Genomic DNA, 64,894 nt, shown 5'->3' with positions numbered 1-64,894 from the left:
AGCCACCACTCTAGAGTCATGGCCCCACTGCTGATCCCAAGGTCTGAATCAATTCACAGATCCAGAATGAAGGGGAAGCTGAGGACCCTTGAAGAAGAACACAGCAATGAGCACTACAAGAGTGAACAGAGAATCTTACTCCAAGCCTTCCCCAAAGAGTCTGGTGGTCTTTGACTAAGTAACTATACACTTAAGAGAAAAGGGACATATAAGAGCTTGACAGCCACTGTGGTCCATCAGTGAGGGTGGGAGCTCCTAGTGGGTAGGGGAATAAACAGTGCTTAGATTTGAATCTATCTCATAGTAGGCTCATTGGGACACAGACTTTAAGGACATTCAAAGATGTTTGCGGTGGGGAAGGGAAGACTAGATAGAGCTCTTTGCATCACTAAAAATGAAAGAAATGAAAATTAAAGCAAGATACTCATTTTACCAAGCTGAATGGTAAGTCAATACATTGGTTAAGGGATGGAAATCAGTGTTTTCCATCTTTCCCTTTGACCCAGCAATTCCACTTTTAGGAATTATCCCATAGAATTACTCTCACAGATACGTAGAGAGAAAGCAGAGAACGAGAGAAGCCAATAAACTTCTATTTTACTTAAATCATGGAATTTAACAAACTCTGGGTAAGGTATTTTGAACATATCTGGTAATTATTTCCCTGGTTGTGTAGGTGAAAGTGAGGGACTTAGAAACTGGCAGAATCTTCACACTTGATCCCTAATCCATGGAGTGAGAGCAATTATGGTTGGAAAACCCAAACTTCCCCCTTTTTACTAAATCAAAAAGTAATACTGCATCCTTGGGAGAATTGCAGCAATTAGTGTCACCCTCAAAAACCTGAAAGATGCAGGAATGATGATTTCTATCATATCTGCAATTTACTTGACAATGTGGCTGAAGCACAGTTTAGAAGAACTTGGAAAATGGGATGACAATGACTTTAATTGCATCTGCTTTTACAGATGTCTCTTTCACAGCCCATGATATGTCATTATCAATTTGGCAAGTGCTTCTTTCTCAATCCCAATAACCAGAGACATGTCATGCTAAGAGGGCCTGACAAGCAGGAAGCAGCAGAAAGGGGCAGGTATCCTGGCTGAATTGCTAAGATACCGCATGTTGAAGATGAGAAATAAATCCCAAGAAAAATCAGGGAACTACCACATCAGTACAGTTTCCGGGGGTCCAGTCTTTTGAGTTATGTTGGATACTTGCTCCAGAATGAAAGACAAGTCTCTTCATCTTGTGTCCCTCTAGAGTCTTGACAGAGGTACAGTACTTTATAGGACATCTCTGGAGAAGCAAAAGCTTGCCAGCTTCAGATGAGGCCCAGAAAAACAGAACACTTCTTAAGCTATACCAGGCTGCAGTGAAAGCGATCTGCCCCTAGCCTGTTTAACTCAGTATGTCCAATGGTGTTCAAAGTATCTGTGGCAGATTGGGCTGCATGGAGTCCAGGGCAAGCCCCACCATAAAAGGCAGTATGAAGGCTACTATACACATGGCCTGATAGACATGTTTCCATTACTGTCATTTCCTTGTGATAGTACCACATGATTTTTGTTGTTGTTAATATTTTTAAAAACTTTTAACTATGTGAAATATAAATAACATAAAATTTACCATTTTAACCATTTTTAAGTCTACAGTTCAGTGTCATTAAGCACACTCCCATTGTTGTGCAACCATCACCACCAGTTATCTCCAGAACTTTTTTTATCTTGCAAAACTGAAACTCCATACCCATTAAAAGACAGCTCCCCATTCCTCCTTCCACCCAGCCCCTGGCAATCACCATTCTACTTTTTGTCTGTAGGAATTTGCTCTAAAGTCTCCCATGGTTTTTTGTTGTTGTTGTTTTTAAGATTGGCACCTGAGGTAACAACTGTTGCCAATCATTTTTCTTTTTTTTTCTGCTTTATCTCCTCAAACCGGCCCCCCCCCCCCCCCCCGACCCCGTACATAGCTGTATATCTTAGTTTCAGGTCCTTCTGGTTGTGGGATGTGGGATGCCACCTCAATGTGGCCTGACCAGCGGGGCCATGTCCGCGCCCAGGATCCGAACCCTGGGCCGCTGCAGCAGAGCGCGCGAACTTAACCCATTGGCCACGGAGCCGGCCCCAAGTCTCCCATGATTTTAATTGTGATATCTTTATAGTATCTTTTGCTTTCTAGAAAGTCTTTCCTCATTGCTTTTTACAAAAATTTCCTGGACACTCTTGTACATTTGATTTTCCAGTTGAGTTTTTGAGGTAGCTTATCAAGTTTCATAAAAAATTCAGGTGGGATTTTTGATATTAAACTGAATGGCCATAGTAAAGGTGTGACCATTTAAGCTTCAGAAAAAATGATAATTTATTAAAGCAAGTTAAGTATATTATAAAAAATCATGAGACTCTAATGACTCCAAATGAAGAGTTTCTTTTCTTTTCAAATAAATAGTACTATACTCAGGTTAATTTTATTCACGTGAGAAAAAATTTTGTTTAACTGTAAGTATAGTCTGAAGATGTTTTTATTATACTCACACAGAAGGATAAGACTCTTCCTGTGAAATATGAATGAACAGGCGCATGGGATTTTGTGTACCTCCAACACACAGTTAGTAGGGGAAGGACAGGGCCATGGAGGGCGTTGGGGGCAGACTCAAAACACTGAGGTTACGGGAGCCGGCCCCGTAGCTGAGTGGTTAAGTTCGTGCACTTGGCTTCGGCAGCCCAGGGTTTCGCTGGTTTGGATCCTGGGCACAGACATGGCACCACTCGTCAGGCGAGGCTGAGGCAGCATCCCACATGCCACAACTAGAAGGACCCACAACTAAATATACAACTATGTACTAGGGGAATTTGAGGAGAAAAAAGCAGAAAAAAAAGAAGATTGGCAACAGTTGTTAGCTCAGGTGCCAATCTTAAAAAAAAAAAAAAAACACTGAGGTTACAACCTCAAAATTTCAAAATAGGTTTATATCAGACAACCTAATATTCCTAACTATGTTTTAGCCATCTTGTACCATAAAATGATTGGACTCTCCCCAGATTTCATCCATCATATGCCAGCTAACCAGAGAGGAAGCTTTGGTTGACCATCACAAATGCCATAATTCAATATGGTATGTGGAATCTAAAGTTATTGTCTCATAATTGTACTCTCTTTGATGGTAAATATACATCTTCAAGAACACTTTTAAAATCACATTTAAGACCATTCAGGTTATAGTGTGATAGGCCAGTGCCCATTTCCCAGAAGAGGAAACCATTAAAACCCTGCCAGTTCATGTATGGATGTCTCCCATTCAGCTCTTCTCAGCAGAAGCAAACAGCTTATTTCATGTAGTACAAAGATCAGAGGGTGACCTAGGAACCCAAACTCCCTTTACATAGAGTAACTGAGGATAAACTGAAAATATGGACAGAGTCCTTCCTTAGACTGAGCATTGGAGTTTGGTATTGGAAAATTCCTGGACTGATCATCAGATCAAAATTCAATGCATTATAGTTCTATTTTTAGAAGCATCCTGGCTTCACTCATTTTGATAATGGTTCTTCCATGTGGTATAAAAAATTGAAAGAAGGCTTCTCTGGATGGCATTCTAATTGTACCCAATTTGAATCAACTACTTTGTAAGTTGAAGTATTCAACCACATGCTTAACATTAAAAAATTTCTTACAACATACATTAGAAACAACACTCCTTTCCCTATTTTACAAATAGAACTTATGTTTGTAGTTACCCTCCTAAGGTAATTCGTATCTGATTTTCATTATTTTACTTATATCAAAAAGAAACAGAGTTACATCCTAGATGCAAAGGCTGAGTGGTTCACTCTTGTGTTACTTATCATTACTAAGGATGGGACAACCAGATATGTTGTGCCTCCGGAGGTAATGCAAAAGGAAGTACACAGCACCAGATATGCAGTACCCTTGTCTAAAGAGGAAAGACATTGAACCTGACTCTAATCAACCAGTAAACCCGACATGTTAAACAAGAGCACAAGGACACAATCGGCCTAAGGTAGCCTATAGCAAGGAACAGTGCCACCTTTCAGATTATTAGTATGCATGGTTGAACTAGTTCCAGAAAGGTAAACATTTACCCACTCACCCTAGTGAACATCTTACTGAACTTTGACCAGAATTGCCTATAATAATCAGTTTTTAAAAATGTACTATTTGAATTGGGCAAAATAGTATTTGTTATTGCATTAATCTGCATACAATTGAGGTTAAATGTATTTTTTGCCTGTTGATTAGCCACTTTTTCTTTTTTTCTTTTAGAATTTGTCTATTTATATTTCTTGCCCATTGTTCTGTTTGATGCTTAATGGTTTCCTTGCTTCTATATATGAGGCCTTTATTTGGTAAAGATATTTACCATTTATCATATTTGTTGCAATTTTTTTCCAGCTTCAAGTTGGTCTTTTAATTTTGTTTGTAGTCTCACATAGATTTTAAAACTTTAATGTTGTTAAATCTGCTGCTACTTTTCTTTGAGTCTCTAACATCGCTCTTAAACTTTGGAGGTTATTCAAGGAGCTATTCTGCTTGATGAATAGAACCTGATGGATATGCAACTCCATTTTTTTCTGTTTATGGCTTGATGTTTATGTATTTAACTCTTTGATCTACCTGGACATTTTTTAGTGTAAGGTATGAAAATAGAAAATCTCATTCTTTCTGCAAATAACAAACCCACAGCTTGCATACTACATTGAATAATTCCTGTTTTCATGTAATCAATAGTAAGTGAAGTTATAATGTCATCAAGACCTCATGTTCCTTCTTTATTGCTGATGTAGAAAGACCAATTTTGCCAAAATGTGAATTGCTTTGGTCTTGATATATTTTGCTCAATTTTATTGTTTTTTTTGAGGTAAAAATGGAGGTTAGCCTTCTCCTCCCTTATGAATAACAAACAAGGGATTGATTCATTTGCATTTGATATTAGTGAATATTTCACCTATTCATATTTTGTAAGCTATCATTTAATTTTTACTAATAACAATAAATCTTGATTTGTTTGCATGCACTATTCTAAAAATAGGAAAGTTAATTTCTTAAATTACTATAAACGAAATCCTCAGTGATTCTAGTTTTAAAATGTACTCCTAAAAGGAAGTTCAAAATTTTTTTTAAAAAATCAATTCACAGAGAAAATAAAAAACAGCCAACATATCTTTTGAACTAATGGACCATGAAGAAATCAAGAGAAGGTGAATTTTGTCGTGGGAGGAGTAGGAGAAGAGGGCTGCCCATCCAAGGACAGCACCAGAGTGGGCTGGCCAGACCTTCCAGAGAAGTCATGAAACCCAGTGAGAACCCAACAAGTCTGGATTCTGATATCTTGCTGCAATATGTCTTTTAACATATTTAAAACCCAGTGGTGAAAAGATTGTCTGCCTATAGGTACACCACTAGGTGTAAATATGTTAGATGATGCCAAAGAAGGACTATGTGCCGAATTTATCTGAGCCTTCCATAGCCATTCCTGCATGTCAGAATTGAGCAAGTAGCCAGGAGGCCACAGGTGCTAGGATTGAGTAGAAAAATAATCTGGAGTAAGACTGCAGAATTGTGTATCAATTGAATTATTATTAAAATATTTCACTTTTCACATGTCTGACATTTTGAGTTCATTCTTCTACAAATTAGTAAACAAACAAGCAAAATTGTTCAAGCTAAGCTGTACAACTTTTTCGATGGTAAGAGCAGAAAACGTTCCAAAACTGTTCATTGAAAACCCACTGCTAGCTAGACCAGAATGTGTTAAACTAAAATGAAAGTTAAACATGCACCCTAGTTTACCATGTTTAGTAATAAATATAAAGTGTTTGTACTGACATGGTTTTATCTTCCCTCCCCATGGGGGAGAAAAAACCTCATAAATGTCTGTCCTTGAAAGCAGAGAGTAGTAACACGTCTATGATGTTCATAGGCTTATGACATCAGTATGCTTCAACACTAAATGGTAGACCTAGCCTGGGAAGAAAATAGAAAGGTTTTTAGCAACCCATGCCTTCACTGGACATGAAAAACATCTCCACCTGCCAATTGTCATTAGCAGCAAAATGGACCATTCTGTGACAATGCCTAGGGTCTATCTAAATATTGGGCCAAGATGGAATCGGCCACGTAGATGTGCAATCTGAGTACAAAATCTTCATGCATCTGCTATGGGTCTCTCCCCAACCACTGCAGTTAACTCTTGGGATTATTTTCTGTGTTGGTCTCACCTTGTCTGTGAGCCTGAATATTCCTGCTTCCGGTCTAGCTCCCAACAAGCTCACCTACGCACTCATTGAAGAGCATTCCAGAGGGGCCCACAGTTTATGGAGGAGCTGTCTGGAATGTCTCAAAGACATTAAATTATACTTGGAAAGAAAGAAAAAGAAAACATTTGGGAGAACCACAGTAACTTTTGGGCAAAATAAATTTTTGCACATAAAAAACATTTTGCCTTTTAAACAATAAATTCTTTTGCAGCTGAACTTCTAGACCCAAATCTTTAAGACCTTAAATTACACTTGAAAAATGAGCAAGAACAGATGATGAAAGATGATTGTGCAGTTGTGGAAAGTACGATGTCAGAGTCAGAAGAACAGTTTAAGTTTCTGCTGAGTTAGTTTCTGTGTGATCTTGGGCAAGTCACTTGACCTATAAACAAAAGACAAAATTTAAAAAAGTTAATGTTAAAGCAGGTATGTGCAAATATTAACATATTTAACACCATTATCCTCTAATGATAAAATTACTTTAATAATCAGTAATAATTATCTTGATTTGTTCTTTAGTTTTAAAACTATTTAAAAAGAACTGATATAAATTTTAAAGATACTGCATGTGTGAACTAAAACTTGCACTTACAACAAAAACATTATATCTCACAATTGGCATGCTGTTTCACTGTTTTCAATTTTATATACAAGTAAAAACTCCAAGAGGTCGCAAAGAATGAAGGAACTTAAGTAACTTGGGCTCTGCTTCTTCATCGTTACAACTGTATGCCATCTTTGCTTATGTCGCATCTACCATCCAAGTGCAGGGATATGTTATATCACAAGCGCTGGAGGCACACACTGTGCCAAAGAGAGCTCAAACATGCTGAACGGTTTGAACTTAATCTCAAAACAAAAGTGCATGGCTGAGTATTTCGGGGCTAACTGTCTAACTGGGAGTTCTCCAACTTAGCCTCCACATAGAGCGTGATATCACCAAAGCCTAAGTGATACACAGATGTGCTAATTCAAAGCTTACATGTAAATTCCTAAAACTCAACAGGAATCACTGCCTTTGGTTAGAACGCAGACCAACAAAATATTTTTTCCAAGAAGTATTTTATCAGTGACAATTTTTAGAATTGTCAGCACACAGTGACAATAAAAAACAGGTCAACTTTCAGGCGGGCTTATTGTTGTTTTTAAATTCTCTTCAACGTTCCCCTATCGTCTGCACCATGGGCAGGCTTTTCTTGCCCATGGTAACCCACCCTCCCAAGTCTCTTGCATTTTGCCACTTTAATGGTGAGACCACTGACTACCCTCAAGTCCCCATCAGAGCCTACCATGGCCCAGACCTGGCATTCACAGAGGGCCTTACATTGACAATTTAGGTGTTTCTTCTACATGAGGCGATTCCTGTAGTCACAGAGATAGACCAACAAGAATGAAGGAAGGTGACTTTTTATATGCCCTTCTGGTCCCAAGATTATGTCTAGATGGATAGCAAGGTCACCAAGAATAATTTGGAGATTGCTAGGGACTTGTTTTGAAGTGTTTTCAAGTCTGACTGAGAACTCTGACATTAAGAAATAAATAAGATATGAATATTTAAAATCATGTTTTCTTTAAAAAAAAAAAGAATGAAAGAAGGTGTTCACCTTACAATTTTCAACTTGTGCCATCACTGGACTGCCATGTGTATTTTTTTTTCTTTTTTGCTTGAGGAAGATTAGCCCTGTGCTAACATCTGTGCCAATCTTCCTCTATTTTGTATGTGGGCTGCCGCCTCAGCATGGCTGATGGAGTGGTGTAGGTCTCTGCCCAGGATCCAAACCCACAAACCCCGGGCCGTCAAAGCAGAATGCATGCAACTTAATGACTAGGCCATGGGGCTGGCCACTTGTGTGTAAATTATTATTGTTAAAAATTCTGAAATTATCTTGTGAATAGCACAGGTACAATGAATTGTACATTTGGGGTGTTTTAAATGGATTATTTTATTAAACGTGCTACAATTTTTATAACCATTTTGCCATTTCTGCAAAATGACAAAGTAATAAATGTAGCTGAGCCTGTTCACAATGCTAGGGTGACCAATGTCACAGGTTTTCTGGCATGTAGGACTTTCAGTGCTAACACAAGGACAGTCCTGTCCAGGCAAACCAGGATGGTTGGTCACCCTACTTAAGCCCTTCAGAGTGTATCACACTCTGATCTTACAGGATGGCTGGTTTCTCACTGGCTGAGTCTAGAAGCCATCTCCCCATCCTACTGAAACAGCACTCACACTAGGAGCAATCAGCCTGGAAGCACAGACGCCTCCACACACTGCTGCCCACTCCTTCCCAAGTCAACCTCTAACTCAAATAGAACATTTGACGACAACGACAACCAATGCCATTACATAATGTGCTTTATATAAGTCACAGGAGTGTTTTATAAACTAAAAACAAGATGAATGTAGAAATTTTACAATTTTTATTAGGACCTGGCAGAAATTTAGCTTTCTCAAAATCACCTGGAGGCTGCTGCCACACCTATGTGATGTCAATTCAGAAACTTCCAAAGTTCCAGGGCTGAAATTTGGAATATCCAAGACAACTGAGGGAATAGACTTTTGAATATGTAATGAAATAAAAGCTTTGGAGAGTATACGGTTCAGCTAAAACTGTAACCTGTCTGCGTTACATAACTGAAAAATCAATACACAATGTTACTGACAACCGAGCTATTGTATTGTGGAGGTTTTGTGATGAAACAGAGAGTCGTAAAAGAGAATGATGGTGTTTTCCATGCATCATATGTTGCCCTCCAACCAATGGCATGACCTGGGGAAACCATAAATAATGATTTACAGCAAGACTCAAGCCTTGAAATAGTCATTTGTGATCAAGTTTGATGAACATCTTTGCCTGTTGATACTTAAAAAACAATAAAATAAAAGACTTCAAGACCTGAAAGATAATCATCAACATGTTAAAAGAATAAATAGATTACAGAAACTTTACTAACTGACCACTCAAAACTTGGCCTTTCACAGCATCAGTAAGATTTAAACTGCAAGGTCAGTCAGAACAAAGGCAACTGTAGTTTATGAATGACTGAAAATGGATCAGCTTTATGAAAGTGGAGAGCCAAATAAGAAGGTCCCATCACAAGGATGTGGTTTGCACATTCACATCTGTGTCTGTGGGAAGGTAAATTGCTACAAACTTTTCAGAGGGCAATTTGGCTCTATATACAAAATTTTAAATACAATGTCCTCTGAGCAAAGCCATTGCTAAGAATTTGGTGCACAGAAATGCTGGCACAGATTTGCAAAAATACGTGAACAAGGGCAGATATTTCTGAATATTTATAATATTAGTAATAGTGAAAAGTTGACAACCTAGATGTTTAATAGTAGAGTTAAAAACTTCACTGTAGATCCATACTGAAGTGATCAGAAAGAAGGAGGTGGATTTATATGCATTGATTTGGAAATAAGGCTGGGATCTACTGGGGAGAAGATAGCAAGTTGCAGAGCAGTATGCGTAGTATGATTTTATTTTGTCAAATAAATTTAAACCAATCTGAATATACATTCATATGTTTGCACATAAATAATACACATTCATATGTGTGCACATAAATAATTCTGGAAATACCATATTCATAGCAAACTGTTAAGAGTGTTTAATGCTTAGGAGTGGGAGTGTTTCATTTGAAATTTTTTAGGATGTACTTAACATTACTTTTTGTTTTTTAAAGCAGAATTTTTTGTTTGTTTGTTTCTTTTAAGAACTGAGGAGCATGTTGTCAGTCAGGTCCTAACTCTGACAAATTATTGTATTTCTCCCCTGCACTGATCACATCAGAGACATAAGGCAGTGGTTACTGTATACAAAAAGACACCATGGACCCCGTAAGTAAAATCAGGCCTCTCCACACCATCCCAGGCACAGGGATAAAAAAAAAAGAGCTGCTCTAGCCTACTATATTTTTGGCAAAAGGTTTCAATTAGGTAACACATGAAAGTCATTTACAAATAAAGATAATATATTATTTAAAGAATTAAAGTTATATATTTATACCTATACATATTGCTCTATTTTAAATCTGGAGGATAAAGAATGCTTTTCCTTCTTCCCTAAGTTATTTCTTACTTCCCTTGGTCTTCCTAACTCTATATCTGTCTCTCTCTAGATACCATTCAATGAAAGTAAATTTTAAGATATTTTAAAACAGAAAGCAGAAGCTGTCTGTGAGTGGCTCTAAAAGAAGTGTTATTTCTGAAAGGTTCCAAATGGGCTGGGGGAATGGAGTGGGTCAGGATGTATTTGTGGGATCCAACAAGTGACTCAACAATTACTAGGAGACTAAAGAGCAACTATGCAAAGACCACGGGTAACTCATCAAGATGACACTTCTGTTCCTTCCCATTAACAATGCCTGTCAATCAACTTAGTACTCTGTGAAAGCCACCAAAGAACTAATGGGGAGTATTAAAAATGCAGAGAATTGAGGAGAACTTTTTGAACAATAGCAGTTTAATCTTGGAAAACATCATTTGAACTCTTATATAGGGATTAACTTTTTTTTTTTTTTTGGAAGATTAGCCCTGAGCTAACATCTGTGCCTGTCTTCCTCTACTTTATATGAGGGACACCTGCCACAGCATGGCTTGATAAGTGCTGCATAGGTCTACATCTGGGATCTGAACCTGTGAACCCTGGGCCCCCAAAGCGGATTGTGCAAACTTAACCGCTGCACCACTGGGCTGGCCTGGGATCAACTTTTAATTAAAGTATACTATATAAACATAAAAGTACACAAATAATAAATGCACAGCTTCTTTCACAAACTCAGCACTCCCATGTAACCAACATCCAGATTAAGAAATAGTACATTATCAATACCCCAGGAATCCCATTTTTTTAAGTGTCAGGTGACAGTATATGTGTGGCAGTATATGTGCCTGTTTCTGGACCCTCTTGGGAAGGAGCAACATTGTCACAATATTGAGTTCTCCAATCTATGAACATGGTCTATCTCTTACAAAGGGTAGCTTTATGATTCAATAGCCAATCTGAGAAATGCAGGAAAATCAGTAAGTGACTAAGTTCATCAACTTCTTTCGGGCTTCTGAGGGTCCCTGCAGGGTGATGTCCTGTTTCACCATATTCCCCAGGAAGGATGTGGATGTGCTCCTTGGCTTCATGAACTGAGTAAAGTTGCCATGTGGAGCCTCCAGTTTTCTAGCCACTACTCCCATTTTACCATCCCAATCACTGCAGGTGTTTGGTCTTCCTCCCTCCACAGGACATCCTTCATCATCTCGTGCCACTTTTTCTTCAGATCCTCTGCTAAGAATTTCCAGTATGACCCACAGCAAAGCTATGGCCTTCCATCTTAGGTGCAGGGCTCTTGGTCCAGCATCCTTCCTTGCTGGCCACTATAGAGTGGTACTGCTGGCTTCCTTGTGGACTTGACCTACCATCCTGGAACTGTCCTTGAAGTTTGTTTTTCATGCTGGTGTGTCTTAAGGGCAAACAGGGATACCTTCTTCACCTGGAATGCTTCCTCCAACTTCTATGATAAAATTTTTCAACATAAAGAAAAATAGAAAAAATGGAATAGTTCATATCTATATACCAATCAACTAAAATACCATATTTGCCACATTGATCTTGCTGTCAAGGTGTTGTAAAGTAAATACAGACATCATCATAATTCATCACAAGTATTTCAGCAGGCATCTCTAAAAAGCAAGGACATTTCCCTACATGACCATGATAACATTATCATCTCTAACAATATTAACCATAATTTCCTCATATAATCTAATATCCAGAAATTATTCAGGATTTTCTAACTGTCCCCAAAGTATCTTTATAACTGGCTTATTCATTTGTTATCTTATTGTATGTCTCTTCAATCTTGAACTGTCTTATAATTCACTTGTTGAAGCCCTGCCTTCTGGATTTGTTGCTTGTTTCCTCATAGAGCAGTATGAGCTGTTTCTCCATCCATCCTCCTTCCTTTCAATTACAAGTTATTTTTTTGCAAAAAATACTTCATAGGTGGTGCTGTATGCTTTATATTTCATCATATTAGAAGGCGTATGAATCTAGTTCTCCCAATATTTGCAATGCTAAGATTGATCCTCAGGTTAAGATGATAATAGCCTGATCATAGAATTGTAAAATTACACTTTCCTGGCTTGTGCTTAACAAGCAACCTGTGAGATGAAATTCTGCAAACATGTAAAACATGTTCCCTATCAATCTTTCACTTAATGCTTTTAACATCTTTTGTTGATCTTTGCACTAATGAACTATTTCATTAAGGAGCTGTAAATTGATTTTATAACTTTATCATTCCTTCTCCATTTATTATTTGATATTCTTCTATAAATAAGACTCCTCATCAACAAGGTTTATTTGATTATCCTGTAACAGTTCCTAATTAAAACATGGGATAAATGCTTAATTATTTTCCTTTAATAACCTATTTTCAAAGTAAAAAAGTAATTACTAATTTCCAAAGTTAATGTTCTAGCCACCACCAGTGGTAACAAATGAACTTGTTGTTTTATTCTTATTTGAGTAACATTATGAATTTATAATATAATATCATTATGAATTCTATGTATTTCAAACAATTACATTGTGTTTTTTGATGCTGACATTGTTATACATTTGGCCAGTAGAATCCTTTCAAGTTGGTCTATTCCTTTGACAAGCTTTTATAAGCCTTTGAAAATTTCCTTACTTCCTCATGTAAGATCACCCAGATTCAACAGCTCATCAACCTACCAGCTGTGTGACCTTGAACAAATTTCTTAAAGTCTCCAAGCTTCAGCTTCCTCATTTGTAAGATAGAGATAACAGTATCTACCTCATAAGATTAATATGAAGAGTAAATGAGATAGTGTTATTTGGTATAGTAACTGACATTCAGTAGGCAGGTAATAAAACATAGATATTATCATTGGTCCAAGCTCTGCCTTTAAGAACCTAGTGAACTTGGATAAGATATTTGGCCTCTCTAGGCTTCAGCTTCTCTATCTGTACAATGAGAGATTTGGACTGTAAACTTTGAAGTTCTTTCCACTTCCAACATTCAGTGTTTCTGTTCTGTAACCAGACCAGTGATTTTGTACAGGCTTGACAAGAAAACAAACAAACTAACAAAAAACAAAACAAAACAACAAAAACCCAAGAAGGGGATTTATGAAAAACCCACAGCTAATCTCATATTCAATAGTGATAGACTGAAAGGTTTCCCCTTAAGATTAGAATCAAGACAAGAATGCCCTCTTTCATCACTGCTATTCAACATTATACTGGAAGTTCTAGCCAGAGAAATTAGGAGTTGAAGTGAGTTGAAGGAGTACTGAAGGAATGCCCTAGGACTGAGCCAATGCGCAAAGACATGGAGAGGTTTTTCTCTCTCTCTCTCTCTCTCTTTCTCTCTCTCTCTCTCTCTCTCCCATTAAGTTCCTAGCATTCAAGGAAACCTGTCAAAACACTACCTGAACACAAGCTAAAGAAAGAGAGACTTCAGAGACTACTTATAACAAAGATTAAAAACTTTACAAAAAAAGTTTAGAAAACTAATTAGGCAAACAAATAGCTAAAGCCTACAGAAAGCAAAAAAAACAACTACTGAAGGAGGAAACAATCTGATTTTCAGAGTTGCTACATTATAATATTCAAAATGTTCAGTTTTCAAAAACATTATGAAGTATGAAAAGAAACAAGAAAGTATGGCCCATTAACAGATGATATTAACAGAAACTGTCCCTGAGGAAGACATTGAATTTACTAGAAAAAGACTTTAAATCAATTGTCTTTACTATTCTCAAAGAGCTAAAAAGGAATCCATGAAAAAAACAGATAAGGGAAAGCTGGAGAACAATGTGAAGAAATAGGAAATATTAATATAGAGATATAAATGATAAAAAAGAATGAAACAGAAATTCTGAAGGTGAAAATATAATTGAATGAAAAACTCACTAGAAAGTTTTAATAACAGATTTGAGCAGGAAGAAGAAAAAACTGAACTTGAAAATAGATCAACTGAAAATATCCAGTTTGAGTAATAGAAAGAAAAAGAACGAAGAAAACTCAACAGAGCCTAAGAGATGTGTAGGACACCATCCATCATACCAACACATGTACAATGGGGATCCCAGAAGGAGAGAAGAGAGAGAAAGGTGCACAAAGAATGTCTGAAGAAATACTGGCCAAAAACTCCCCAAATTTGATAAAAGACATAAATCTACACATTCAAGCAGCTTAACAAATTCCAAGAAGGATAAACACAAAGAGATTCACACTGAGACACATAATCAAGCTGTCAACAGCCAAGGACAGAGAATCTTGAAAGCAGCAAGAGATAAGTAACTAAGTATGAAAAAGGGATCTTCCATAAGATTAACAGCAGATTTCTCATCAGACACATGGAGGTCAGAAGGGAGTGGGATGAATTTTTTAATGTTCTGGAAGAAAAACACTGGCAGCTGAGAATTGTGTATATGGCAAGATTATCCTTCAAAAATGAAGGAGAAATTAGGACACTCCTAGAAAGACAAAAGCTGAGGCAATTTGTTGCTAGTAGAACTGCCGTACAAGAAGTGGTAAGGGTGTTCTTTAGGTTGGAATGAAAGGACACTGAGCAGTAACTAAGTCATATGAAAACATATAGATCTCCAGTTAAAGTAATTACACAGATAAATATAAAAGCTAGCATTATTTTATTTTTGGTTTTTAACTCCACTTTTTATATCCTACATGACTAAAAGACAAATGCATAAAACAATCATTATGAATCTATGTCAATGAGTGCACAACATATAAAGATGTAATTTGTGAAAACAACAACCTAAAAGAGGAAACGGAGCTGTATAGGAGCAGTTTTCTATGCTATTGAAGTTAAGTTGGAATCAATTCAAACTAGACTGCTATAAATTTAGGATATTAATTGTAATCCCCATGGTAACCACTAAGAAAATATCTAAGAATTACACACAAAAGGAAATCAAAATACAAAAAAAATTAATTAAGCACAAAAGAAGGCAGTATTGGAGAAAATAAGGAAGAAAAAAGGTACAAGACATACAGAAAACAAATAGCAAATGGAAGAAGTAAGTCTTTATCAGTAATCACTTTAAATGCAAATGGATTAAATTCTCCCAAAAAGGGCAGAGATTGGCAGAATGTATTTAACAAAACACGATCCAAATATATGTTGTCTACAAGAGAGTCACTTTGGATCTAAGGACATGAACAAGTTGAAAGTGAAAAGATGTAAAAAAGACATTCCATGCAAATAGTAACCAAAAGGGAATTGTAGTGACTATACTAAAATCAGAAAAAAATAGACTTTAAGTCAAAAATTATCATAAAAGACAAAGAAGGACATTATATATTGGTATAAGAACATTATATATTGGTAGAAGGTCAATTCATCAAGAAGTTATAACAATTACAAACCATACACACTTAACAACAGAGCCCCAAAACATATGAAGCAAACAGTGACACAATAGAAGAGGAAAATAGACATTTCTACAATAACAGTTGGAGACTTCAGTACCCCACTTTTAATAACGAATAGAACATCTAAACAGAAGAACAGTAAGGAAATAGAACAACACTATAAACCAACCAGACCTAACACACATATATAGGACTTCCACCCAAAAACAGCAGAACACACATTCTACTCAAGTGCACATGGAATATTCTCCAGAGTAGACCCTATGTTAGGCCACAGGAAAATCTTAATAAATTTTAAAAGATTGAAATCATACAAAGTATCTTCAACCAAAATGAAATGAAGCTAGAATCAAGTAACTGAATAAAAACTGGAAAACTAAAAAGATTTGTGGAAATTAAACAACATACTATTAAACAACCAATGGGTCAAAGAAGAAATAACAAGAGATATTACAAAATACTTAGAGATAAATAAAATGAAAACACAACATACCAACCCTTACAAGATGCAGTGAGAACAGTGCTAAGAGGAAAATCTATAGTCACACATGTTTACATCAAAAAAAAAAAGAAAGACCTCAAATCAACAAACTAAATTTACAACTTAAGAACGACATAAAGTCTGGAAAATTAAACCCAAAGCAAGCAGAATGAAGTAATAAAGATTAGAGCAGAGATAAGCAAAATAGAGAAGAGAGAGCAATTGAGATTATCATTGAAACCAAAAGTTGGTTCTTTAAAGTGATCAACAAAAATTAATAAACCTTTAGCTAGAATTACTAAGAAAAAAAGAGAGAAGACATATATCACTAAAATCAGAAATGGAACTGGAGACATTAATACTGACCTCACATAAATAAAGGAGATCCTAAGAGAATACTATGAACAACTGTATGCCAACAAATAGGATAACCTAGATGAAATGGATAAACTCTGAGAAATATACAAATTACCAAAACTGACTCAAGAAGAAATACAAAATCTCACAAATTATTAACAAGTAAAAGAGACTGAATCAGTAACAAAAAAAAAACTCCCAATAAAGAAAAGTCCAGAACAAGACAGCTTTACTGATGAATTTTATGAAACACTAAAGAAGAATTAATACCCATTCTTCTCAAACGCTTCCAAAAAGAAGAGGAGGGAACACTTCTTCACTCATTCTATAAAGCCAGTATTACCTTGATACCAAATCCAGACAATGACACCTCAAGAAAGAAAACTACAGACCAATATATTTATATATTTATAAAAATCCTCAGCAAAATAATAGCAAACAATTCAAGAGCATATTCTTTTTTTTAAAGATTTTATTTCTTCCTTTTTCTCCCCAAAGTCCCCCAGTACATAGTTGTATATTCTTCGTTGTGGATCCTTCTAGTTGTGGCATGTGGGACGCTGCCTCAGCATGGTTTGATGAGCAGTGCCATGTCCGCGCCCAGGATTCGAACCAACGAAACACTGGGCCGCCTGCAGCGGAGCGCGCAAACTTAACCACTCGGCCACAGGGCCAGCCCCTCGAGCATATTGAAAAGGCTTATGAGAAAGTAGGGATTGGCTTTTTTCACTCAGCATAATTCTTTGGAGATTCACGCAAGTTGTTGCAGGTATCAATAGCTCATTCCTTTTTAGTGCTGAGTAGTATTCTATGGTATGGATGTACCACAGTTTGTTTAACCATTTACTTATTGAATGGCAGCTGAGCTGCTTCCAACTTTTTTCGTTATTATGAATAAAGCCACTGAAAATCCAAGTCCAGGTTTTGTGTAAAGACAAGTTGTCAATTCTCTTGGATAAGTGCCCGAGATTTCAATTGCTGGGTCATATAATTGTTTCATGTTTAGTTTTATAGGAAAATGCCAAACTGTCTTCTTCCATAATGGCTACACCATTTTACCTCCCACCAGCAGTTTATGAGTGATACTGTTTCTCTGCATCCTCAGCAGCATTTGGCATTGTCAATATTTTAATTTTAGTCATTCTGATATGTGTGTAGTGGTATTTCATGGTGATTTTACTCTGCAATTCCCTAATGGCTAATGATGTGGAACAGCTTTTAATGTGCATTACTTGCCATCTGTATATCTTCTTCAGTGAAGTGTCCGTTTGTGTCTTTTGCCCATTTTCTAATTGAATTTTTTCTTTTACTGTTGAGTTTTGAGAACACTATATATTCTAGGTACTAGTCCTTTGTCAGATTTGTGGTTTGCAGATATTTTCTCTAAGTCTGTAGCTTGCTCTTCATCCTAACAGAGGCTTTCTTGGAGCAAATGTTATTAATTCTGATGAAGTCCAATTTATCAATTTTTTTTCTCATATAGATGATGTTTTTGGTGTTGAGACTAAGAATTTCCTGCCTAGTCTTAGGTCCCGAAGGTTTTTTCCTGTTTTTTTTCCTTCAAGTTTTATAGATTTACATCTGTGATTCATTTTAATTTTTGTATAAGGTGTGAGGTTTAGGTGGAGTTTCATTTTTTTAAACTTGTAGACGTCCAATTGCTTCAGCACTATTTTTTGAAAAGGTTATTCTTTCTCCATTGAATTGCTTTTGCATTTTATAGAAAATCAGTTGGGCATATATGTCTGGGTCTATTTCTGGATTTTATATTCTGTTCCATTGGTCTATGTGTCTATCTCTCTGTCAGTACCACACAGTCTTGATCACTGGTTATTTCTTTTAAAACTCTGCACAAATTCTAATGTGCAGTGAGGATTTGGAACCACTGCAGGACCTAGAAAAAAGGTTCCAAGAGACTGACTAGTACAATTATCTCTTATAATCCAGAGAGGTACAGTGAAAAGCATGATATACTTAGAGGCAAAAGACCTGAGTTTGCAGTCTTAGTGCATCAGGATGTGGCTGGGTGACCTGGCCTAATATTTTAGCCTGAGCCTCAGTTTTCTCATCTATGGAACTAGGACACTAATACCTGTTTAGCCTACCCTTCCAGGATGCTGTGAGTATAAAAGGAAATATAGAGTCCATAAGGTTTAGACTAACGCCAATATTCAAATATAAAGGGTTATTATTTGAGGGATAGGGAAAATGAGATCCCGAGACATTGAGGTCCTTCTTCCCCAAGGTCATCTTCTATTTGATTCAGTGGCATCAAATAGAAAGTTTCATATGTTATTCAACAAATATGGAGCCCACATTCTGCCAGGCACTATGAAACGTCCCTAGGATACAAACACAAAAAGACATAGTCCCTGTTCTTAAGAATCTTCCTATTTAGTGGGAACATATCCCATTTTCAAAAGTTAAGTGAATTCAAATTAAATTTGTATTGAGGACTCCTTTAGAATTCCAGGACCCTCCTAGGTAGGTGGATCCTTGGGGCAATAAATCATTGTTCTGATGTGTTTATAAGTCACCAACTACATTCTCAGACTTTCACAGGGCTGCACAATGACTTTGGTGGAGCCAAAAGGAAACAGGGAGGGTTTTCCTGGACAAACTGAAAACACTCCAAGGCTCACATGCTTCTCAGCTATTCCCATCCCCATTCCAGGATTTCTTTGCCATCCATTTATTAAAACAAAACAAAAACATCCTTTAGAGCAAATTCAGAGTCCTGAGTTGTGAACAAAAAACTGCATTTTGCCTACCTCCAGTGGGGCAGAACCTGTAGAAAGAGGGCACTCCCAAGGGTCAGCCTGCCTCTTCTGCGTGCTCCCAGGTCTCATTTTACAAAGTGATTTCAGCCCAGGTATATCTGCAATGTAGCTGCATATGGAGTAGCTTTATAATCAGAGGAGGTTTGGACGTGCAACATTACTCTAGGCAGCCTGCACTGAAGAAAATCTCACTTGGACAACAAAAGTTACTGCTATTGAATCATTTTAAATATTACTACATGCTATTTTGTGCATTTAGAATGCAAGACATAAGAGTAAAACAAAACACACAATAGAAAAACATGCTCCAGTGGAACAAAATCAGAATCCAGTTCCCAGACTCACAGCTGGAGAGATACTCTGAAGTAATTACAAGTACCATCCCAGCCATTGGTGGGGTTCTGCCGCCCCCAGCTGGCTGAAGCCCTTCTCTGACAAACTACTGGTGCTCTCCAGCTGATAAGCGCTATAGTGATTTTTAGAATGGTGGAGTGGATGGGTGGAGAGGCAGATGGGTGGATTCATTCATTTATTTACTCATTTAATAGATACCAAATTTCAATTATTTTGCCAGGCACTGTGCCCAGTACTGTTAGGAAGTGACATCTGAGACCTGAGATATGAAATCTGCATTGGCATTTAGAAAGCAAGGGCTATAGCCAGAGCTACCTGTGTAGTGGATCCAGGAGAATAGTTGAGGCAGTGGCAAAGAAAGGGGAAGTGACCTGGGATGATGGGGGCAGGACTTCCCAAATATGCCTCTTCCCCTAGGGGGAAAAACATATTTCTGGCAAACCATAGCCTATTAATTCAAATTCATGGGGTTAGAAGGAGAAAGAATACCCAGCAGGCAAATGTGAGCTTTAGACTTACACTAGAAGGAATATAGGGAAAGCCTGAGGTGGGCACAGGGAGAGAGAGTAGGCAGAACTCTTTGCTTCACTGAAAAACAAAGTGAAACAGATTAAAACAAGATACCATATTTAACATGACTGGTCCTCAAAGATGACACCTAGTATTAGTAAGTCACTACTATATTTTACTGATGAGTATGCAAATTGGTGCATTCTATTGGACAAAGCAATTCCACAATTAGGAATTTATTGTCCAGAATTACTTGCAGGGGTATATGGAGAAAAGAACCAGTGAAGAGACTGCATGCCATTTGTTTCACTTGGACTTGAATAATGCAGTTACTTAGAGCTGAGGATTTCCTTCTTAAGACTGAAAATTGTTGCTGGAAGTTGCCTCTGTAGCTGGGTTACTATTCTTAGCTCTTTTTAGGATTCTGTAAAAGCCTATATAAAAATATCCCAACCTTTTAATTTCAATTGAACTCAAACATGCATTTATGGAACATCTGGTGAATGCAAGACTTTGGCTGGGTTGGGAGGATACAATGCAGGGATAACTTAGATCTGGTTCCTTGATCTCAAAGCCTTGGCCTAGAGAAGACTGACTTGAAAAACATAGAATAGAGTAATTCAGTGAAATAATGGCTATAACATAGCATTATGGAAACATGGGATAGGAAAGATATTCTAATGGGAGGGAGGAGGGAGGATTTTGACAGGACCAGGAGGGGAAGAAGGTTTCTTCCTTTAGGGTGGAAGAACATGAGCCGGTGCTTATTCATTAAGTCTTCACTGAGCGCCCACAAGGTGCTGTGTGAAAGAGAGAAGCAGAAGAACTACTTTACACCAGTTAAAATATAGATGAAATACACCCCTGAGAAAAAAGCCATATAACATTAAATGATGCTGTGTGATCAGGTATCAAACATTGTACAGAATCCAGAGGTGAAGTAGAGATGCAGGCTAAATACTTTTTTTTGCAGGGGTGGGCAGTGAATTAGCCACTTTAAAAATACTTCAGTGAAGTCAGTAGCAGAAAGCATGAGGCATAAAATACATATTTCTACTGCTGCCCCCTTCTCCAAGTTTCTAGATTTTGTGAAAAGTTACCATTTTTATTTTTAATTGCATGAGCAATGCATGTTTGGAAAATTTCAAAGGATAAGAAAAATATTTAGAGTAAAAAAACTCTCCCTTCAAAATCTCCCATTCCCCCATCTCCCTCTTCTCTTCCTAGAAGCGAGCACTGCTTTCAGCTTGCTGTGTTTCCTTTCAGAATGACTTCTAGTGTATTCATGGAACTATACATAAAACTGTGCTGTGATTTTACATAAATGGATGTATGTGTTTTTCTGCACTCTTTTTTTTAAAACTGAATACCATATTTTGGAGATTTTTCTATGTCAGTACATAGATCGTCAAGTACATAGTGTTAAAAACCATTCTTAAGTAGAATTCCACAGTAAGGATGTATCTTGGCTATTTCGCCATGTCCATTTTGAACGTCTGTAAGATGAGAGCCATTAAGGTCTTATCTCATTTATATAAACAGCCAAGCAAGAAACAACCCCAGCTCTGGGCCTAACAGACATCTTAATTGAACCTCTCCCTTACAACCCCTCAATTTCCTTGAACTCTACCCTGGAAAGGGAGACACAAGCCATCTTTGCATTCCCCAAAACCTTTTGGGAGTTCTGTCTGCAAGCTGCAATCCGCTTCCTCTGCCTCCAGAAACTTTAACCTCCGTCTGGCAAACGGACCTTACATCTTCTGAATACCCCCCTAATCTATGGTTTATGCTCTCCTGTTTTTCAGTTTACTTAGCTTTTGATATTCAAAGTCAAGTGCGTCCACTGAAAACATCAACAAAAGAATTAACAAAGCAAACAAAACTTTTCACCTAAGCAGCAGCTCCTATAAAAGTGCTTTGACTTTCAACCCCACCATGAATTAGTGCATTAAGGTGATCATTGATATCTCAATGGTGAAATGAAAGGTAATGGAACCAGGAAGCTCAGGGAGGGTAGGACCTCAATTAAAACCTCAAATGTGATCCACTGCAAGGTGAACATTTCCCCAAATTAGATATAGCTTATGAGCATCAATTTCATAGTTGCCCAGTATTCTAACCAACAAATATAATTTACCATTCTCTTATTTTGTGTTTTTCTTTGTTTTTTATTATATTGTAGATGATCCATTATGGTTATCTTAGGACATATTCCCCTACCCCCCGAATTTATATAACTTATATCATAGTATTTAATTATGTTAAGGCTTTTGTTACACATTCCAGATTGCTTTCCAAATAGTTCTAACGGTTTGATTCTAGAAGGCTGCTATATTTGAATTAAGCAGTGGTAAAGCACATTAAACTCTTGCACCAACCTTGAAAAAGTTGTCTGTACTAGCTACTGTACTAGCTGTCACCACTTCCTCACATCCTACACATTCCTCAACTCACTGTGGTCTGGCTTCTGCCCAAACCACTCCACCGAAACTGTTTCTGCCAAGGATCTCGTTGCTAAATCTGAGTCCCTCTCTTGTTTGACTTCTCAGAAGCATTGGACAGTCTTGGACTCCTCCTCTTCCATGAAACTTCTACGTTCTCCTGGTTTACCTCACCCCATCTTCAGTCTCCTTTGCAAGTCCCTCCCGCCCTTTCTAGCCTGCCTGTGTGTCCCAGGGATCTGTCCAAAGCTCAGAGACCTTCTCACTCTAAAAACTCTCCTCAGGCAATCTCATACATCCCCACTGCTAGATGCTGATGCCTCCCTAAACCTCCATCTCCATCTCAGCTCTCTCCAGGGCCATCCATCTGCTCCTGGACAGGCCTCTCCAGTAGGAGATCCCAAGCCCATCTCAACAGAACAATGCTGAACTGAACTTATCTTCCTCCACCGCCTCTATCCTGTATTCCCCATCTCACACCACATGCCGAGATGCCCAAGCCAGAAATATGAGCGCCATCTCCTTCTCCCTCATTCCTCACATTCAACTTCCCAGTCTTATTGATTCTAACTCTAAACGTCTCTCACATCTGTCCACACGTCCCATGTCCTCTGCCACTATGAGTCCAAGTCCCTGTGGATTGTGCCTGGATTACTGGAACAGCCACCTAACTTGACTCCCTGCCTCTAGTCTTGCTTCCTTCCTCCAACCCATTCTCGACTCTTCAAGGAGAGCAAGCTTTCTGAAACACAAATCTAATTACACCCTTCCCAGCTCAAAACCTTGCAGTATCTCCCCATTGTCTCAGAACAAAATCCAAGCCCCTTGAGGTAGAGACATGGGTGTATGTCAAATTTTTTAAAGTACCATACGGTAAAACGGATTCTTTGTGGTGTGTAGTTCTATGCATTTTAACACGTGTACAGATTTTGAGGCCACCACAACTAGCCATCAGTCTGAAACACGCCCTCAAGCTACCCCTTCATATAGCCAAGCTTTCCCCAGTCCTAACCCCAAACCATCACCGACCTATTCTCCATAGCTATAGTTTGTTTTTCCGGGGGGAAAAAAAGGGAATATAACCCTTTGAAAAAACAAAACAAACCCAAACCCCTTAAAGTGGCTTTGATGCCGCTGCCTGCCTCTCCTCCACCCACTCTCCCCTCCCCCTCAGTCAGACAGAGCTGTTTTCAGTTCTCGGGCGCTCCAAGCGTTCCTCCACCAGGCAACCTCCTGCCCGCCCTCCCGGATAGGGGGCCCCTCTGCGCTCCGGGTGCCTAGCGCTTCCTGTATCACGCTGTCGTCGTCGAGCGTTTGCCCGTCTCTTCCCTCAGACAGTTCCTTCAGCGCCAGGGCCGCGTTCTAGGCCCGGCTCCACGCCCAGCGTACCCGGCCGCCCCGCCGCCCCGCCGCCCAGCCTGCCCGGCCGCCCCGCCACCCCGCCTGCCAGGCCGCCCCGCCGCCCACGCAGCCCGCACAGCCAGCACAGTCCGCACAGCCCCAGCCGTTGCCCAGGCGTCCAGAGGGTCCGAGGCGCGCGGAACTCAGAGCTTCCCAGGCCGAGCGAGCATGCGCCTCGCTCGCGCCCCCCGCCCCCGCCCCCGCCCCCGCGCTGCGCTTGCGCGCTGGGGACAACCGTTGCAGGGCTCCCAAGGCCCTGAGGTAGGACGGTCGGCCGCTGACGCCTTCCTCTTGCGGCCCTGAGGTACCTGGCCTGGTGGCCCCAGGACGTTCCCGTCGCATGGCGGAGTGCTACGGACGATGCCTATGAAGTCCTTAGTCCTTCTAGTTGGGCTGTTGCTATGGCCTTCGTCCGTGCCGGCGTATCCGAGTGAGTGACCGGCCTGAGGAGGCGGCGACCCCGGGGCTCTTCTGGGGGAACCTCCTGGCTTCCGGGGCCCGCCCGAGACCCAGCTCTTCCTTTTCCCTGGTCCTAATCTCGCACACTCCGCTGTCCAGGGGCTGGCCTCCGCAGCGGAGGCGTGTCCCTCTCCTGCCTCCTGCGACCTATTCCGCCCGGCGCTTCCCGCCGCTGGGCGCTTATCCGGGCAGTGGGTCCCCTACGGGACCCGGATGCACAGCGCTGGGCGCGCTGGGCTCGCGGCGTGACTTCCTCATCCCGGGCCGGGGCCGATGGTCCTCGGGGTTGACCTCGTCCGCCTGGACCGTGCGTGATGGAGCGGGGTCCGCAGACTGCGGCCAGCGCCACGGCGGCCTGCTTTTGTACGGCTGGCTGGCTAGGAGTGGTTTTTACCTTTGTAGATGTGAATGTGAAGTATCTTTCGTGATAGGTGGGAAAGTCTGAAATTCTAATTTCATTGATCGTAAATAATGTTTTGCAGGGTCACAGCCCTGCTCTTTCCTGTATATATTGTCCAGGGCTGTTTTCCCGCGTTATAACAGCAGAGTTGAGTAGTTGCCACAGAAGCTGTGTGGCCTGCAAAGCCTAAAATATTTCCTCTCTGGCCCTTTACAGAAACTTTGCCCCTGTGGTAAGACAGGGAGAGCGTGTGGATTGTGGGCAGCTCTCTAGGGCCCTCACTGACCCCTGACGCTCCCCCAGAGCATCCTCTGGTGCACAGAGTCGTACCCTTAGTTATGCAGTTAGAACTCACTACTTGTCCCTCCCCAACAGGTGAAAACTAGTAAGTTCCAACTGGGGGAGCTGACTGCTATATTAACATCATGTGGACACCTTGAAGTATTTAAGTAGTTAAATGTCTGATAATCTGATACTCCAGATATGACTGCGAGGCTTGTCCGTCTAGTCTAACTGTAGTTCACTGTAGCATTTAGTAATGTTGGGGTTTGGTTTAACCAAATAAATAAATAAAATTTAACAGGTGTGAAAAAAGTACTAGAGTGCACGCTAGTTATGTGGAGCTATATTTCAGAATTGTTAAAAGGTCTTGGTTAAAAATGAAAATACAACACAACCTAAATCGTGAATAGTAGTGGGAAAAGTTCTGGATAAAGTGTCCTAGATAACTAAAGTTAGCCCTTTAAATATTAGCACTTATGATTGTTAGCTATTTTAAACAAAAATCTTTGTAAAATTTTTCTCCTTTGCTGCAAAGGAACAGAACGTACTGAAGATGATATCTTCTCTTCATGTCTGATGGTCACTATTAACCAACACCAGTTACTGCATTTTGGTAGTTGTGGATCAGTAGGTCACAAGTGACTAACATGGAGGCTTCAGTTGACATGACAGTAATACTGTCACACAGTACACTCTGAGACTGCTAGAGAGTTGCTGGATACTCAGTTAACTCAGTGCAGTCTCCTGCCTAACTCCGTAATTTCATAGCCTGCTCGTTTTCTTTGTACCGTCTTCCCTAAGCTTTCTTAAGGCTTGTACCAAATGAAAAGATACCTGTCAGAAAAAGGAATGATTTTGTGTTGAAGATACATAGATGATATAAGACATAAGGAAAATATATGCAGGTCATGGGTCATAGAAGATATCTTGGACAATGTAATTTACCTCTTTTCCACAGAAATGGATTAAGAGATATGTAGAGCGATGTTAACATGGCTGATTTCTCTGTCTCTTTCATTCTTTTTGTTTAAGTAATTTTAATTTTGTTGATTTACTTATTTATTTTGAAATAAGTATACCAAAAGAAACCAGGCTTATTGTGTTTGATTTAAATCAGTTATGTATTCTTTATTTGATATGGCTGCTGTTCCAACAATTGTTGGAGAGAGGGTCATGTAAAAAATGCTCTCTCATGCTGAAGAAAAGGCACATAGGTTTTCATAAGGAAAGTGCAGCTTTGACAATTTTTTTCTAGAATACTAAGACAGTTTTGAGGTTATCTTATATAAACATCGTGGGTATTGTATTAAGTCATTACATTTGTTAAAAACCTCAGCACTTCTTGTAACTGCCTCTACCTTTCAAATAGGCCCTACCCAAGTTTAGCTGGTGCCAGTTTAATCTATACTCCTCTACATACACATGCATCCTGATGGTGCCGGATAAACACCTTTTTACTATATACTTAAATTTATGTATATTCATTTAATTTCCTTATATCTGGTTTTTCCATAGTTTTAGTTTTAAATATTTTCAAACTTTTAAAATCACGCCTCTTTAATGTATTTGCACTGTACGACTTGCTTTTCTTCTTAATGAGACTTCTTTTTGCTTTTAAAAAAATGTATAATTTCTAAAGTAACATTAACATAATAGTTATATGTTTAAATACTATTAAAATAAATTATATAATTTGACTTTTATAATTTTAAGTCACTAAATATTCATGGGCCTGAAGCTACAAATGCAAGAAGGTGAGGTATTAGTTTTTGGGCTTTTAAAAAAATATTTCATGAATAAATTGTTTTTCCTGGTCATCTCTTTGGATAGATCAGCAACAGCAGGGTTAATGATACAGGATTATTTTAAGCTAGAATAACAAAACCTCTTAACTTGCTTCTCTAGAGTGGTGTTAATAGAAGGTTAAATATCTAAGTCTTTGGCATCTTTGTCCTTAGGAAGGCCTTTGTCCTAATGGACCACAGAAGGCAAGGGAAGTAGTAAGGCAGCAAACAGCAATAATTGTTCAAATCTATCGGCAAATAAATTCAAAGGAAAAGCAGATTCCTTTTATTTCAAGTACATTCAAAAGGTAAAGTTCTTGTGCTGCAAGCTCACTTTACACTATTTCAAGGCCCAAGGCTATTGGCGCTTGGGAGGGTCTCTCAAACCTGTGAATGGAATGTCATGACACACTTCATTAATCTTTCAGAGGATGAGGAGCATGTCATCTAATATGTGAATGTCCAGAGGATGGCCTTTGGGGGAGGAGTAGTAGTTTTATTAGCCTGTCCATTAATGTTTTATGGGGGAGAGAAAGTCCTATCTTTCTCTTTGTTGAGCTGCCTTCTGTATTCTTTTGATAGGATCCCATGTTTGTTTGGGGTTTTTTTCCTTTTTTTTTTTAAGCTTTTTATTAAGATTATGATAGTTTACAACCTTGTGAAATTTCAGTTGTACATTATTGTTAGTCATGTTGTAGGTGCTCCACTTCACCCTTTGTGCCCTCCCCCAACCCCGCCTTTCCCCTGGTAACCACCAGTTCTCTTTGTCTATATGTTAACTTCCACCTATGAGGGGAGTCATACAGAGTTTGTCTTTCTCTATGTGGCTTATTTCACTTAAATAGTACCCTCAAGGTCCCTCCATGTTGTTGTGAATGGGATGATTTTATCCTTTTTTATGGCTGAGTAGTATTCCATTGTATGTATATATATATATATATATATATATATATATACACCATATCTTCTTTATAGGATCCCGTGTTTTTAAAGGCTTCTTGTTTTCTGAATTAACTGGTTGTCCCAAGACCTCTTTGTGTCTTCCCTGCTCTGAATGGACTCCACTGTCTTTTTACAAGGAGACGTAGTAGAACATGGTATTAGAGACTAAAGTAACTGGGATACCTATCAGACTTATGTGCTGGGGTGATATTGTTATTTGGATCATTTTATTGAACAGAACTAGAAGAGATATATATCAAAGTCATGAGGTTATTTTGGTTCCAGTTAAATTTGAACATTACTCGTATGATAACTTCTTGATTTTTAACTCTTCACCCAAACTAAATTTGTATTCCTTTTTGAAAATAGAATTTTATGAAGCTGTTTTGGTTATCTGTTGCACCATAAAAAGCCACCCCCGAAATTTATTATTTCTCAGCTGGGCAGTTCTTCTCCTTCATATGGTGGAGCTGAAGGGTCACTCATACAGCCGTATTTAACTGGAAGCTCAACTTGGGTGAGAACATCCAACATGGACTCTCATCTTCTAGGTTCTTTCTCTACATGACTTCTCGTTTTTTGGTAGTCTAGCTCAAGTGTCTATACCGTGGCAGCTTGCTTCCCAGCGAGAGCTGTACAAACTCCCAGTATGCAAGCTCTTATCAAGCCTATGCTGTGTCAGACTTGCTAATGTGCTATAGACCAAGGCAATTACATAGGGCAAGCTCATATTCAGTGTGGGGAATCACAGCTCAAAAACATAAATACTAAGAAGTGCAAAGCCATAAAGTTAAATTTCTTTTTTTTCAACTTTATTGACATATTATTGACAAATAAAATTCTAATATATATAAAATGTACAGTGTGATGATTTAATATATGTATACATTATGAACAGATTCCCACCATTGAGTTAATTAACACATATCACCTCACATATTTACCTTTTTGTGTGTATCACCAACTATAGTCACCATTGCATTAGATCCTCAGGCCTTATTCATCTTAAAACTGAAAGTTTTGGGCTGGTCCCATGGCCGAGTGGTTAAGTTCACGCGCTCTGCTTCTGTGGCCCAGGGTTTCGCCAGTTCGAATCCTGGGCCAGGACATGGCACTGCTCGTCAGGCCATGCTGAGACGGCATCCCACATGCCACAACTAGAAGGACCCGCAACTAAAATATAGAACTGTGTGCCAGGGGGCTTTGGGAAGAAAAAGAAAAAATAAAATCTTTAGGAAAAAAACACAAAGTTTGTACCCTTTTACCAGCTTCTCTCCCTGTTTCCCCCATCCCCTAACCCTAAAGTTACATTTCTTTAACTGGAACATTTAATTAATATGAACATAATTACTTGTTTGTTTTACCTGTTTTCAAAAATTAAAATTTGAATTAACAAATTATAGGGAAACTGCTGGATGAATAACAAGATACAATGTTTCCTTTTGTGACCATTCTTTGAGCACACCCCACTAATGAAGCACACTTGTTACAACTTTGATTTGAATTGAAAGTACTTCAGCTCATTTTTAAAGTTCATTTTGATTTGAAGGTGTTGGTGCTTTAGCTGGCAGTTCTTACATGATGGCAGCTTTCAGGTATCAATTTTTGCTTGCATCACTTAACTTCTGTAGAGTAAGGGAAGCCTGTTCTTTTTGAGCCTACTTCATGACATAGATGGAAAGTACAATTTGTTCTCCGAAGTTAAGGACATTGAGCCAGAGTCTGTTCCACCTATAAATGATTAAATACTTGGGTGTATGTTAAGCTTTATATGCATGAGTTCTGTATTGATTACAGGCATTCTGTTTTTCACTCTTGTGGTAATAAAAATCCTAGTTGTATTAGAATCTTTTGAAAAATGAGCATCCATGATTCTTGGTTAAATTTTATGTGCAATCACCAGTTTCCATAAGTTTACAGGCCAAGGGGAAAGTAAAAACGTATAAGTTGTTAAAGCACAAAGACCAGATATATTCCATCAACCTTTAACTTTTTGTTTTTATGTGACAGTCTTAAAATTTATCCTTCCCTCTTTACTGGGCTCTCAGGTTTATGTGGAACATCTTGCTACTGTCTTTAACTTACCAAGTATTTATTCTTATACCAAACCGCATGTTTAAATTAACAATATTATTGGTTTTCAAAGCTTTAGTTTTTTAAAATATAAATTGTATTTTAAGCACCTGATCAGATCGCACCCATCTTATATTGAGACAGAGAGGTTTTTTTTAGAATTACATCTTGACACAGACTTTTTGAGTGAATCTCTTTGTATAACCTAGGTATTACATTATGTATTCATAACTTACCACAGTCTAGTGATAGCAACATTTTACCAGTTTGAGTGAAATGTAGAAAGCTTGCCTCCCTTTATGTCCTTTTACCCTCTCCCATTCATAATATAATTGTCTTAAATATTTCCTTTATATACATTGAGAACGACATCAGACAGTATTATAATTTTTGCTTCAACTGTTAAACGTAATTTGGAAACCTCAAGAGGAGAAGGAAGGTCTGTTTCATTTACTCATAGTTTTGCTCTTTCCATTATTCTTTCTTCCTCCCCAGTGTTCCAGGATTCCTTCTTTTATCGTTCTGTTTAATGAATTTCATTTATCCATTCTTTTAGGGTAGGTCTACTAGCAACAACTTCTCTTAATTTTTCTTCATCTGCGAGGTCTTGATTATCCTTTCATTCCTGAAGGATATTTTCCCTTGACAGAGAATTCTGAGTTGACACTCTTTTTTTCCCCCAGCACTTGAAAAATATTATGCCATTTCCTTCAGACCTCACGGTTTCTCATGAGAATTCAAATTGTTTTTCCACTATAGATAAGATGTTGTTTCTCTCGTTTCTTTCAAGATTTTTTTCTTTGTCTTCAGTTTTCTGAAGTTTGGTCACGATATATCTTGGCATTGGTATCTTTGGGTTTATTCTCTTGAGGTTCACTCAGCTTCTAAGTTATGTCTTTCACCAAATTTAGGAAATTTTCAGCCATTGTTATGTCTTTGAATACTTTTTCAGACTCATCCTCTTTCTTTTTTCCTTCTAAGACTCAGATGACATGAATGTTAGAGTTTATGTGTTACATTCTCACAAGTCCTTGAAGCTCCGTTCATTTTTTTTGCCAGTCCATTTTCTTTCTCTTGTTCAGATTGGTGATTGCTATTGTTCTGTCTTCTAGTTCACTGATTCTTTTCTCTGTCCCCTCCATTCTGCTGTTGAACCAACCAGTGAGTTTTTTCATTTCAGTTAGTGTTTTTCAGTTCTAAAATTTCAATTCGGTTCTTCTTTAGATATTCTATTTCTTTGCTGAGACTTTCTATTTTTCATTTATTTCAAGCATACCCATTGTTGCTTGTTGAAGCATTTTCATGATGGCTACTTTTAAATCTCTCTCAGATAATTCTAACATCTATGTCATCTCAGGGTTAGCATCTGTTGACTGTTTTTTTCTTATTTAAATTGAGATTTTCCTAGTTCTTGTTTTGACCAGTGGCTTTTGATTAAAACCTGGGCATTTAGGGTATGATGTTGTAAGTCTGGATCTTATTTAAATCTTCTATTACAGATTTAAATAGGCCTCTGACACTGCTTCAGCGGTGGAAGAGTAATGTTGTCTTATTACCACAGGGTGGAGATGAAAGTCCACTCCTCATTCAGTCTTCTCTGCTGGAAGACAAGCACGTCTGTGGGATAAGGGCGGAGAGGTTGGGCACCTCACTGAAGCCTTATGAGGGTGGAAGTCTTGGTTCTGCACTCAGCTTTTTCTGGTAAGGGTAGTGCTGCAGTGTGTTCTGTGGTGTTGGCTGGAATAGAGCAGTTATTGACTAAAATTTTTCTGTTTTGCTAGGCTACCCCTTTCCTAGTCCTTTGGCTATGAAGAGAGCAGTCTTTCCTTGGAGCTTTTTTTGTCTGTGTCCATTGGTGTTTCTGGGTTGCCACCTTCTCCAGCTCCAAGTCTGGGGTCTATGTGGCAAAAAGAAAATCCAGGGAACTCACTGCAGTGTCATTCCTCAGGCCCTGAAGCCCATAGTTGGCCTTCCTTCTTCTCTCCACCTTTTAGAGTCTTCCCATACTTGTGTTATATATAATGTTCAGGGTTTTTAACTGCTTAGTAGGAAGACTAGGGAAAAAGTACATGTTCTCTATCTTTTTGGCAGTGGAAGTCCAGATAATATTGTTTTAAAACAAGTTATTTGGGGCTTATGGAAGAGACAGTGTTTTACAAGCAAACTTTTTACAATACTTAGGTAGAGCATACATGGGAATTATGTAATGACCTGTTTTTATTCTTAATTTTGGTCAACATATATTGGAATTAGGTTTACAGCGCTTTTGTCTATATTATTTTCCAGTTTGTGTATAAAGTACTAGTTATTGGAAAGGAGAGAGAAGTCTTTATTGACTGTCAGACATCTATCTAAATTATTTACATAGAATTTTATCCGAGTAGTGATTCAAAATTCACCCTAAATAATTTAGTAAGAGAGAATGTAAATAAATTAAATATTTTGAGACCTTGTGTAAAATTCTCCTTTAAATTTCATTTTATAGGCAATTAACCAGTATACATTACTTTACTAGCAACATTCTTTTATTTTACAAGCTGTTTGGTGCTGAACCACAAGTTTTTGCTTTTAAAAGTCTTTAGATAAATACACATTATTAATTTAAATTGTTTTAGTTTATAGGTCCATAATTAAGGATTTCACTGGAAATGTGTTACAAACCAAATACTTGATGTCTTAAAAACTGGTTATTATAAAACCTACACAATATTGTAAAATTATAAGGACCCGGGTGTGGTTCCCAGATCTACACCACTTGTCTATCAGTGGCCATGCTGTGGCGGCAGCTCACATACAAAAAAGAGGAAGATTGGCAACTGATGTTAGCTCAGGTGAATCTTACTCAGCAAAAAGCAAAAAAAAGGACAGACAATAATAAGTATTGGGATGATGGAGAAATTGGACCCTCATATACTGCTGGTGGGAATGCAGCTGCTTTGGCAGTTCCTCAAAGGGTTAAGCATACTATTACCATATGACCTAGCAATTCCACTCCTAGGCAAATCCTGAACAGAAATGAAAACATACATCCACACAAAAACTTGTACATGAATGTTCATAGTGGCATTACTCATAATCACTAAAAGGTGGAAACAAGCCAGATGTCCATCAACTGATGAATGCATAAACAAAATGTGGTATATCCATACAATGGAATATTATTTGACCATAATAGGAATGAAATACTGATACATGTTACAGCGTGGATGAACCTTGAAAACATTATGCTAAGTGAAAGAAGCCACTCACAAAAGAACACATTGTATGATTTCATTTATGTGAAACGTCTGGAATAGGCAAATGCATAGAGACAGAAAGTAGACTAGTGCTTGCCTAGGGCTGAGGGGTAGGGGCTATGGGAAATGGGTTTCTTTTGGGGGTGATGAAATGGTTTTAAACATAGCTTGTGGTGATGATTGCACAGCTGTGACCATACTAAAAACCACTTAATTGTATACTTTAAGATATGTGCTAGATAAACCAGGAAGCTATTTTCACATTGCTTAAGATTGTAATTCACTTAAAATTATGTTAGTGCAATATTACTTTAGAGATTGATAAAATCCAATAAAAGAAAATTAATGGAACTTAAATTTAGTTAAATTTGTGTGATCTAAACTTATATTAGGCCATTTAGTAAGGGCCAGTTAGAAGTGCAGGGGCTTTCTGAAAATTGGAGCTGTTTAACTACTATGTTTGTGATGATGTTTTAGATAAACTTCAAATTTAGAAATTGAGAAAAATATGGTTAAAGCTGTATCTTTTATTATTCTAAAAAAACTGCCTATTTTGCTTAAAATAAAAGAATTTTTTATTGCCCAGATTTTGTCCCTAATAATTATTGGACTATTAGCCAAAAAGAACCCCAAAACAAAACAAAACAAACAAAAATAGTCTTTAGATCAGCAGATTTATTTTAAACGTCACGTGAAGTTTAGTTTTCCTCTAAAACATTCTTCTACGGAAATTTTTTTTTTTCCTTTTTCTCCCAAAGCCCCCCGGTACATAGTTGTGTATTTTTAGTTGTGGGTCCTTCTAGTTGTGGCATGTGGGATGCTGCCTCAGCATGGCTTGATGAGCGGTGCCATGTGTGTGCCCAGGATTAGAAAACCCTGGGCCACCGAAGCAGAGCACGCGAACTTAGCCACTCAGCCATGGGGCCGGCCCCTGGAAACTTTTTAACCTGTGAGTAGTTCCTGAAGATAAGTTACTGGAGGTACTATTAATTTACACACTTGCCAGCGCTTGGCTCATTTATTCGCTTATTCATTTAACAAATGCTTTTGACTGTCTGCTATGGCTCCAGGCACTGGTTAGAACAGAGTCTATAGAGAACAAAAAAGATGTGGTCGCAGCTCTCAAAGAGCTCACAATATGTACAGTTAACAAACATTAAACAAATATGTATAGTTAAAATTATCCTAAGATCAGCATGCTCGAGAGAGACTAGTGAAGGATCTGGGGACCATAAGGGCCGTATAAGGAAATTACTTCTTTTACTAAGGAAGTAACATATACACATGACAATCCTAGGTTTTATTATTAAAAGAAAAGTTGCCTACTTGACTGGCAAAATAAAAATTGTTTTTAACTTGCATTTCTTTTATGAACAATGAATTTTAGCAAGTTTTCGTGCTAAGTGGCTTTTATGTTATTCCTTTTATCCTCTTCTTCCTTCTTTAATTGGCCATTCTATGAGAAGGAAATATGTGTTTTGAATGTATTGTTTGTTGATTGAAGTTTTATATTTCATTGCTCATTTTAAATTGTTTTATTATTTTCCTCAGCATAAACTCAAAACTAATTAACTTGCCTTTTACCTCTGTGTGAAGTGAATTTATTGTTTTGTAAGTTATTGACTGTCAGCTCCTACCCATACTTTGTAGTAATAAAATGTATTAAATTTGGATCAGTTATTTTTAATATTGGCAAATACATCTTAATATATGAAAGAGATGCATTTTGGTCCAGTTGACGGTAGAGCAAAATTTTGTATATTTACTTATTTATTTACTTATTGTATTTTAATATTCATATGTATTTTAAAATAGAGTTATATTCCTCCAGGACAATTTTATCATCATACTCCTCCCGTTTTGCAGCATCCTTGTGTCATCTTTTTATACATTGTGTAGTTGTTATGTGCACCTGCTTTGAAGTAAGGTAGCCTATGTTCAAATCTCATTCTTACCACTTACAAGTTGAATATAGTCTTAAGCAAATTACTTACCCTTTCTAAGCATCCTCCTTTTCCTCTTTTTAAAAACAGTCCTTACATTCAAAGCCCTTAGTATAGTGCCTGGCACATAGTAATCACTCAATCAGTCAGAGCTGTTATGGTCTTCTCAATCACTATTTTCCAATTTCCTCTTCAGATTTCATTCCACTTTTGTTCCTACAGTTGTTTTACCGTTTTGTTTACTTTCATATTATTTCTATCATGTGACTGATTCTCCCTGTATTATTTTAAGAAGAGAAATGCAGACAGCCTCAAACTCAGCTATAACCTCCGTATGGGTGATTCCTGCTAAACCTCAAGCCTGCTTAGCAGGTAGCCATCCTGCTTACCAGAGGTGAACTAGAAAGCGGCATTATGGTTTCCCAAGGTGGAAGAGATTCTTATGTTAGCCACATCCTGAGATATTGCTATGTTTGGTTGGATTACTACCTGGTGAAAATAGAAGGGAAGTGATAAAGTACAACAGTGTAGACTACAAATATCCAAAGTATAGTAACCCAATTTCTAGCAGAGTAATCCGATCTTTGTAAGAATTTGAATTTTGTTCATCTTTCTAGCATCTCCTGAAGAATGGGGAGAAGCAGGTTTTCGCTGTGGTCACTGCCGTTTATAGGGATATTTGAGGCTTGACGATCTTTTACTACCTTGCCTGCAAACATTTTTATAAAGATGAAATTGATTTGCAAGAGCTGTCCTGCTTAACAGAACTGAGGAGGTCAACACGAAATATGTAGGTGTTTTAGGGGGGACAAAAACAGGAGGTGGGAAGTGTGTGGGGAGAGAATAGATTTAACAATATAACAATGTGGAAACAAAGGGTAAATGAAAACGAGAGGAAAAGCAAGGTAGAATGTAGGGTGCTCTGTTGTTAGGCAGCGACGAACAGGTTCTTTAGTGTTGCCTAAGGAACAGTATAAAGAGAATGAGTACTGCTGTTTTTTTAGGAATCAACTAGCAGTATCTCCTTTTCCTGTCCTTTAACAGTATAATTCACCTAATAGCAACCTGGGTACCCTATTTACTACTTCGAGAAGAGACAAGTTAAATGATTAAATATTTAAAGTTTAGCAGACTATAATCTAATGGCAATGTCTTTTTAAGAGCATCTAAGCCTCTCTTGGTTATAGATTTTAGATTTGCTTATGAATAGTTGCCCAGAATTGAAATTTTTCCAAAACAGATTTTAAAAAACATTTTATTATGGAAAAATTTAAATATGTACACAAGTAGAAAGAATGGTATAATATATCTCCAAACATCTATAACTAGCTCCAACTATTATTAAGCCATAACTAATCTTGTTTCATCGATATCTCTACCCACATTATTTTCCCCCTCACCCCCCTGGTCCGTTTTCCCAACTTCTCAGGCTTGGATTATTTAGAAGCAAATTCCAGACATTATATAATTTTATCAGTAAATATTTCAAATATGAAGCACTAAAATGTAAGTACTTAAACAATAACAATGTTACCAATTTAACAAAGATAGTAATTCCTTAATATTATCAAATATCTGGTGGTGGTCAAACTTTCCTGATTCTCTTTCTCTTTTCCAGTTTATTTGATTGAATTGGAGTTGAAATAAGATTCATATATGTAATTTGTTAATATGTTTGTTAATTCTCTTTTAATCTATAGTTCCTCCTTCATCTCTATTTTCCCCCTTGCAATGTAATGTTGAAGAAATTGGAGCATATGCCCTGTAGTTTCCCACAGTCTAGATTTTGCTATTACTTCCCCATGGTATCGTTTATATCTTCCTTTGCTGTCCCATGTATTTTCTGTATATTGTTAATTAGATCTAGAGAAACCTGTTAGATTCAAGTTAGACATTTTTTGCAAGACTGCTTCATAGGTGGTATTGTGTTCTTTCATCAGGAAGCACGTAATGTCTAGTTGTGTATCTTTTTGTGATATAAATAATCATTCACGTTGATAATCATTGTGAAATGATCATAGTCTAAGTGGCTTCTTCATTTATTAGCTGGAATAGTTTATAAAATGAAACCTTTCCTCACCTTGGGCTATTTTTCTATACGCAATTGGGTCTATTTCTGTCTTTTCTGTTCTGTTCCACGCATCCGTATATGTATGTGCAATGCTATAGTATTTTTATAATAGAGGCTTTATAATATTTTTTAATATCTAGTAGGGCTATCCTCTGTTTTTCTGGCTATTCTTACTCATTTTCTCTTAAAATGAACTTTATAATCCATTTTTCTAACTCCAGAAAACAATTAATGATATTTTATTAGGAGCATGTTAAAGATATAAATGAACAGAGAATTTGACATCTAAGCATCTTTATGATGTTGAATCCTCTTGTCTGAGAACATGGTATATCTTTCCATTTGTTGAAGTTTCCATTATGTCTTTCAGAAGAATTTATTATATTACTATGTCAGTTTTCTGTGACTGCTATAACGAATTACCATAAACTTTGTATCTCAAACCAACAGAAATTTATTCTCTCACAGTTCTAGAAGCCAGAAGTCTAAAATCAGTTTCCCTGAGCCAAAATCCAGGTGTAGAGCAGAGCTGTGCTCTCTCTGGAAGCTCAAGGAGTCAATATTTTCTTTGCCTCTTCCAGCTTCTGGTGGCTGCCAGCATTCCTGGTCTTGTGGACACTTCACTCTAATCTCTGCCTCCTCCATATTATCTCCTCCTCTTCTGTGTGTGTATCAAATCTCTCTCTTTTTCTCTGTTATAAAAACATTTGTGACTGGATTTAGACCCTACTCAGATAATCCCCGATAATCCCCTTCCTCAAGATCCTTAATTTAATCACGTCTGCGAAGATCCTTTTCTCTTAGAAGGTAACATTGACAGGTTCCAGGCATTCGGACCTGGTCTCTGGACGTCTGTATTCAGCCTAGTATAATTCCTCATATAGATTTTGGACATGTCTTCTTAAATTTATGATTAGATATTTTCTTTCATTTTTTATCAAAATAGCTGCTGCTTTCTCATTTTATCTTCTAACTAGTTTATGTTTGTACATTAATTTTTGTATGTTGATTTTATAACTTGCTAGTTTACTAAATTCTATTAATCTCTGTAGTAGCTTTTCAATTGATTCTTTTGGATTGTCTAGATATATAATTATATTATCTATATATAAAGATAGTTTTATCTTTTTCTTCCCAATTCACATACTTCCAATTATTTTCTCTTCTTTATTTACATTGACTAATACCTCCAACATAGTGTTAAATAGTAATGGAGATATTAGTATCCTGATCTTGTTCCTGTCTTTAGTGGGAAAGCTTCTAGTGTTTTTTGCTAAATAGGATCCAAAGCATATTTTAATGTTCTTTTTAGGGTTTTAAATTTATATTTTAAAATGAGAAATGTAAGCAGTTACCTTTATAGAGAATAAGATTATCTTATGTAGTGCTCTGTAGCTTTTAAAGTGTTTTCAAATACCTGATTTATTTGGTTCTAAGAGATAAAAGGACAGATATAGTCTCTTAATTTTATAGTTAAGTAGATGTTCAGAGAAATTAAGTAATCATCTAAGGTCATGATGCTAGAAAGTGGAAGAGCCAGGACCAGAATCAAAGATTTCTTTCACTACAGTAGGCTACATATTCATTTCACTTAATATCTTCCTTCAGTAAAACTCTAGATTCAGGACACTGCATTTTATCTATATGAGAATACATAAATAAGTTATTTACCTTTTTAAAATGTGACTTTTAATGGTTTAGTATATTAAGTGATTGGGGGTTCGTGTGTTTGTGTGTGTTTTTAGGAAGTAAAACATTATAGGTAAGTCTAAAGTCCCCTTTAATTGGCTTAGTCCCATTCCCTCTCGTCAGAGGCAACTACCCACATGAGTTTAGTATGTTATCCTTCTAGTCCATTAAAAAATCCAAAGTTCACAGACAAAATGTATGATACGGTGTCAGTGATTTTTTTTTTAAATTATTATGAGGATAATATCAAAATCTACCTTATGTTCTGTATCTTCCTTTTGTCCCTGGTCATCATTATATGGATCTTGGAGAATGCAAGGCTCTTCTAAGAATGACATAAAATTCAGAATCTACTTTTAGAATCTAGATCTCCAGACAAGACTAGTGTCTTTCTACTATCATATTGTGTCAATAAACTGTTCTTACTAAGAATTTTTTAAAATTTAGAAATATGCTTTCAATTTTGATTAAACTTCCATCTGGTCTTTCTAAGGTGCAACAGAACAGTTAAGGAAGAGAGGAGAAACATGTAAATATAAAGCATTTTTTACTATTTTGTGCTTGCCAAAGAGCTGAATAAAAGTGCCTCCTGAAAAGAAAGTTTCTTATTTCATTCTGTCTGCCAAGGGTGGGTTCAGATAGGAGTTACGCATTAGAGTTTAGTAAAAAGTGACTTACTTCGTTGAATTAAATCAGTTTGTATCCATGATAATGGCAAAATCAATTCAAAATTATATGTAATTCAAAATTGCCACACTTAAAATTAAAAACTCCTAATTCAGGAGTAGGGGAGTTGAGCAGAATTTCAGAATGTCTTGTACAGTAATCTTTTCTATTTTCCACATTGGAAATGAGAGGCTTCACCATGTAGATGCTGCAAAATACCAGTATAATAGAACTACCATTTGTTGTTGGAGTGAAATGTTTATGGTCTAGACCAGGAATCGGCAAACTTTTTCGGTAAAGGGCCAGAGAGTGAGTATTTTCACCTTTGTAGGCCGTGTGGTTTCTGTTGCAGCTACTCAATTCTGTTGTTACAGGCAAAAGCAGCCATAGACAATACATAAACAAATGGGCAAGACTGGGTTCCAATAAAACTTTATCCACAAAAACAGTTGGGTGAATATGACCCATAGGCTGTAATAAAACCACAGGATTTGCTGGGTTGAAGGCAGTGGTATACTGGTAAATGTTTAACAGCTGGCTTTTGGGAGAAACGGGTAAGCCCTGATTTATAGCATTTGTCCATTTACATGGTGTAAATACTCCCACCATGGTTGATTTCAAGCTGTCCACTTGACATCACTGAACAGGGAGGTAGAAAGAGATATACAATAGCACACTAACATAGCATTTGTATTGTACAGATACACCAGAAGTAAATAACCTCAAGAGCGTAGATAATAGTAAATGAAATAATAAGAAAGTGATGAGTTTATTAGGATGAATATTTATTACCTTTGTTTTGAATATAATTTATTTAACTGAAAATTCATTTAATTTTTAATGATGTCTGTGTTTAACATCTGGCTCACAATATTCCTCAAAATTTAGTAATTGGCTCTGGTGAGCCAGTATGAACCTCCTCTAGCACAGCACTGTGTTGGAGGACATAATCAAGAATTTTGTTTTAATAAGTTGCCTACTGAATCATAAGTTATATGGGAGAGTAAAAGCAAAAAGGCATACAGAATTGTGTTAATATGCAGCTTTTGCACGAATCTTGCTTATCTGTTTTAACAAGCATCTGAAAAAATAATTTTGTCCACTTAACTGAGAGTTAATTGTGTCTAATGTGCTTTATTTTTTGGTTCTTTGTCTCAACTTTTAAGTGATAGCATATGAAGTAAATTTAGGTCAGTAGATTCCATCAATGTTGTATATAATAATAAAGGTTACTTATTGTTTGAATTATTTTTTTCCCTTAAGGCATGACTGTGACACCTGACGAAGAACAGAACTTGAATCATTATGTACAAGTTTTACAGAACCTAATACTCAGTGTTCCTACTAGGGAGCCAATTCGTGGGAGAAAATCAAAGTCCCCAAATGATATTTATTCTAGAGGATCGAAGGTATCACAAGTTGAGGAGACAGTTACACATGGAGGAGCTTCAACTGAGAATGATGTTTTAATCAATCCTATCAGTGAAGAACCTACAACTTTCCCTACTAGCGGCTTCACACTGGGAATAGGGAAGAAAAAAGATACCGAAAGTACAGCATTCTGGTCGATTAAACCAAACAATGTTTCTGTTGTTTTACATGCAGAAGAACCTTATATTGAAAAAGAAGAGCCAGAGCCAGAGCCAGTTTTAAAAGAAAAGGAGGCACCAAAGCCATTCCCAGATGTTACTCAATTATCTCCAAGTCCAGATGTCACCTCAGGCAAACCGTTTCTCACCTCTTCAGGTAGGAGCACTGACTGGGATACCGGCGCAGAAACAGAGGATGTTCCTCAGCTCTCAGGCGAATATGAAATGGACAAACCTGAAGCGCTAACATTTGACAAACATTTGAATAATGATGACATTTTGAAAAAAATTTCAGATATTAACTCAGAGGTGCAACAGGTGCCTCTTGCTGAGAGCCTCAAGCCGGAATATAGGGAGGACATTCAAGCCTCTAGAGATCACCTAAAACGAAGCCTTGCTCTGGCAGCAGCAGCAGAACATAAATTAAAAAATATGTATAAATCCCAGATGTCACCAGTAGGACGAAGCAGTAGTGAAATTGATGACATTGAAACTGTTATTAACATGCTGTATAATTCTAGATCTAAATTACCTGAATATTTAGATATTAAATATGTTCCACCAGAGATGAGAAGAAGAGCTACTACAGTATTCAATACATTGAAAAAAATATTATGTGTAAGTCGAGCAGAAACTCAAAACCTTATTAGGAAGTTATTAAACAATAATATAAAAATTTTAAATTTACTTGATATTCCATGACAAAGTTAATTTAAGCAAACTGTGCATTTATTCACAGGAGAAATAACCATTTTAATGATTCAAAAGTTGTATGAAAATATTCTCTATTATAGTTCAATATGCTAACATCTTTACATGTCATGTGTTATGGAAAATTTTGATATGCACTAAGGGCCTAATAATTTAAAATAAAATTTTGGTTCAGGAGTTTGTAGTTTTTTCTCTTTAATTAATTTAAAAAGTTACGAAGATCTAATCTTTAAAATGTTTAAGCTTTGATTTTACTTGAATAGATTAGTTAAATCCACCTATTTTATAAGAGCTAAGAGACTGTACAGTCTATATATGTAGCTGGTTTTAAATAATTGCATATAAATGTAAATTTTAGGATATATGGTCTTTGTAATCTTTCATTGAATCTGAGTTTTCTGTTTGAATAGCATAGTTGGAGCTTGTATCAGAACAACTTTTATTTGGAGATATATGTGCCTCATTTGAAAGGTGGATGATATATTAAGATATATGTCTGTTCCTTTGTTGTTAAGTACTTTTGAAGTATCAGCAGGGGGCTGTAACCTGGATTTGTCATGAAGTCATTCTCACTTATCTCCTCTGTTTGTTTATTCACGTATACATTGAAGCTTTGCAAATCTTTTATTTGGGAGTATGACTAACACCTTTAAGATTAACTGTGTACTATTGTAATTATGGTTTAGGTAATTCTCTTTCATGATTTGACCAGTATTATATTTAAATTTATTTATTTGTTCATTTATCAAGTCAGTCATTTATAGTTTAATAAAGATTTATTGACCTTTTACTAGGTGCAGGACAAAATGCTAGGCTTTGGGGATACAATAATAAGACCTAGCTCCTTCTTTCTTTAAGATTATATTTTAGCAGGAAAGACAGACATTAAACAAATAACTTCAACAATTTTTAAATTTCAGTTGTGACAAGTTGTTATGAAGGTGTAAGAAATTTGACCTCACCTAGACCAAGAATATTGGGAAAGCTACCCTGAGAAAGTAGGATTTAAGGTGAGATCTGAAAGATGAGGGCATGTGTAAGGGGGCAGGGGGCATTCCAGGCAGAGAGAACAGCATGTATGAATGCTCTGAGTTGAAAATGAATATGGCAAGGTCAAGAAGCAGCTGGAGTCTAGAAAGACAAGGAAGAGCATCTCAAGATGGAGCTGCTGAGGTACACAGGGTTGGAATAGATCCTGCAAGGCCTTAAAGTGCATATTGAAGATTTTAGCCTTTATCCTGCGATCAACAAGGAGCCATTAGTGGATTTTAAGCAAAGGATAGGTAAGATCAAATTTGTATTTTAAAAAAACCACTTTGGCTACAGTTTTGGACATAAGCTAAAGTAGAAGTGCACTGCGCACAGGCCAAATTTAGCTTGGACTAGGCGGAAAGCAGTGGCAATGAAGACTTAGAAACAACACAAGTTGATGATTGAGTGTATATGGGAACTGAGGAATTTTCAGGGATCAAAAAAAATTCCCACACAATTAGCTATATTATAAAAAGGACTACATAGGTTTTATTTCATAATAACACTCTTTACTGTTTACTGTTGTTTATTTTTACAAATAATTTTACTATGGAAAATTTCAAACACGTGCAAAACTAAACAGATTAATATAATAAACCCAGGTACGTGTCATCCAGTTTCAACAATTATCTACTAGTCTTCACCTAAACCCCCACCCCATTCCCTTTTTCCTGTCTTATATTGAATTAAATCCCAGGTACTTTTTCATTTCATCTGCAAATATGACAGTGTGAAGCTCTATAAGCTTTTTGAAAAACCGCTACCACAATATCATCACACATAAAAATTTAATAATTCTTTAATATCATCAAATATCCAATGTTCACATTTCCAATTGTCTAATAATTTTTTAAATTTAGAGTTTGTTTGAATGGATCAAGATCCAAATAAAGTACACATACTGAGATTGGTTGATTTGACTTGTCTTTTTTTCTTTTTTGAGGAAGAGTAGCCCTGAGCTGACATCTGCTGCCAATCCTCCTCTTTTTGCTGAGAAAGATTGGCCGTGCGCTAGCATCTGGGCCCATCTTCCTCTATGTTATGTGCGGGATGCATGCCACAGCATGGCTTGATAAGCAGTGCGGAGGTCTGTGCCCTGGATCCCAGCTGGCAAACTCCAGGCCACTGAAACAGAGCAAACTTAACTGCTATGCCGCCAGTCTGGCCCTGTAAGTCTCTTTTAATCTAAAGATTTTTTTCCACCATTTTTTCCTCGTTGGAAATTTATTTATCAAAAAAAAAAGTCATTTGACCTGTGGTTTTACACAATATGGGTTTTGTTGATCATATCCCCATAATGCCATTTAGTGTGTTTTCCTGTCCTCTGTATTTTCTGTAAATTGAAATTGGATCTAGAGAGGCTTTATCAGACTCAGGTTTTGTTTTTTGGTTTTTTTTTGTCAAAATGGTGTTGTATTCTTCTATCTGGTTGTGTCTCCTTTTGTGTTTTTAGCAGCCTTTGATGATCATTACCTGGATAGATTAATTGATCAGTCTTGCAAAATGAAGATATCATTTCTTCCTTCATTAGCTGGAATGTGTGTATAAAGAGAAACTTCCTCTCATCTATTATTTGATTCCCCAGAGGTCTGGTATGTGTTGAAAAGACATCAAATGCATGAATCTTTGTTTAACAATTTTCAAAATAATTTGTTCATAGAATCCACCAATGGTGACCTATTTTTTAAATTTTATTTCATTTTATTGAGGTCCTAATAGTTTATAACATTGTGAAATTTCAGTTGTACATTATTTTTAGTCAGTCACCATATATATGTGCCCCTTCACCCCTTGTGCCCACCCTCCAACCCCCTTCCCCTCTGGTAACCATTAAACTGTTCTCTTGATTCATTTGTTAGTTTATCTTCCACGTATGAGTGAAATCCTACGGTGTTTATCTTTCTCTGTCTGGCTTGTTTCACTTAATATAATACCCTCAAGGTCCATCCATGTTCTTGCAAATGGGACGATTTTGTCTTTTTTTATGGCTGAGTAGTATTAAATATATACCACATCTTCTTTATCCGGTCGTCAGTCGATGGGCACTTGGCTTGCTTCCACTTCTTGGCTATAGTGAATAATGCTGCAGTGAACATAGGGGTGCATAAGTTTCTTTGAATTCTTCATTTCAAGTTCTTTGGATAAATACCCAGTAGTGGGATAGCTGGGTTGTATGATATTTCTGTTTTTAATTTTTTGAGAAATCTCCATACTATTTTCCTTAGTGGCTGCACCAGTTTGCATTTCCACTAGTAGTATATGAAGGTTCCCTTTTCTCCACATCCTCTCCAACATTTCTTGTTTTTTGTCTTGATGATTATAGCCATTCTAACGGGTATAAGGTGGTATCTTCGTGTAGTTTTGATTTGCTTTTCCCTGATGATTAGTGATGTTGAACATCCTTTCATGTGCCTATCAGCCATCTGTATATCTTCTTTGGAAAAATGTCTGTTCATATCCTCTGCCCATTTTTTTTCCCATTTTTTTTTATTGAGTTATTGATAGGTTACAATCTTGTGAAATTTCAATTGTACATTAATGTTTGTCAGTCATGTTGTAGGTGCACCACTTCACCCTTTGTACCCACCCCCCACCCCACCTTTCCCCTGGTATCCACTAAACTGTTCTTGGTCCATAGTTTTAAATTCCTCATATGAGTGGAGTCATACACAGATTATCTTTCTCTTGCTGGCTTATTTCACTTAACATAATTCTCTCAAGGTCCATCCATGTTATTGCAAATGGAATGATTTTGTTCTGTTTTGCAGCTGAGTAGTATTCCATTGTATATATGTACCACATCTTCTTTATCCATTCGTCTGTTGATGGGCACTTAGGTTGCTTCCACGTCTTGGCTATTGTAAACAGTGCTGCAATAAACATTGGGGTGCACAGGACTTTTGGGATTGCTGACTTCAGGCTCTTTGGATAAATACCCAGTAGTGGGATGCCTCTGCCCATTTTTTGATCAGGTTGTTTGTTTTTTTGATGTTGAGTTGTGTGAGTTCTTTATATTTTTGGAGATTAACCCCTTGTCGGATATATTATTTGCAAAATTTCTCCCAGTTGGTGGGTTGTCTTTTTGTTTTGTTCCTGGTTTCCTTTGCCTTGCAGAAGCTCTTTAGTCTGATGAAGTCCCACTTGTTTGTGACCTATTTTTTAAAAATTAGATCTTTATTCTTTTAGAGCAGTTGTAGGCTTACAGAAAAATTGATCAGAAAGTACCGAGTTCCCATATACCTGCCTCTCCTCCCTCATAGTTTCCCCTCTTACTTATATCTTGTATTAGTGTGGTACATTTGTTACAATTGATGAACAAATGTTGACACATTATTATTAACTGAAGTCCGTGGTTTACATTAAGGTTCACTCTTTGTGTTGTACCTTGATCATGGGTTTTGACAAATGTATAATGACACGTATCTACCATTGTAGTATCATACGCAATAGTTTCACTGCCCTAAAAATCCCTGGTGCTCCATCTATTCATCCTTCCCTCTCCCTTCACCACCATTCCAACCCCTGGCAATACTGATATGTTTAATGTCTTTATACTTTTGCCTTTTCCAGAATGTCATGTAGTTAGAATCATATAGTGTGTAGCCTTTTCATATTGGCTTCTTTTACTTAGTAATATGAATTTAAGATCCCTCCGTGTCTTTTTGTGGCTTAACAGCTCATTTCTTTTAGTGCTAAGTAATATTCCACTGTATGGATGTATCACAGTTCATTCATTCACCTTTTGAAGGACATCTTGGTTGCTTCCAAGATTTGCAATTATGAATAAAGCTGCTATAAACATCTGTGTGTAGGTTTTTGTGTAGGCGTAAGTTTTCATTTGTGCTAGTTTTTTCACACCTGTGAACATGCAATATTTTGGCAAACTTTTACATTTTGGCTGAGTTGATAGATTAAAAATGCTATCTAGTTGTTGTTTTAATGTATATTTCTTTATGAGTGAAGTTGGCCATCTTTTCATATTTATGTTTTTATTTCTGGAAATGGTCTGTTTATGTTTATTTCTCTATTGGTTTACTTTTTCTTAGTGATACAACCTCTCTGTATAACAAGGAAATTGGAATTTTGTGTCATAGTTTTACAAAGATTATGTCTGCTTTATTATTTGTCTTTTGATTTTTCCATGTAGAAATTTAAAACATTTATAAATCAAATTTATATATTTTTTTCTTGGGGGCCTTTATGTTTGGGTCTTGCCTTTCCCACTCTGAGATTTTACAAAATTCCCCTGGTTTATTCTAGTGTTTTAATGATTTTACCTTTTTTTAAAGTAGACTTTGTTTTTTACAACAGTTTTAGGCAAAATTAAGCAGAAAGTAGAGATTTCCCCTATACCTCCTGCCCTCACACATGCATAGCTTCCCCCATTATCAACGTCCCCCCTCTGGAGTGGTACCTTTGTTATAATTGATGAACCTACATTGACACATCATTATAATTCCAAGTCCATAGTTTACGTTAGGGTTCACTCTTGGTGGTGTACATTCTGTGGGTTTGGATAAGTGTATAATGACGTGTATCCACCATTACAGTATCATAAAGAGTAGTTTCATTGTCCTAAAAATTGCTTGTGTTCTGCCTATTCATCTCTTTCTATCCCCTAACCCCTGGCAACCACTGATCTTTTTACTGTCTCCTTAGTTTTGCCTTTTCCAGAATGTCATATAGTTGGAATCATACAGTATGTAGCCTTTTAATATAGGCTTCTGTCACTTAGTCATATGCATTTAAGGTTCCTCCATGTCTTTTCATGGCTTGCTAGCTCATTTAATTTTAGCTCTCAACAATATTCTATTGTCTGAATGTATCACAGTTTATTTATTCATTCACCTATTGAGGGACATTTTGCTTGCTTCCAAGTTTTGGCAATTATGAGCAAAGCTTCTGTAAACATCCATGTGCAGGTGTTTGTGTGGACATAAGTTTTCAATTCCTTAAGTAAATACTAAAGAACACAGTTGCTGGATCGTATGGTGAGAGTATGTTAAGTTTTATAGAAACCATCAAACTGTCTTTCAAAATGGCTGTATCGTTTTGCATTCCCTCCAGCAATGAATTAGAGTTTCAGTTCCTCCACATCCTCACCAACATTTGGTATTGTCAGTGTTCTGGGTTTTTACCATTCACATAGGTGTGCAGTGGTCTCATTGTTGTGACCTATTATCTTTTAATTAAACTTTTTATTTTGTGATAATTATAAATATGCAGTTTAAGAAATAATACAAAGAAATCTAGTTAATGTATTCTTTACTCATTTTACCCGATAGTACTGTCTTTAAAAACTATAGTACAGTACTGCAACCAAGATATGGATTTTTTGCTACAAGATACAGAACATCTACATCACCACAGGGATCCCTCATGTTGCCCTTTTACAGCCACACCTACTTCCCTCCTGCCTTCACCTCCCCTAAACACCAGTAACCATTATTCTTTTCTCCATTTCCATAATTTTGTCATTTTTAAAATGTTACATAAACAGAATCATACAGTACGTAATATTTTTAGACTGGCCTTTTTTACTCAGCTTAATTCTCTGGAGATTTATCAAAGTTGTTGAGTGTATCAATTCATTGCTTTTCATTGCTGAGTAGTATTCCACAGCTTTTTAACCATTTACCTGTTTAAGAACCTCTGAGTTGTTTCCAGTTTTTGGCTATTCCAAACAAAGTTCCTATAAACATTTATTTACAGGTTTTTGTGTGAACCTAAGTTTTCATTTCTTTGGGATAAATGCCCAGGAGTGAAATTGCTGTGTTGTATTCTAGTCGTGTATTCAGTTTTACAGGAAACTGTCCACTGTTTTCCAGAGTGGCTGTACCATTTCACATAACCACCAGAAACACGTGAGTTTCTCTGAAACCTCACCAGCATTTGATGTTATCACTGTTTTTAAACATTTATGTATTTTAAAGTGTAAAATTAAATGGTTTTAGTGTATTCATCAAGTTTGACAACCATCATAACTATCTAATTCCAGAAACTCATCACCCCAAAAAGAACCTCCATACCGATTAGCAGTCATTCCCCATTCCTCTCTCTCCCAGCCACTGGCAACCACTAATCTGTGTTCTATCTCTATGGAGTTGCCCATTCTGGACACTTTGTATAACGTAATCATATAATATGTGTTCTTTTGTTACTGGCTTCTTTCACTTAACAGTGTTTTCAAAGTTCATCCATATTGTACCATGTATCATTATTTTACTACTTTTTATGGCTGAATAAAATTCCGTTATATGGATATACTACATTTTGTTTATGCATTCATTAGTTGATGGATATTTGGGTTGTTTCCACCTTTTGGATATTAGGAATAACACTGCTACAGACATTCAGATACATGTTTTTGTGTGGGCATATGTTTTAAATTCTCTTGGGTGTATACCTTGGAGCAAAATTTCTGGTTCATATGGCAACTTTATGTATAACTTCTTTGGGGGACTGCCAAACTGTTTTCCAAAGGGGGTGAACCATTTTACATTCCCACTAGCAATGTATGAGAGTTTCAGTTTCTCCACATCTTCCCTAATGCTTGTCATTGTCTCTCTTTTTTTATCATAACTATTCTTGTGGGAGTGAAGTGCTGTCTGATTGTGGTTTTAACTTGTATTTCTCTAATGGCTAATGATGTTGAGCATCTTTTCATGTGCCTACTGGCCATTTGTATATCTTTCAAGGAGAGTCTGTTCAGATCCTTTGCCATTTTTTAATTGGGTTGTCTTTTTATCATTGAGTTGTAAGAATTCTCTATATATTCTCTATACTTACTGCCTATTAGATATATAATTTGAAAATATTTTCTTCCATTCTGTCAGTTGTCTTATCACTTTCTTAATAGTATTGTTTGTAGCACAAAAGTTTTTAATTCTGATATAGTCCAAATTATGTTTCCTCTTGCTACTTGTGCTTTGGTGTCATATCTAAGAAACAATCAGCAAATGTTATGTCCCTGATTCAGTATGACTGGTGTCCTTGTAAGAAGAGAAAAATTCCGTGTGAAGACAGAGACACACAGAGAGAACACTATGTCATGACAGAGGCAGAGATTGGAATCCAAAGGATCAACAGCCACCACTGGAAGCTAGGAAAAGGAAAGGAAGGATTCTACTCAGAATCTCAAAGGGAGAATGGCTCTGCTGACACCTCAATTCTGGAATTCTGACCTCAAAAACCGTGAGAGAACAAATTTCTGTTGTTTAAAGCCATCCAGTTTGTGGTACTTTGTTATGGCAGCCCTAGGAAACTAAAATAGTCATGTTGTTTAGTTATTTTTGTATACTAATTAATTCCATATGCTAATATATATTAAGGATTTTTGAATCTATATTAATGAGGAATATTGGCCTATAGTTTTCTTTTTTTGTGCTGTCCTCTGGTTTCAGTATCAGACTGTTAGCTTCATCAAATGTATTGGGGAATGTTCCTCTCTTCTATTTTCAGGAAGAGATTGTGTAAATTGGCATTAATTTTCCAGTGTACCATTAGTTTTACCTTTCTAAAAATAGCTTCATTTTCCCTTCATTCCTGAAGGATATTTTTACTGGATATAGGCTTCTGGGTTGATAATTCTTTCCTTTCTTTCCTTGAAAAATGTTGTACCACTTCCTTCCTACCTCCATGGTTTTTGATGAGAAATCCACTGTCATTTATATTGTCTTTTCTTATTGGTAAGATGCCATTTCTTTCTCACTGCTTTTAAAGGTTTTTCTTTGACTTTAATCTTCAGAACCTTGACCATAGGATATCTTGGTGTGGATTATTTTGGATTTATCCTTTTTAAAATTTGGTCAGCTTCTTGAATATATGGGTTTATGCTTTTTTTTGCTAAACTTGGAAACTTTTCATCCATTATTTTTTTGAGTACTTTTTAAGCTCTATCTTCTTTTTCTCTCTTTCTGGGACTCCAATGACATGAATCCTAGATCTTTTATTATAGTCTCATGGGTCCCTGGGGCTCTGTTCACTTATTTTTTCAGTCTACTTTCTCTGTATTGTTCATATGTAGTAATTTCTATTATTCTATCTTCAAGTTTGCTTATTCTTTCCTCTATTCCCTCCATTATTCTGATGAACCCATCGATTGAGCTTTTTGTTTCAGTTATTTTATTTTTCAGTTCTAAAATTTCCATTTGGTACTCCTATATATCTTCTAATTTTTTGCTAAGACTATTTCTTTTGGAGGAGATTATATTTTTTCATTTGTATTGAGCATGGTTGTAATGTTCATTGAAGCATTTTAATGATATCTGCTTTAATATCTTTGTCATATAATTCTAGCATCTCTGTTATCTTGGTGTTGACATCTCTTGATTATCATTTCTGTTGAGTAGTGGTGTAAGTCCTGACTCTCCACTAGGCCTCCTCTGACACCACGCTAGTGGTGAGGAGGAGGGATGACTCATTACTGCTGGATAGGGGTGGAAGTCCAGGCTGTCCACATGGTCTTCACTAATATGAAGGGGGAATTCAATATACCCATCACAGATAAAAATCTGGGTCCCCTACTCAGCCTTCTCTGACACCATCCTAGTGAGGAGAGGGCCCCTACTTGGCTTCTACTGGTGAGGATGGGGATTGGGTTGGAGGTCACAGTCTTTCTGTAATATTTGGCTGGAATAGAGTGGTTACTGTCTAAAAGTTTTCTGTGTTGCTAGGCTACCCTTTTCCAGATCCTTTGGCTAGAGAAAATGGCTTTTTGGGGGGGGTTTCATGTTCATGCCTGCTCATGTTTCTGGGTTTTCAGCTTCTTTAGCTCTAAGTGTGGGATATATGTGGCAAAAAACATCTGGAGAATGCACCACTATGTCGTTTCTTGGGTCCAGAGATCTCTAGCTGGGTCCAGAGATCTATGCCTTCTTTTTTTCCACCTTTTATAGTCTGCTTATGTTTGTTTTATAAATAATGTCCAGGGGTTTTATTTGCATTTAGGAGTTTGTACTTTATCCTAAAGACAGTGAGAATATTTTGAAAGATGTTAAGTACTTTTTATAAGTCATTCTGGTTTACTGCAGTGTAAATGAAGGATAGGAGGGAGCAGGAATGGAGACAGAGGCCAGTTAGAAGACTTATAGGAATCTGGTGAAAGATGATGTCCTGGACTTGGTTGGTAACAGAGGAAGTGGAAATAAGTAGTTGAATTTGAGAGAGATTTAGGAATTAAAAATCATATAACTTGGTGATTGTTTGATGTCCAAGACAGGGAAAGGAGTCAGGAATGACATCTATGTTTCTGACTTGAGCCACTGGGTGGGTGGTAGTGTACCTTGTTTTCTGATAGTATTTATCACAATTATAATTTTATAGTTATTTGTATAATTATTTGTTTAATATTTGTCTCCCCTTACCAGACTAAGTGTTGGAGAGCAGGGGCCTTGAGAGTTTTGTTCACTGCTGTAATCCTAGCACCTCACACAATGTGTGCCCTGTAATTGTATACTCAGTAAATATTGATACCTTACAGTATGTTTAAAAGAGGAAGCCTGTTTGTTGGGAAGATGATTTTGGAAATGTTACTTTTGAATATATTAAATTTAAGGTGTCTAGGAGACTTGTTCCAATTAGACAGTTGGTCTAGAGCTTAAGAGATAGCTGTAAATAGAGATTCGAGAGCCATCTGCGTATAAATGGAAGTTTACGCCATTGAGGTAGAGTATATAGACAAGAGAAAAAGGCCTAGAACTAAGACTTAAGGAACTTCAATTTAAAGAGATAAGTAAGGAAAAGGAGCTCCTAAAGCAACTGGGTAAGACTAGTCAGAGAAGTAGGAGGTATACCAGGAAAAGTGTAGTTAAATAGAAACCAAAGGAAAAGTGTTTAAAGAAAGAGGGAGAGTTAACACTCTTGTAACTTAGAAATCAAACAAGATAAAAACTGAAAATCATCCACTGAAGTTAGTGCAAAAAGGATTTTGGTAGAGGTATTGGTGAGGAAGGCTTATTGAAAGAATAAGTTGAGATGGAAAATGGAAACAGAAAATATAGACAATTCTTGAAATATTTAACTGACTAGAATGAGAGAAAAAGATGGTATCTGGAAGGGAAAGTAAAGCCCAGGGAAAATATTAGTCTGTTTGTTATTTTCAGGTAGGTGAGACTAGACTATGCTTAGCAGCTGATGAGAAGGAACCAGTAGAAAAGGAGAGGCTGAAGATGGGGTGGGAGGGTGGAATAGTCAGTGGAGCAAATGAGATCCAGAGCACTGGTAGAAGATTTTTAGATAAAAAGATTGTCATCTCCTTTATTGCAACAGTAGAGAAGGAGAAAGAATGGACTCAGATAAAGGTAAACTTGTAGGTTTGGTAGCAAAAATTAAGGGGATTCCAGATTGTAGCTTCTATTTTTTTTTCAGTGATGTAGAAATTGAGGTTATCTGTTGAGACTGAGTGAGTCAAAAGGTTTAAAAGGGATAGCACATGTGAAGGGCCTAGTACATAGGAGGTGCTTAATAAATGGTGGCTTTGTGTTACTTCGTTAGCTTTAGAGAGGTTTGTATAATTATGTAAGACCAGTGTAATATAATGTGATTTGAGAACATTCAAAGTATCTCTTCTATAGTACTGGAAACTATACTTTGAGAAAATGTTTACATTGGATTAAAGCATTTTAAGATACTGCTTTAACTTTTTTATGTGCATGTTTTGGTGGGATACATTATCTTAAATTAAAGCCAACTTCTACTTGATTTCAAACTGTTATTAATTCCTACTTAAATCTCCTTTGATGCATCTTGTAGACTGGGCCTTGACCCTAGGACCACCTCTGACTTTAAGCAGGAAGAATATAAGATGCACCAACTCAACACTTTGAGACTTAGCATCAAGTCACCTTGACTACTAGACTAGCCTTGATCTTGTGCACTAGTTCTGAGATCCATATTTCTTCGTTATTCCTTAGACTTCATACCCACCTCATGCTTCTGTTTTAATAACAAGGACCTTGTGCCTGAATCCATGATTTAGTAATCTGTCGTTCCCTTTGTCCTGCTCTAGATCAATCCCTGCTAGGGGAGTAGAACTCTTCTGTGTCCTAGCCCAGAGGGTTGGCACTACCTAACAAGTTTACCTGAGCCTCCATGAAATTCTCTTCTTCTACGTTACTGGTTCTCAAACTGTGCTCCTCAAACCAGCAGGATGAACATCACCTAGGAAGTTGTTAGAAATTCACATTATTGGGCCCTAAACGCAGAGTTTCTGTTTCCATGGTTCTGGAAGTGGAGCCCAGCAGTGTGTTATAATGAGCCCTCCAGGTGATTCTGATGCATGCTTGTCTGCGAATCACTACACCACAACCACCTGCTTCTTTCTAGGGCATGCAGTTACACTAGGCTGAATCACTGACAGCACATCTGTTTTCTATTTTGCACATGCTCTTCCTGATAGACTACATTTTCAGTGTGGATAGTTGCATCTGACCCTCACTGCCCACCACATCTCTGTGAATTGAGTCTAGTATTTGTTCCTCCCAGCCTACTCAATCCTATTTGCTCTCATGTAGAATTAGGAAATGTAGTCAGAGATTTGATAGACAAAAATCTACCTATGTCTTAATTCTACTCAGAGAATAAAGTCACAGATTAGCATATGTAAATCCCATTATATTAATAATCCAACACGTTTATTGTTTTTTAAAGAAATGCATCCAATAGTACTTAGTATTTTGCATTGTAATGGACACTTGCAATAAAAATGATAGTTTCTGATTCAAATGATATAAAAACAATGAAATATGTTCTGTAGAAAAAATACACTAATGACTTTGGTAACATTTTCTGTGAGAATTTGCTAGCATTTCTTTTACAAAATGGAAGTTTGTTTTCTATAAATTATGTTTCATATTATTTATGTTGTCATATTCCTTGTTTTTAAATTTTTTCCAGCTTTGTTAAGGTATAGTTGACAAAATTGTAAGATATTTAAAGTATACAACATGATGATTTGAGATACATATACATTGTGACAGGATTCCCACAGTCAAGTTAATTAACACATCCATCACCTCACATGTTACCCTTTTTTTTGGTAAGAACACTTAAGATCTACTTTCTTCACAAATTTCAATTATACAATGCAGTATTATCAGTTATAGTAACCATGCTATATATTAGATCCTCACAGCTTGTACATCTGATAACAGAAAGTTTGTACATTTTAACCAACCTCTTCCCATCTCCTCCATCCCCCGGCAACCAACCCTCTCTGTTTCTATGAGTTTGACTTCTTTTAAATTCCACCTATAAGCTATACCATGCTGTATTTGTCCTTGTGAAATACACATAGCATAGCATAATACCCCTAGATTCATTCATGTTGTTGCAAATGGCAGGATTTCCTTCTTTTTAAAGGCTGAATCATACTCCATTGTATATATATATACATCACATTTTCTTTATCCATTCATCCATTGACAGACACAAGTTGTTTCCATATTTTGGCTATAGTGAATAATGCTATAGTGAACATGCAAGTACAGAATCTCTTCAAGATCATGATTTTGTTTCCTTTGGATAGATATCCAGAAGTAGGATTGTAGAATCATATGGTGGTTCTACTTTTAATTTTTTGAGGAACCTCCATACTGTTTTCCATAATGGCTGTACCAGTTTACATTCCCACCAACAGTGTACAAGGATTCCGTTTTCTCCACATCCTTGCTAGCGTATGTTATCTCTTTTCCTCTTGTTAATAGACATCCTAACAGGTGTGAGGTGATATTTCATTGTGGTTTTGATTTGCATTTCCCTGATGCTTAGTGGTGTTGAGTACCTTTTTATATACCTATTGTCCATTTGTATGTCTTCTTTGGAAAAATGTCTAGTCAAGTCCTTTACCCCCCCCCCCCTTTTTTTTGACGAAGAAGATTGTTGCTCACCTAACATCTGTGTCAATCTTCTTCTATTTTGTGTGCAGGACGCTGCCACAGCATGGCTTGATGAGTGGTGTGTAGGTCCGTGTTTGGGATCTGAACCCTGGGCTGCCGAAGTGGAGTGTGAGAACTTAACCACTATGCTGCCCAGCTGGCCCCCTTTGACCATTTTTAAATTGGGTTATTTTTGTTTTCTATTGAGTTATATGAGTTCTTCATATATTTTGGATATTAACCACTTATCAGATATGTGGCTTGCAAATAATTTTCACCCATTCCATAGATTGCCTTTTCAGTTTGTTGATGGTTTCCTGTGTTGTACAGAAGCTTTTTAGTTTGACATAGTCCCGTTTATTTATTTTTGCTTTTGTTGCGTTTGCTTTTGGTGTCAAATCAAAAATCATTGCCAAGACCAATGTTGAGGAACTTATCCTCTATATTTTCTTTTAGGAGTTTTACAGTTTTGGTTCTTAGGATCAAGTCTTTAATCATTTTGTGTGTGTGTGTGTGTGTGTGTGTGTGTGTGTGTGTGAGTGTGAGGAATATTGGCCCTGAGCTAACATCTGTTGCCAATCTTCCTCTTTTTGCTTGAGGAAGGCTGTCGCTGAGCTAACATCTGTGCCAATCCTCCTCCATTTTATGTGGGATGCTGCCACAGCATGGCTGCACAACCAGTTCTAGGTCTGCACCTGGGATCCAAACCTGCAACCCTGGGCCACCAAAGCAGAGCATGCAAACTTAACCACTACACCACCAGGTTGGCCCCACAAGTCTTTAATCATTTTGAGTTGATTTTCATGTATGCTGTAAGATAAGGTTCAAACTTCATTCTTTTGCATGTGACTGTCCAGTTTTCCCAACACCATTTGTTGAAGACACTGTCCTTTCCCCATTGTGTATTTTTGGTGACTTTGTAAAAAATTAATTGACCATATATACATAAGTTTATTTCTGGGCTCTCTATTCTGTTCCATTGATCTATGTGTTTTTATGTCAATACCACACTGTTTTGATTACTCTAGCTTTGTGATATAGTTTGAAATCAGGAAGTGTGATGCTTTCAGCTTTGCTCTTCTTGCTCAAGATTGCTTTACCTTTTCAGGGTCTTTTGTGGTTCCACATGAATTTTAGAATTGTTTTTTCTATTTCTGTGAAAAATGCCATTGGAATTTTGATAGGGATTGCATTGAATCTGGAGATTGTTTTGGGGAGTATGGACATTTTAACAATATTAATTCTTCTAATCCATGAACATGGGATATCTTTCCATTTATTTCTGTCTTCTCCAATTTCTTTCATCAGTGTTTTATAAATTACAGTATACATATCTTTCACCTCTTTGCCTATATTTATTCCTAGTATTTTATTCTTTTTGATGCCATTGAGAATAGGATTGTTTTCTTAATTTATTTTCCTGTTAGTTATTATTGTATAGAAAGACAAAAGATTTTTGTGTATTGATTTTGTATTCTTCAACTTTACTGAATTTGTTTATTAGTTCTAATAGTTTTTTATTAGTGGAGTCTTTAGGGTTTTCTATATATAAGATCATGTCATCTGCAAACAGAGATAATTTTGCTTCTTCCTTTCTGATGTGGATGCCTTTTATTTCTTTTTCTTGCCTGATTACTCTGGCTAGGACTTCCAGCACTATGTTGAATATAAGTGGTGAGAATGGGAACCCCTGTCTTGTTCCTGATCTTCAAGATAAAGCTTTCAGCTTTTCACCATTGAGGATGATATTAGCTGTTGTCTTGTCATATATGGCCTTTATCATGTTGAGGTTATTTTTTCAAAAAAACAGTTCTTAGTTTTGTTGATCTTTTCTATTGTCTTTCTAATCTCTGTTTCATTTATTTCCATTCTGATCTTTGTTATTTCCTTCCTTCTACCATCTTTGGAATCAGTTTGTTCTTTTTCTAGCTCCTTGAGGTGTAAAGTTAGAGTTATTTATTTTAGATTGTGCTTAATTCTTAATGGAGGTGTTTATTGCTATAACTTCTCTCTTAGACTGTCTTTAAAAGAAAGTGTTCCAAAATACACAGAGTAAGACCAAATAATTGAAATTTTACTAATCAGATATTTTAATGTAGATAAAGGCAGAAATGTTATTCAAAATAACTTTCTCAAGCAAAGTATTAAAAGAAGCTTCTTTATTAGCATCTTTTCAATAAAAATTGTGGGGTTTAAAATAACTTTGACTTTGTTTTCTTATTACATGAAAAATACATACTAATTATTGGAAACTTAAACTGTAAATAAGTGAAAAAAATAAAAACCAGCAGGATTGTTTTGAATTATTAACATGCATAGTAATACATATTTCTTATAGATAGTATATATTTTTGATATTCTTATTTCTATTGAGCAAATAAAATAGTTGAAGTAAATATAAATTTTAAAATTTGGGAAAAAATAACTTACAAAACCTCTTGCAACCCCACCCTTACCATACTAATATCATTGAATGATATCTATCAGAGAACTCTAATGAACTGGACACATCTCACTTAACTGACCTATGAACATTTTGGCCTATAAAAATGTTATTATACTGATAGTCACATAATTTCCAGTACCTAGTAATATATAATTCATATATTGGCAATGATTATGGATAAGTCGAACATCAGGGCTATAGGTTGAATTTTTAAACAATTATTGAAATTGTTTTTTTATTTGTCAATTTTTAAATTCTGCAGCAGTGGTAATATTTACAGTCAGATTTGTTGGAAAGAAAAAATATCAACACATGCATTTGAAACAAGGGTAAATTGAAACAATATTTAATAAAATGTGTCCTTTTGATTATATTATTTATTGAGGTGAGATTCACATAACATAGAATTAACTGTTTTAAAGTGAAGAATTCAATAGCATTTAGTGCATTCACAATGTTGTGCAACCACAACCTCTGTCTAGTTCCAAAACATTTCCATCACTCCAGAGTAAAACTCCTCACCCATTACGCAGTTTCTCCCCATTCCCCACTCCCCTCAACCCCTGGCAACCACCAGTCTGTGCTCTGTCTCTGTGGATTTATCTGCTCTGAATATTTCGTATAATAGGAATCATACATTATATGACGTTTGTGTTTACCTTCTTTTATTTAGCATAATGTTTTCAAGCTTTCTTTTGATGACTGAATAATATACCATTGCATGTATATACAACAATTTGTTTATCCATTCATCTGTTGATGGACATTTGGGCTGTTTCTACTTTTTGGCTGTTATGAATAACTGCTATGAACATGTGTGTACACATACTTGTTTGATTACCTGTTTCCAATTGTTTGGGGTATAGACTTAGGAGTGGAATTGTGGGATCACGTGGTAGTTATGTGTTTAAAATTCTTTTTTTGGTGAGGAAGATTGGCCCTGAGCTAAATTCTGTTGCCGATCTTCCCTTTTTTTTTCTCCTAAAGCTCCAGTACATAGTTGTATATCCTAGTTGTAAGTCCCTCTAGTTCTTCTATGTGGGATGCCACCACAGCATGGCTTGATGAGCAGTGCTAGGTCCACTTCCAGGCCGCTGAAGTGGAGTGCACGAACTTAACCACTTGGCCATGGGGCCAGCTCCTGTGTTTAAATTTTTGAGGAATGTCCAACTGTTTTCCATAGTGGCTGGAGACGGCTGGACCATTTCCACCAGCAATGTGTGAGGGTTTCAGTCTTTCCACATCCTCACCAACACTTATTTTCCATTTTTTTGATTGTACCCATCTTAATGGATGTGAAGTGGCACCTCATTATGATTTTGATTTCCGTTTCCCTAATGACTAATGATGTTGATCATCTTTTTCTGTGCTCATTGGCCATTTATATATCTTCTTTGGCAAAACATCTATTCAAGTTCTTTGCCTATCTTTTGATTGAGCTGTCTTTTGGTTGTTGAGTTCTTTATATATTCCTGATACTAGACCCTTATCAGATATGTGATTTGCAAATATTTTCTCTGAATTTGTGAGTTATCTTTTTGCTTTCTTGATAATGACCTTTAATGCATAGAGGTTTTAAATTTTGATGTACTCCAATTTATATATTTTTTCTTGAGTTGCTTGTGCTTTTGATGTCATATCTAAAAATCCATTGCCTAATCCAAGGCCATTAAAAACCCCTATGTTTTCTTCTAAGAATTTTATAGTGTTCATTCTTTTTGTTTGTTCATTTTAAAATTCTTTCTTTAGCCCTTGCTTTCCAAGATACATATGATACTGTATATTTTATTGAGTTTTATAGGATTAGCTCTTATATTTAGGTAATTGATCCTTTTTGAGTTAATGTTTGTCGATGGTGTAGGGTTAGGAGTCCAACTTTATTCTTTTACTTGCGGATATCCAGTTATCCCAGCACCATTAGTTGAAGAGACTGTTTCTCCCCAATGACTGGTCTTGCACCAGTGTTGAAAATCAACTGGCAATAGATAAATTGGTTTATTTCTGGACTCTCAGTTCTATTCTATTGGTCTATATGCTTATCCTTATGCTGTTACCACACTGTTTGGGTTACTGTAGCTTTGTAGTAAGTTTTGAAATCAGGAAGGTATGAGTCTCCCAACTTTCTTCTTCTATTTCAAGATTCTTTTTGCTATCCAATGCCCCTTGTAATTCCATATCAATTTGAGAATTGGCTTTTTTATTCCTGAAAAAGAAAAGGCTGTTTGAATTTTGATAGAGATTGCATTGACTCTGTAGATTTCTTTGGTTAGTATTGTTACCTTAAAATAGCAATATTCCATGAACACAGGATTTTTTCTGTTTATTTAGGTCGTCTTTAATGTCTTACAACAATGTTTTATATTTTTCAGTGTAAAGGCCTTTCACCTCCTTGGTTAAATTTATCCCTAGGTACTTTATTCTTTTGGATGCTTTTGTAAATGCAAATTGTGTAAATGTAAATGTTTTCAGCTTGTTCATTGCTGGTTTGTATAGAAACACAACTGATTTTTTGGTATTGATCTTGTACTGTGCGATTTTCCTGAATTTGTTGATTAGTTCTAGTGGGTTTTTTGTGGGTTATTTGGAATTTCTATGTACAGAATCGTGTCATCTGCAAGCAGAAATAGGTTTACTTCTTCCTTTCATTTGGATGCATTTAATTTCTTTTTCTTGCCTATTTGCTCTGGCTGGAACTTCCAATACAATGTTTAATAGCAATGGTGAAAGTGAGCGTCTTTATCTAGTTCCTGATCTCAGGGGGAAAGCTTTCTGTCTTTCACCATTGAAATGATGCTGCTTGTGGGTTTTTCATAAATTCCCTTTATCATACTGAGAAAGTTCCCTTCTGCTTCTAGTTTTCTGAGTGTTTTGTCATGAAAGCGTGTTGAATTTTGTCAAATGCTTTTCCTGTGTCAGTTGAGATGACTGTGTTTTTTCCCTTCATTCTACTAATGTTGTGTATTACACTGATTGATTTTCTTAAGTTGATCCACCCTTGCATTCCTGGGATAAATCCTACATGGTCATGGTGTATTATTCTTTTAATATGCTGCTGGATTTTGTTTGCTAGTATTTCGTTGAGGATTTTTGCATCTGTATTCACAAGGGATATTGAACTATAATTTTCTTTTCTTGTGATGTACTTATCTGGCTTTGCTATAAGGTAACACTGGCTTCATAGAATGAGTTAGGAAGTATTCCCTCCTCTTCTATTTTTTGGAAGGGTTTATGAAGGGTTGTTGTTAATTTTTCTTTAAATGTTTCATAGAATTCACCAGTAAGGCCTTCTGGTCCTAAACTTTTCTTTCTTGGGAAGTTTTTGATTACTGATTCAACGTCTTTGTTATGGGTCTGTGGAGATTTTTTATTTCTTCTTCAGTGAGTGTTAGTATCTATGTTTCTAGGAACTTGTCTATTTCATCTAGGACTAATTTGTTGGCCTACTATGGTTCATAGTATTCTCTTATCCTTATTTCTGTAAAGTAAATAGTAATGTTCTCATTTCTTTTCTGATTTTAGTTCTTTAAATCTTCTCATTTTTTTCATTTTCATTCTAGCTGAAGATTTGTCAATTTTGTTAATCTTTTCAAAGAACCAAATTTTGTTTTCATTGACTCTCTCTGTTGTCTTTCTATTCTCTAATTCATTTACCTCCATTATAATCTTTGTTATTTCCTTTCTTCTTCTAGCTTTGTGTTTAGTTTGCTCTTCTTTTTTCTAGTTCCTTAGGATGTAAAGTTAGGTGATTTATTTAAGATATTTCCTCTTTCTTTAACGTAGGCATTTACTGCTATAAATTTCCCTCTGAGCACTGCTTTCATTGCCTCCAATACATTTTGGTATGTTGTGTTTTCATTTTCACTTGTCTCTAAGTATTTTCTAATTTCCCTTGTGATTTCTTCTTTGACCCATTGGCTGTTTGAGAGCATGTTGTTTAATTTCTACATATTTGTGAATTTTCCAGTTTTCTTTCTGTTACTGATTTCTGGTGTTTTCCATTGTGTTTGGAGAGGATACTTTGAATGATTTCTATCTTTTAAGATTTACTGAGATTTTTTTGTGGCCTAACATATAGTCTATTTTGGTGAATGTTCTATGTGCACTTGAGAAGAATATGTATTTTGCTGTTTTTTGGTGGAATGTCTTGTATATGTCTGTTAGGTCTAGTTTGTTTATAGTGCAATTCAGTTTCCTTTTTGTTCTATTTCTTTATTGGTCTTCTATTTAGATGCTTAAGCCACTATTGCAGGTGGAGTATTGAAGTCTCTGTCTGTTATTATAGAACTGTCTATTTATCCCTTCTATTCTGTCAACATTTGCTTCATATATTTTTGGGCTCTGATATTTTGAATGTATGTATTTATAATTGTTATATCTTGTTTACTCATTGGCTCTTTTATGAATATATAATGTTCTTATTTTTCTCTTGTAACAGTTTTTTGACTTAAAGTCTATTTTGTCTGATATTAGTACAGTCACTCAGCTCTCTTTTTGTTACTCTTTGCATGAAATATCTTTTTATATTCTTTACTTTGACCTATTTGTGTCTTTAGATCTAAAATGAATCTTTTTGACAGGATATAATTGGATCATGTTTGTTTGTTCATTTTTATTCATTTTACCAATCTCTACCTTTTGGTTGGAGAATTTAATCTTACATTTAAAGTAATTACTGATTAGGGAAGACTGACTTCTGCCATTTTGCTGTTTTCTGTCTAATACCTTTTTTGTCTCTCATTTCCTCTCTTGCTCTCTCCTTTTGTGTTTAGTTGATTTTTTGTAGTGAACCATTTTGATTTCTTATTTCCCTTTGTGTACACTTCTAAGATATTTTCTTAGTAGTTACAACTGGGATTACATATAACATCTTAAATTTATAATGATCTAATTTGAATTGATACCAACTTAACTTCAATAACATGCAAAAAACCTCTGCCTGTATATAGCTCTGTCCCCACCCCTTTATGTTGTTGCTGTTACACATTGCGCCTTTATATGTTGTATGCCCAGTAACAGATTTAGAATTTTTTTAATGCATTATCTTTTAATCATGTAAGAATAAAAAGTGGAGCTAGAAACTAAAAATAACATTGGCTTTTATGTTTATCTATGTAGTTACCTTTACTGGAGACATATTTTTTCATACAGCTTTATGTAACTACCTAGTATCCTTTTGTTTCACCCTGAAAAACTCTCTTTAGCATTTCTTGTTGCCCACATCTACTGATAATGAACTCCCTCAGCTTTTATTTGTCTGTGAATTTCTTAATTTCTCCCTCATTTTTGAAGAATAGTTTTGCCACATTTAGAATTCTTGGTTGGCAGTTTTTTCTTTCGACATTTAAATGTCATCCCACTGCCTTTGGCTCCATGGTTTCTTATGAGAAATAGGGTGCTAATCTTATCAAGGATCCCTTGTATATAACAAGTCACTTCTCTCTTGCTGCTCTTAAGATTCTCTCTTTGTCTTAATCTTTGAACAGTTTCATTATAATGTATCTCAGTGTCTTAGTCTGTTTGGGCTGCTGTAGCTGAATACCATAGATTGCATGGCTTATAAACAACAGAAATTTATTCTCACAGTTCTGGAGGCTGGGAAGTCCAAGATCAAGGTACTGGCAGATTTGGTGTCTGATGAGGGCCTGCTTCCTGTTTCATAGATAGCCATCATCTAACTGTGTCCTCACGTGGTGGAAGAGGTAAGGGAGCTCTCAGGAGTCTCTTTTACAAGGGCATTTATCTCATTCATGAGGGCTCTGCCCTCATGACCTAATCACCCACCACAGGCCCTGCCTCCTAATACCATCACATTGGAGGTTAGGATTTCAACATATGAATTTGGGGAGACACAAATATTCTGTCTATAGCACTCTTTCAGTTTATCCTACTTGGAGGTCATTTAGCTTCTTGGATATGAAGATTCATGTCTTTAATCAAATTGGGAGTGTGTTCAGCCATTATTTCTTCAAATATTCATTCTACTCCTTTCTCTCTCTCATCTCCTGCTAGAGCTCCCAAAATGCATATGTTGGTACACTTGACAATGTCCCTTTGAATCTGTTCACTTTCCTTCATTCTTTTTCTTTATTCTCAGACTTTCATAATTTTAATAATCCTGTTTTCAAGTTCACTAATTCTTTCTTCTGTTTGCTCACATCTGCTGTTGAACTCCTCTAATTAATTTCTCATTTACGTTATTGTACTTTCCAGCTACAGAACTTACTATTTGGTTCCTTTTCATAATTTGTCTCTCTTCATTGGTATTCTCATTTTGTTCTTACTTTATTTTCCTAGTTGTTTGTCCATGTTTTCCTTTAGCTCTTTGAGCATATTTAAGATGATTGATATAAAGTCTGTCTTTATGTCCAATGCCTGGATTTACTATTTCTTTATACATTTTCTGATTTTTGTTGGAAACTGGACACTTGAATGTTATAACATGGTAACTCTGGACATAAGATCTCCCCTTCCCCAGGATTTGCCATTTTTGATTGTTGGAGGCTTCAGTCATCTGTTGTTTGGTGACTTCTCCAAATTATTTTACGATGATTGTATTCCTTGTTATGTTTGCTCATTGAAGTCTGTGTTCCTTTAGCTTATGTTCAACTAGTGTTTTGACAGAGATTTCCTTGAATGTCAGGAGCTAAAAACAAGCAAAAACCA

At 36.6% G+C, this 64,894-nt stretch overlaps 1 protein-coding gene and 2 long non-coding RNA genes across 3 annotated transcripts; 2 read left to right on the top strand and 1 right to left on the bottom strand.

Moving 5' to 3' along the window:
- Positions 1-5,578: 5,578 nt before the first annotated feature.
- Positions 5,579-24,476, bottom strand: LOC111776014 (uncharacterized). Its single transcript, XR_002812051.2, has 2 exons — positions 24,342-24,476; positions 5,579-6,660 (listed from the first exon to the last, which is right to left on the bottom strand). It is a non-coding gene; the product is annotated as an uncharacterized lncRNA (long non-coding RNA).
- On the top strand, positions 24,253-43,817 carry SPESP1 (sperm equatorial segment protein 1). Its single transcript, XM_023654791.2, has 2 exons — positions 24,253-24,463; positions 40,842-43,817. The coding sequence occupies exons 1-2, from the start codon at positions 24,394-24,396 to the stop codon at positions 41,867-41,869; spliced, it is 1,098 nt and encodes a 365-aa protein (XP_023510559.1). The 5' UTR covers positions 24,253-24,393; the 3' UTR covers positions 41,870-43,817.
- Positions 43,818-43,853: 36 nt separating this feature from the next.
- On the top strand, positions 43,854-49,179 carry LOC138924626 (uncharacterized). Its single transcript, XR_011439635.1, has 2 exons — positions 43,854-44,079; positions 44,364-49,179. It is a non-coding gene; the product is annotated as an uncharacterized lncRNA (long non-coding RNA).
- Positions 49,180-64,894: the final 15,715 nt, after the last annotated feature.

Source organism: Equus caballus, chromosome 1, assembly GCF_041296265.1.
Source record: "Equus caballus isolate H_3958 breed thoroughbred chromosome 1, TB-T2T, whole genome shotgun sequence".
Lineage (NCBI taxonomy): Eukaryota > Metazoa > Chordata > Mammalia > Perissodactyla > Equidae > Equus > Equus caballus.
Note: the sequence above shows the minus strand (reverse complement) of the source record. Positions and strands in the feature narration are given on the sequence as shown.

Excerpts from the sequence above, each read along its gene's own strand:
- SPESP1 (XM_023654791.2), top strand. The coding sequence starts at position 24,394 with ATGCCTATGAAGTCCTTAGTCCTTCTAGTTGGGCTGTTGCTATGGCCT. Across the intron at positions 24,464-40,841 it reads GTCCGTGCCGGCGTATCCGA|GCATGACTGTGACACCTGAC; the intron begins GTGAGTGACCGG and ends TTTTCCCTTAAG.